Below are 72089 nucleotides of genomic sequence, written 5' to 3'. Positions count from 1 at the left end.
ATAAAGATGTGGTATATAAACACAATGGACTATTCGTCATAAAAAGGAATGAAATCTTTCCATTTGTGACAACGTGGATGGATGCATAGAAGGTTATTATGCTAGGTGGAATAAGTCAGATAGAAAAACAAATGCCTTATGATTTCGCTTACATGTGGAATCTAAAAACCAAAAAAGAAAAGAAACAAACAAAACACCAGAAACAGACTCATAGATACAGAGACAAAAATGATGGTTCCCAGGCAGGGGATGGGGGGAGGGTAGAATGGAAGAAACATGTGAAGGAGATTAAGAGGTACAAACTCTCAGCTATAAGATAGATAAATCATGGGGATGTAATGTACACATAGGAAATATAGTCAATGATATTGTAACAACCTGTGTAATGACAGAGGATAACTTGTCTTATTGTAGACCTTGTTTTATAATGTATAAAAATACTGAATCAGTAGGTCAAACACCTGAAACATGAATTTTGGCTTCTTATAACTCGAAAAACTTTAATTTGAAAAAAGCTCATGGAAAGGTACATGGAAAACAAATCCCTTAGTTATACACTACAAACAATCAGAGTTAACCAATAAATAAATAAAAGAGGGTGGAGGAAGAGAAGATGAAATAAGGGAACTCCCAGAAGAAAAAGTTACTGATCTAAAGGAAGAACGTAGACTGATATAGGTCAACTTAGGTTGGCCAAGGATTCTAGTCATGAATTTACAATGGCCTTGAAAACCTGAGCAGTCCAGAAATTTATGGAATCTTTGGGGGAAACTTAGACATATTACAGGCCAAGTTTTGCTAATCTGCAGGACTTGGCCAAGTCCCCACCTAGACATTGTCTAACAATATTATTGATGATAGAGAGTAGGCTTGAGGGATTTCAGCTAAACATAGTGGATTGAATATATTTCCTTCTGATTCTTCCTGAAAATTCACTCTAATGATAATAAAAGGAGAAAAGGGGCACAAATGAAAAAGAATAGGAAAGGAAACAGTATCAACACATTGCTGGAAGATGACATTCAAATGAACAATCAGAAAATCAGAGTTCTAACTCAGTAGCCCAAAGTCAAACTATTCACAACACAGAAGTCCAGGCAGAATCAGAACACACAGGTGATGCTGCTGAAAGCAGGAATGCAGTTAGGGCCAGAAGAGTGAGTACACAGCAGTTCACCCTGCAGAATGCAGATTAGCGCTCTAGAGAGCAGCGCTTCCCACCCTTGGCTGCACATTGAAACCACCTGGGGAAATGTACTTTTAAAAAATTTTATTATGCTTTTGCACATGAAGGAAATTGTGTAAGTCTTTTTTAGATTTATTTTTTGTTTTAACTTCTTTTGGCTGTGCTGGGTCTTCATTGCTGCTCACGGGCTCTCTCTAGTTGCAACAAGTGGGGGCTATTCTTCAGTGCAGTTGTACAAGCTTCTGATTGTAGTGGCTTCTCTTGTTGCTCAGCACAAGCTCTAGGTCCATGCTTCAGCAGTTGTGGTGCACCGGCTTAGTTGCTCCTCATCGTGTGGTATCTTCCTGGATCAGGGATCGAGACTGTGTCCCCTGCATTGAGAGGTGGATTCTTAACTGCTGGACCATCAAGGAAGTCCTGGGGAGATGTATTAAATCAGAAACTCTGGAGGGTAGCATCTTCAGTGTTTTTAAATGCCTCAGTCTTCAGTATTTTAAAGTTCCACAGGTAATTTCAATATGCAGCCCCATGAGAACCACTGAACAGAAAGGCTTGGGATTTGAGGACATCAGGCATAGCTGTAGTAGGGATGCTTCAAAAAGAACAGAAAGATCGACTTAAAGTCTGTATACAGAGTGAAGTCTATCTGGCTTCCAAAAAAGTTTCTGGTAGCCAGCTTTGTAATTATATTGCACCTCCTCTATCCCATTGTGAAGAGTGGAAAATCCCTCTTTGGGAAACTAGACCAAGAAAAGTGCCTGGGAGATACTAGCAGCTGGGTCTCCCCTAATGAAATGATGTAACAAGAACAATAGAACCCACTAGACAAACCTCACACACAGTTTTTCATGCAAGGGGCAAGAACGAAAAGAAAAATAAAACAAAGCCTATCATCTCTCCACCAGTCCTATTATATCCATGAATAAAGAACAGAATGTTATTAAAAGGGAACAATAAAACAAAAAAAGAATTATGAGAAATTGTAAATATACTAGCAAAAATTAAAACTGGGAAATGTTGAAGTCTTTACCGCAAAAAACATAGATGGAAAATAGGAGGAAAGTGGTAAGAAAATTGGACAATCACCCAAGGAAATCTTAACTTCTAAATATAAGTCCGAGGAGAAAAATGAAATGGGAGGATATTGTTCCACAAGCAATAAAATAATGTCTTCTAGAACTGAAAGATAGGAGTTTCTAGATTGAAAGGGCTCATAGAACACTCAGTGAAATAAATTTTAAGACTCACATCAGTGTATATTACTGGGCTTTTTAATGCACCCAGGATGAAAAAGTTCCCAAAAGTTTCCTGGGAGAGGAAAAAAAAATCATATATAAATGGATTAGAAATCAGAATTGATTTGAACTCCTTATCAGTAGAGCCAAGCTGCATCATGAGAAAGGCCTCCAAGTATAAGTGAAAACAATTTCCAACCTAGAATTCTGTTCCTTGTCAAGCCATAAATCAAGGGTAAGGGTGAAGTAAGAACACTTGTAATATTACAGGGGTTCCAAAAGTTTACCTCTCATGCATCCTTTCTCAGGAATTTACTAGAGCATGTGCCCTCTACCCCAAATGAGGAAACAAACCTAAAAGAGAGACACAGGATGGAAAGCATAAAGATCCAGTGCAGCTGAGAAGGTGAGGAAAATTTCCAGGATAATAAAATGAACTCCTGGGGTCGTAGCTGTGCAACAGGCCAAAAAGGAATAAATATGAAGAAGGTTCTAGGAGAATTATCACACACAAAAAAGATAAAACCGAAGGAATAAGATTTATTTAAATATTCCAAGAGGTTGTTTACATTTCTAATAATCTACAGGAAACAGAACACTTCTAAATTAGTTTAAAAATTTTATTCTTGTCTGTGCTGGGTTTTCATTGTGGTGCGAAAGCTCTCTCTAGTTGCAACAAGCAGAGGTTACTTCCTTCATTGTAGTGAGTGCTCAGGATTTTCATTGCGCTGGCTTCTCTTGTTTCAGAGCAGGGGCTTTATGGTTCATGGGCGTCAACAGTTGCAGCACGTGGGCTCAGTAGTCATGGCTTTCGGGCTTAGTTGCTCTGCGGCATGTGGGATCCTTCCTGACCAGGGATCGAACCTACACTGGCCGGTGGATTTCTAACCACTGGACCACCAGGGAAGTCCTAAACATTTTTTAAAAATGAACCAGTTGTTAATTCCAGGAAAAATAAAATTTTACAAGAAAGAAATCCTTACATACCAGATGACTTGATTCTGAATAACATATCATAATGTACACACAATTTGATTTAGCCTAAATAATAAAACTTTTATTTGGAGGATGGGAGAGGATGCCTATGTGGTGGGGTGGGGGCAGGTGGAGGCAAGGAAGAACTAAAGTAATTGTTAAAACTTGAAACTGGAAAATCAGGAAATAAGAGGAGCATGCTCTATTTTTATTATAAAAAGGTTTGGGGTTTTATTTTTTTAGGTTTTTGGGTTTTGCTTTTGGGTAGTTTTTTGTTTTTGGCCACACCACTCAGCATGTGGGATCTGAATTCCCTAACCAGGGATTGAATTCGTGTCCCTTGCACTGGAAAGCAGAGTCTTAATCACTGGATCACTGAAGAAGTCCCTACTTTCGTATGTTAAAGAAACAATTAGCAGAGTTGAAATTGCCTCTGGAGAATTGGAGTTGGGGTGCATCAGCTTATGGCAAGAGACTGAAATGTGTTGAAGAAATTTGTGACTTTTAAAACTATGTACAACTTTGTTAAGAAAATTTAAAACTTGCAAATTGAGAATGCATATGATGATCTGGGTGAACGTCATAAAAAAACACTAATCATCAGAGAACGGGGGATGGAGAATCAAGTAGACTTTGGACTTGTGGATAATTCTAAACAACTGAGGGCAACGGAACTCTATTTTATTGGCGTTCTTTTTACCAGGGATATCTTTTTCAAATGGTAACTGGCCATCGTATACTGAGTAATAGTTGAGTCTGTAATTTTTAAAAGTTGTAGAGGGGACTTCCCTGGTGGTCCAGTGGCTAAGACTTTATGTTCCCAATGCAGGGGGCCTGGGTTCAATCCCTGGTCAGGGAACTAGATCCCACATGCTGCAACTAAAAAATACAGTATGTTGCAACCAAGACCGCAGGAAAGAAAATAAAAAGTTGTAGAGGGGGAAAAAAAAAACCCAGAGTTGCTATTTTTAAAGAACTAACTGCAGCGTCTTCTGCCCTCTAATGGTATAATTCATCACAGGGGAATTGTTTCTTGGTTCAGAAAAATACCTTAATGACTGATTTCAGTTTAAAAGATGAAAATCCTATGGTATAAGACAAAAAAGAAGGGTGCTGCTGTATACAGGAAAATGAGGATGTGATTTGCTCTGGGAGAAATGTCAGAAAACCTATGAAGACTGAGATTCTCCAGCACAAGGAATAGACATCAGGAATTCAAAAAAGGGGAAACCAAGGTAAACCAGCTCTCACAACTCCGATCAGAAATACTGAGGAAGAACCTGGGGTTTCCAATAGACGGGTTGATTTGGAAAATAAAGACCAAACTATTTAAGAAAAGATGATTCTAGAAGGCTGGAGTAAAATTGATCAACACTTGGGTTATACAATAAAATAAAACCCTGGATAAAAATTTAACCTATCTAGAATTTTAAGGTGTGAAAAATGGCTACTACTACTTTAAATGGCTGTCCAGTTCTCTCAAAGTATTTACTGAAAATTCTATTCTTTTCACATCTATTTATGCTGAAACTGTTACTACTTTTATATTTGGATCAATTTCTGGAATGGTATTCAATTCCACTTAATTGTCTGCCCTTGCTAGTACCAATACCATAATGATTTGAAAATTATGTATGTTTAGGTGTTTTTTCCCCTTTCCTGTAATAGCCAGGCAAACGAGGCCTGTGTGGCCTCACCTGCTTCCTGGCAATGAGACCAGGTATAGCCATTTATTTTTGGATAGAATCTTCACCTTTATGAATCAACATTGTAGTCTAAGATTGAAGTCAAGGAAACCTGAAGTGCAACTTCATTTCAAAAGTGAACTCAAAGGGAATAGTCCTCGTGCGCGCCACAGCCTCACCCTGTCTCTACAACTTTGGTCAGTTGCTCAGTCGTGACGAACTCTTTGTGACCCCATGGACTGTCGTCCACCAAGTGCCTCTCTCCGTGGAATTTTCCAGGCAAGAATACTGGAGTGGGTTGCCATTTTCTATTCCAGGGGATTTTCCTGACCCAGGGATTGAACCTGCATCTCTTGCGTCTCCTGCACTAGCAGGCGGATTCTTTACCACTGGGCCACCTGGGAAGCCCCACCTCCAACTTAGTGATGATCTATTTGTACTTCCCAAAAGGCCATCTGCTTTCTCAAGAAGGAGAATTACAGGCATTTCTTATTCTTTTTTTTTATAGCCAACAATATTTATTATGAACTTCAAAGTTACTAACAGACTATCTCCTTTGTTCTCACCACAAAAACAAGTGATAACTATGTGACATGATAGAGAGGTTAGCTAACACAGTTGGCAATCATACTGCAATATATGTCTATCAAATCAACAGATTATACAACTTAAACTAATACAAAGTTATGTCAGTTATATATAAAGTATTAATGAATTGTGCTAATGAGTTTTGATATAGGAAACATTTAAAATTATTTCAATGTGACTTTGTAAATTGATATTATATTTTATTTCCCAAGCTAATTAATATTTAAGAATATATTATTAAACTATTAAACTAAGAAACAAAGACACATTAAATGTAGAAAAATAATATTTCCCAGAGTAACTATAAGAGGTAAAAATTGATTGCATGACTCGAAGGCTGTTCTTTAGCCTGAGATTCTGACTTGAAATTCTGAGTAAAGTCAAGAATCTTTGGATTCTTGGATTGGGTTATTTTTGAATCCAAATTAACTTGATAAAGTCAAGTTGAAATCCCTCCTAAATAACAGTTCTATTCAAGGGATTCAAAATTTCAGGAATTAACTGTCAGTTTCAACCTTTTCTTAACAGAAAAATTGCTACTAATTGATGAACTGCTATTTTGTTTTTATTCTTAGTATGTTTCCAACAGTAATAATCACCAGGATGGCCACCCACCACTGAGTGACAAAAGCAAACAAAACCATATACACACACACACTCTCACAAAAACAAAAATAGAAAAAACCCAAACTTAAAAAATGTGGTATTGTGGTAGAAATCACACATTTGTGACTATGTCTGCCCCTTTTATATTTTACCTGGTTCCTAACACTGGTATAGGTTGCCCTATATTCATTTTTCATTAAATTTGTTAATTTTTAGGAGATGAAAAAGAGTCAGTCTACCAGCTTTAATCAAATATCATTAAGCCTAGGTAAAAACATATTTATAAGCAATTATCAAAATTTTGAGGTGTGTCTCCACAAAAGAATATATATTTTTTACTCATAAATGGCTTTTTTTATTTGGCTTTCTGACTCTGTGCTTGTGTTTTCAATACTTTCATAATGGTCTTCTGCTCTTCAATGAGGAAAGCGTGCTTGATCCTGTGGCGGACACATTTAGCATACTTGGAACCACCATGTGCTCGGCTCTTTGTCTTAGACAACCTCATGAGAACTTTTGGTCTCACAGCATGAACGCCTCTAAGTCGGCCTGGGCACACACCACATGCAGATTTTGGTGCTTTCCCAACCTTCTTGGTATAAAGGTAAACAATTCTATTACCAGGGGTTCGGGACAGCCTGGTTTTGTTAGAGGCTGTATTGTAGGACAGCCTACGACGGTACGTCAGACGCTGCACCATCCTGAATGGCTCTAGATGCCGTCCCCGGAAGAGCAAAAGAATATTTTAAATCTTAAATGTATGTCCACTCTTGTATTAGTATCTTAATTTTTTTTTACTGTGCTGGGTCTTTGTTGCTGCATGCGGGCGTTCTCTAGTTGTGAACGGGGACTACTCTCGAGTTGCAATGCGAGGGCTTCTCACCGAGGTTACTTCTCTTACTGCAGAGGACTGACTCTAGGGTGCTTGGGCTTCATTAGCTGCAGCTTCTGGGCTCTAAAGTGTGGGTTCAGCAGTTGTGGCGCAGAGGCTTAGTTGCTCTGTATGTGGAATCTCCCTAGACCAGTGATCAAACCTGTGTCCTCGCATTGGCGGACAGATTCGTCACCACTGGACCAACAGGGAAGTCCTTGTATCAGTATCTTTTACCACTAAAAGACTTTTTCTCTCACCTTGCAACTGAATTGTCTTTTAAACTTTTTATTCTGTATTGGGGTATAGCTAATTAACAATGTTGTGATAGTTTCAGGTGAAGAGTGAAGGGACTCATCCATACATACCCATGTATCCATTCTCCCCCAAACTCCCCTCCCATCCAGGCTGCCACATAATATTGAGCAGAGTTCCATGCGCTATAAGTAGGTCCTTGTTGGCTATCCATTTTAAATATAGCAGTGTGTACATGTCCATCCCAAACTCCCTAACTATCTGTTCCCTACATCCTTCCCCTCCCCACACCCCAAGGCAAACATAAGTTCATTCTGTGAGTCTGTTTCTGTTGATTTGTATCATTTAAGATTCCACATATAAGGGATGTCATACCATATATCTCCTTCTCTGACTTACTTCACTCAGTATGATACTCTTAGGTCCATCAATGTTGCTGCTGCTGCTGCTGCTGCTGCTAAGTTGCTTCAGTTGTGACCAACTTTGTGCGACCCCATAGATGGCAGCCCACCAGGTTCTGCCGTCCCTGGGATTCTCCAGGCAAGAAGAACACTGGAGTGGGTTGCCATTTCCTTCTCCAATGCATGAAAGTCAAAAGTGAAAGTGAAGTCGCTCAGTCGTGTCCGACTCTTCGCGGCCCCATGGACTGCAGCCCACCAGGCTCCTCTGTCCATGGGATTTTCCAGGCAAGAGTACTGGAGTGGGGTGCCATTGCTTTCTCCAATGTTGCTGCAGATGGCATCATTTCATTATTTTTAATGGCTGAGTAATATTCCATTGTGTACCACATCTCCTTTATCCATTCCTCTATGGATGGGCATTTAGGTTTCCTCCATGTTTTGGCTATTGGAAACAGTGCTGTAATGAACACTGGGGGTGCATGAATCCTTTCAGATATTTTTCTCCAGATATATGCACAGGATTGCAAGGTCATATGGCAGCTCTATTTTGTTTTTTAAGGAAACTCCATACTGTTCTCCATAGCGGCTGTACCAATTTAATTTCCACCAACAGTGTAGGAGGGTTCCCTTCTCTCCACACCCTCTCTAGCATTTATTATGCATTTTTTGATGATAGCCATTTTGGCTGCTGTACCACTAAAAACTTTAAAAATAGAAAACTAAATTGAGAAAGATTTATACTGGCCAAGCCAACTTCATAGCAAATTACTAAATAGCTACATTGCAGAGTGGAAAAGATTCATGTTGGTGTTGGTTAAAAAAAAAAAAAAAATCACTGCCCAAGTGCATAATGAAATGATCAATAACTATTTTAAAATCCTTTTAACATGACATTAAAAATAATCTCAAAGTCAACAAAGAAAGCCTTGGTAAATAAACTGTTTATACTTGAAGTTACTGAAAAGATTCATGCGGTCATTATTTTGGCTGCACCTGGTCTTTGTTGCTGCACGTGGCAAGCAGGGGCTACTCTTCATTGCCGTGCCTGTGCTTCTCACGGTGGTGGCTTCTCTTGTTGTGGAGCATGGGTTTCAGTAGTTGCAGCATGTGGGCTCACTAGCTGTGGCCAGAGGGCTTAACTCTTTCACAGCATGCAAGATCTTCCTTGACCAGGGATCAAACTCAGGTCCCCTGCATGGACAGGTGGATTCTTAACCAGTGGATGACCAGGGAAGTCCATACATGAAATCTTTGAATATTCCTGTTAACCCCATTTCTTTCATATTGTATACCTGTTATTCACTTATAGGACACAATTGCATCACCAAATATGCTATAGTATTAGTAACCACATTATCACATTATCCTTTATCAAGGATTTATATGGCTTATTCAGTTCTCTTATTTCAAAATCATTCTCAATTCTTAAAAATCAAAAGGATGTGATTCCTCGATGGCTCAGCAGGTAAATAATCCACCTGCAATGCAGGTGACATAGTGAGATGCAGGTTTGAATTCTGGGTCAGGAAGATCCCCTGGAGGAGGAAATGGCAACCCACTCGTGTTCTTGCTTATAAAATCCCAGGGACAGAGCCTGGTGGGTTACAGTCCAGGGGTTGCAGTGTCAGACATGACTGAGCGACTTAGACACATGGTATATAAAATAAAACAAAGCAGGATACATGTGTGTATGTGCTAGTGAGGTTTTCATTGTTGCTAAGAAACCCACTGAAGCTGGCTTAATGGCAGTAGTGTAAAAGGACTTTAATGAAGGTTCCAAATCAGAGGTTCTGTTCTATATAGTTTTGTACAGTAAGAACAGAGCTCATTGAAAGAATTAAAGACAGGAAAATGTGGACAAGACATAGACTGGGACACTTGCATAAATCAGAATAAACAAACCATTAAAACTAGTTGCCTACCTTCTCTGAATCCCTGCTTTAAACATCTTGGAGGGATTAGCTTTCATTTGGCATGCTGAGACTAGCAAAGGAGTTATTTTTCGACCCTTAATTATAAGGCTTTGTTTATCCTTGGCACACTAAAGCACCTAGTCATTGGAAGGACACTACCTCCCAGACCTATAGGAGCTCAAAAGTTATATTCCTATCTTTAAAAAAGCTGACATATTGCTGGCTTCCATGACGCAGTGGAGGACAGACAGTTCATAGTAAGCACTTTGGAGAGTTAATACTATAGCATATTCGGTGATGCAACTGTGCCTGAGGGTGTTATTGTGAGGTAGGCAGGCAACCCTGAGAACTCAAAACAATCAAGCTAACTCAAACAATGGGTAGAAACTTGGGAGAAATTCCAGCCACAGCAGTCAATTAAGACAGAATATGACCTTTTCGGAAACCAGCAAAGGTAGGTGGGTTTCACATGTGCAACTCCAAATGGCAGGGGTTATTTAGGTGGACTACTTAGGCACTAGCTGGAGTACTCCGGGTTGGGCTGAACCTCACAGGTAGTGGAATTCCCTGCTCAAAGCAGCACTAAACATGAGTCATTAGAACTCTGAAGGGTCATTAGAACTCTGAAGGGTCAAGTAAGGCCTGCGCCTAGCACAGTGCCTGGCAGTTATTTCTTCCATTTTCTTTCAAGCCTTTTGTTAAGCAGCAGTTATCAGCACCTGTATCTAGTTTGGGGGACTGAGCTGTTTAGATAAGCAAGATGGTAAGGGTGAGCAGGTTTTGAGAGTGTTAGCATGTGGTTGAAATGATGCGATACAGGCAGCTATGGAAGGAAAGACAGTAAGTGACTAAGGGACGAGTTGAAACCTCAGGTCTAAATAAGGCCAACAGGAAAAAGTAGATGGCAGGTGACACACTGGAGTTGAAACTTTAAGATGAGTATGGTGACAGGCGGTGATTAACTCAAGAGAATTGTCATAGGAGTGGACTGCAATTAAAGTGAAGGCCAGCTGAGCTCAAAGTGATTAACAATGCATCCAGGTGATGAAACCGACCTAACCTATCATAGAACGTATGATAAACAGTGAGTTCTAGATGCCAAAATCCACAGTGAATGTGGAAGATAGTCTAGACGTGGGGCCGAGATTAGTAAGAATTGAGTGTGGTCTTGCTGGAGTATCTGAAAGCTCAAGTGGAACGTGTTGTGAGGTTGGAAAAGGGTGAGGCTAGCAGTGGGTGGAACTCCCCTGCGATGGAGATGTCTGGAAATAAAGAGTGCCTTAAGAATCACAGCAAAAGAGCTCTTTTAAAGTCAAGTTGGTTTCATTTAAAGGCAACATTTCCCCAAACTAAACTCAGTCCTGAATGGCTTTCCTGATGTGAATAGCATTTTCGTTATTACCCTTACATTCTTTAAATCACTTGATGTTTTTCTTTACGTATTAAATGTTGCATCAGAAAACATTCTCACGTATTTTTGTATACCACCTAAAACCGAGTACCAACAATGGCATACAGGACTGTAGGTACACTTTGGAAATAATATCAAGGAAATGAAATGAACTGTTCTTCTCTACCAGTCCAGTGCCCTGGATCAAAGTATTTCAGGATCATTACCTCACACTAGAACTAGTCTCTTTTCTTCCTTAAGCCACTGTCTTCCTAATCTCTATTTACACAGCTGTGTTTCTAAAGTACCAATCTTACCCTAGCTCCCCAACATCCTTTCAGTAACTTTTTATTGCCTACAATAAACTTCCTGAACCAGAGCCATTAAGGAAACCCATTGTAGTCTCTACCTAGAGCTTCTGGACCTATTACTGCTCGCTGCTGGACACAGATTGGGTAGGCCATGTATGGTAAGCACAATTTAGAACTTTAAGACTTATTCAACCAGGAATCAAACTAACCTCGATTCCTTATTTCTGGCCACCTATTATCAGCCCACAAATGAAGTCTACTTTCCATGTTTACTTCAGGATTTTATATATACAGTTCAGTTTATACTCAAGACTCAAAGGATACTTTAAATAGGGAAATGGAAGAGGGAAGTGAAGAGTCCTGACACACTTTCCTCCATGTAAGGCAAACACTCAACATTTGAAAAGTTTACTGAAAACTTTTATTGTAATCAAAAAGTGACATAACAGGGTTGTAATGAATTCAGCAAATCATTCTGCTGATATTTTAGAACTGATATCAGCTTTTGCCAGGCAATTAAAAAAATTCAAATGTGAAAATTTCACAGTACAGTAAACTCCACCCCAACTAATTAATGGTGGTTAAAAATAATAGGCCCTAGCAAAACCTCTCATGTTACATGGTCACAACTCACAATTCTGTACAAAAGTTCGTGTTATAAAGCTCTGATGTAAAAATCAAATAATCAAGCAGCAATATTTTAAGTGCAGCACAGGGTCTTCCGTATCATTATTTACAAGACTTGAATCTCTTTACATTATAACAAAATTTAATACAGATGACTTAGGAATTAAGTCAATTTCTAAAAATCTGCCCTTCTACACAGTGACAGATTTCACTTTTTGGTCATCCTTCTCCTTCTCCTTTTCTTTATCTTTGCTCTTCTTTGACTTCTTTTTCTTATGCTTGTGTTTTTGGCTTTTTTCCAATTCTGCTTCAGTGCCTGCATGCTTCTTATGCTTCTTATGCTTTTTATGTTTCTTGTGCTTTTTCTTCTCCTTCTTTTTCTTCTTCTTCTTGCTGTCCTGACTTTCTGCAGAGCTGGCACTGCTGCTGTGGCTCCGGGTTTGGCTTCCAGAAGGGCTGTGACTTCTGCTTGGACTGACACTCGGGCTGCTCTGACTCTGGCTCCTGGTGACGCCTGCCTGGCTGACTGCTGCCGTGTCCAGGCTCTCCTTTGCCTTCTCGACTACTTTATCTTTCAGTTCCTTAGAAACCTTTCCTGCAGCTTCTTCTTCTTTTATAGACACATTGCTTTCACTGTCACTTTCATTATAGTCTGGTTCAAAAGCAGCTTCATCAGTTTCTCTAGTTAAGTCAGAAGACAGTCGAGAGGAGTGACTTACCTGGGGCTTAGGCTTGATGGTGTTCTTATCAATTTGCCCAGTAACTTGCTCCTTCTCAATCTGTGGGTCAGGTGGGTTAAGTATACTAAGTGATTTATTGCCACTTGGCTCTTTATTGTTCTTTGCCTCTAACACATGTTTCTCACGGTCTTTACAGGGATTTTTATCTAAAGATTTTGTCTCTTCACTTAAGCGTTTAGGATCGTAAGTGGCTTTATGATCATGAGGTTTTTTGTCTCTCGTGGGACTAGAATTACTTTTTTTGGACTCTCCTGTTCCTTTTTTAGGCAAATCTCTCTCCTCCCTTGGCTTAGCTTTTTGTCCAGATGCAGAGTCTTTACTCCGAGGAGGAGAGTCTTTTCTTCTTGTTAATTCATTCCTCTCATCTCTACGTTTGGAACTTGAATGCTCTCTGTTGTCATAATCTGCTTTTTTGTCTCTGTTGGGAGTAAAGTCTTTATTTGAGGACCCTCGAATGGAATCATGCTTATCTTCTTTTCCAGAAGTTCTAGTCTCTTTGGAAGACTGAGACAGACTTTTGAAATTTCCTTGCTCATTCAGACGGTCCAGATTACTATCTTTCTCTGGCTGAGTGCTGTTGTTCTTTCTCTTTTCTGGGTTTTCCTTTTCCAATACTGAGTGATCTCGATCTTTGGTTTTCCCCTTTTCACTAGATGCAGAGTTTTTTGAACTTTTGACCTCATGCTGTGCAATTTCATGGCTCACCTCCTTGGTGAGTTTCTGAATTTTCTCTGATGATTCACTCTCTTTTTCAGTATACTTGATTGCATTTGGTGGTTTAGTGCTAACATTTTTTATAATACTGGCAGGTTTTCCTACACTTGATATAGGCTGTGAGGTGGATTTAACATCTTCTTCTTCAGATTCAAAGTCATCTTTATCCCATTTGGATTGGGGAACCTGGATCATAATGATAACATCTTCAGCAGGAGCTGTGTTGTCATTATTATATTCTTCCATTGTTTTAATGACAGTTCGCTTTGTATCTGTTTTTTCTTCAGATTTCCGCACAGGACTGCCTCCAGTCGAACTGGTACTAAAAAGAATTAAAATATTTTTTATTCAATGAAGAACTCATAACTGTTAAACACTGTTGAGTATAAAAAGACTTATATGATAAATGCCCTTTCAAGTTTCAAAAGCCCACTTATCTGCTCTAAGATAATGTATATACGATTACATAAAAGTAAGTATGGCTCACTCCCAAAATCTACTTAGCATCTATTATCTTTTAACAATTGTTATCCTCAAAGACAAGAGTAACCAGCTAACCCCTAACATCAATACATTCTCAAGGAACATATTCTCCTTTTCTCACCCCCGCCATTATCAGATACCTGGTATAATCCACAATGAAACCCTCCCCCCGCCCCCCCTCCCCAATTATTAGATACCTGGTATAATCCACAAGTGTTGAGCTGGATCCTTCAGTTCCAGTCACTTTTCGCCTGACCTTTCCTTTGATTTTTTCTTGTTTCACTTTGCCGGATGTTGATTCCAACTTTTCAGAGGGTTCTTTTGTGTTACACACATTTTCTGTACTTCCAATTTTTTTACCAGTTTCTCTGTTAAGCTTGATTTTTTTGGCCGGAGCAGCTGATGATGAAATTTTGTCTTTTTCAGGTGTCCTATCCATCTTTTCAATATCAAGCTCCATTTTGCGCTTGGGTGATGGTTTCACTATTTCAGTTACTTCTAATTTAGAGATTTTCATTGAAGATGACTCAAAATCTTTATCTACACTTTTTTCTTCAGTTTTTCTCTTCCTTTTTTCTCCCTTGCTATCAAGTGGCTTACTTTTCTCATTAGGCTTCCTGGCCTTTTCTTCCTTACTAGTTCCCTTCTCTGACTTGACGTCTTTGGAGTAGTCCTTCTTCATTTTTTCCTCTTTGACTGGCTTTGTCTCCTGGTGCTCCTTTACTGGCTTTGAGTGAGCCTTTCTGGGGGTACCAACCGTCTTTTCATCTTTTTGAGAGGAAGATGACGATTTCACATTGTCAGTCTTCGGGGTCTCCTCTTTGGCTTTTTTAAGTGGAGGTTCAGATCGAGGAGATTTTTCACGCTCTCCATCTAGTTTTTCTTGGGGTCCTTTAGCAGGTTTTACAACAGTTTCTTTTTTGGATACAGTAGATCCATCATTTTTCCGTTTGGTCTTGTCACCTTTTGCTTTAGGTTTATCTTTTTCTCTCTTGTCTTTCTCAGACACTGATTTAAAAGTAATGGATTCGGCATCCATTGGTTCGTCTCTAACAGGTGTAGCATCATCTCTACTTGGGAGAACAAACAAGGAGTCTGTTTTACTTTCCTCACCACTTGTAGGCTCTCTTGACTTCCTAGAAGTGTCTAGTAACTCTGGGTTTAGAAAGCCTTCACTTTCTTCCCCCTTTCTTCTTTTTCGATGTTTCTTATGTTTATTTCCTTTACCATCTCCTGGAGCACTTTCACCTTCCTTGTCTTTTGACTTTGTATTATCCTTCTGATTGTGACTGTCTCTTGATGAAAGCTTTTCTGGATAGTTGCCAGCTATGTTTCGACTTCTATGACTCTGTCCACCAGAGTAATCCTCTCTGCGGCCTCTTGTGAAGGGAGAATTCCTAAGGTTAAGCGGTAAGAATCTTTCTGGAGAAAAGTTCTCTCTATTTGCTGATGGTCTAGGCTGTGCTCCAGTAGCATAGCCTTTGTAATATTTTTCATACCACTCTCGATATTTTCTCTCCCATTCTCGATAACGTTCTTTCTCAAATGGGTCTCTAAAGTCAACACTCCTCCCGTAATAAGCTTTCATGTCATAAGGTGGTGGAACTTCTCTGAATCTGTTAAAATATTCACGCTCTGTTTCTCCTTGGGGTACATTACGTTTATTAGGAGACTGTCCCCTAAATGCTTGAGGAGATCTTGATCGTGAATGATACCGTCTATATGGAGGTGACCTTGACCTAGATCGATGATACCCGTGCGATCTAGACCGTGAACGGTAATTTCGACTCTTTCCTCTGCCTCTTCTGGGGTATGGAGGTGATCGTGAATAGGAACGAGAATGTGAGCGGCTAAATGATCGAGAATAAGAACGTGACCGCGTTGAACCAGATCTTGATTTAGAATAAGTATACGAACTTCTTGAATAGGATGAACCACTATAGGGAGACTTGGACCTAAAAAAAACAAAACAATAATTGATAGTTGAGAAATATATACTAAATAAAATACAGGTTTTTGCATTCAAACACGTTCTCCTCATGGTTCCATATTTCTTTATATAAAGTTTCATCTTAGATGATTAAAGAGGCATAGTGACCTCTACTGGAATGGAATAAAGTACACAAAGATCAGAGCAATCACTTGTTGCAAAACAAAAGTGAAGTCTTAATAATTAGTGAAGTGCATTAATGTACCGTGAATTATATGAGCTAATCAACACTAAACAAAATGCCAATTTAAATTTTACTTCCTATCTGATTATTTTAAGTAGCAGTGATTTTTTTTCTTTTTGTCCTTTATTGGCCAACAGTCTAGATTTAAAAGGAACCATATTTCGAGCATAAGCATAAAATAGAAGTGTTCTAAACAAGCTTCTAGGGAATTTTTATAGTTCAGTTTTTCTATCAATAAAGCAATTTGTAGTCTACTGTTATTTCATAATTACACAGGTTAATGTTCCAGCAGAAAGCTGTAGCCTTAAGTAAGAGGGTCCTCAGAAATGTATTCTTTGGCTACTCCCCTATTTCTTTCCTTCTATAAACATTTCCCAATTTTTGCATACTATAAATAACTTCAAGGGACAAGGGTAATTTAATCCCCATAACTGCTAGTTCTACACAATAGAATTTACAGTGAGAAATTATTTCAATAAACAGATACTGGGAAATAAGCTACATTTCCATTTCTATAAACCTAGACCGAATCAGAAAAATTCCATAACTGTGATGTTATTTATATCCATAGCTAATCCCTGGATATTCAAAGTCCCATTTGCAATTCTGTTGTGAAGGCTTGCAAAACACTAACCTGGAAAATGAGCGCCTACGCTCCTTTTGAATCTTTTTGTATTCCATCAATTCCTTAGCAAAATCATTTGTAAACTCATCTAGCTTGGACTTTTTCTTTTCCCTAGTAAAATAAAGTTAAAGAGTGAAAGTTAACAAAAACCATTTAAGAAAACTAACAAGACAAATGTAATTAGATTATGAATGAAATGAATGAAATTGCCATTAGTTTTCCACTTTAAAACTATAAATAACTAGGAATCCCTGAGGAAGTTGCTTGTATGACTTGGTTTAATTTTTAGGTGATTTTTCTTACACTAACTGGAAACACTGGAAAATGCTTCCAAAGATACCTGTTTAATGTTACATCAGAAAATGAAAGTGTAGAGTAATTTCAAGTTAGAACACTTACTCTTCTTTTAGTCGCCGTTGCTCTCTATAGAATTCTTCCCTGGACAAAGGTGGAGCTTGTGTTGTTGGGATGGTATTAGAATGAGCAGTCTGTACTCCAGATGACACCCAAGGTGCTGATAAATTGGCTGGAGCTGGAGGAAATCCTGGAGGGGGAACACTATACCCAGCAGGTGGTGGCTGGCCAGGAGGAAACTGAGGAGAGAACTGCGGAGGAGGAACACCTGGGAGAGGAAGTGTGTGGGGAGGAGGAGGATACAAGGGAGGGGGTGGGACAGGCACAAAAACTGGAGTTGCTGGCAGTGACGGGCCTTGAGTTCTCTGTGATCTTTCGCTGTGATGCCGTCCACGGTTTATACTTCTGGAAAAATAATTCCGAGATATTAAAGCATCTGAGATAAGTAGGCTTATCTTTTCTATCCCAAAACTATTTAAATAAACATCAGGACACTGATATAATTTGAATGTAAAGGTAACATCATTCATATGTTAAAAACAACTTTTCAGGCCAGTTAGGGACCGAGAGGATATACGTTTACAAGGCCTTCTTTATATGGAGACACTGTGTTTAAATGGAGAAAGAAATGGCAACTCACTCCAGTATTCTTGCCTGGAGAATCCCATGGACAGAGGAGCTTGGTAGGCTAGAGTCCACGGGTCGCAAAGAGTCGGACACGACTGAGCGACTTCACTTTCACTGTATTTAAAAGTTCTCTTGTGAAGTTCCAATTATCACTTCACAATGATCTCTTGTTACTTCCTAATCCATCATTTAAAGGAGCTAATAGGTTAAAGCCTCTGTGATCTGGTTCTCCCCAAAATGCCTTCTAAGATCAAGTTTAAATGAAGAAAACCCATTTCCTATAATCTTTTTGAGTAAATATGTAAAGACCCTTCAAACTAGAACAAATATTAGTTTAACATTTGTAATCAGTAACTGAAAATCTTTTATTCTGACAGTTAAAATAAGTGCTAAAATTCTGCCTCATCAAAGAAATAGTGGCTTAAAAAAAAAGTGTGTTTATTTCTGTTAAGCTTTTTAAAAGGATCTTTAAATTACAGGTAACTAGTATACAACAGCAGCAGTAGGGGTTTAGATTTTAAGCCTCTTTTCAGAGTCTGATTTAGTAAATATCCTATTAAATATGTGATTTAGCAGCAAAACAGTAGTTATCTTTCATAAGCTTAGCAATTCTCTTCGGTGCACTAGAAGATATCCTTAAGAATGACCTAGAGAGTAAAACTTATATGGGTTACTTCTTAGATTGACACTGCTTGTGTATCTCCAGAGCAAGGGTCCCTAACAAACTCCTGTCTCTTCTTTTGGAAGAAAAGATGGCAGAAGACTGGGACAACTGAGTCTAGGGGAGAAATATGCGCAATTCTTCACACTTAGGAGTTGAACTGGTTACCATTCACTTTAGATTAATGACAATACCTTAAACATTGTATAGGCTTTACTGACTTCCCTTTACACTCAGAGATAAGCCAATATTCTGCTATGTGCTGACAAGGAGAAAGTAGTCCTTAAGAAGGAGTAGCAAAGATGTAGCCTTAAAAAACTAACATTTAAAATACTAAATGTAACTTATTCTTTTACAGGCCTCTCAAGCGCAACTCAAGATTTAAGTGAGGTATCTGAAAACCAAATGAACTCATTCCCCTTGCCACTGCTATGCTTTAATTTTTGTTATATTTTTCAGTTTGTCATCAGATTACTGTTATTCAAGATTTTTAGCAAGCCTACCTGTAGCAGCTTCTCTCTCCTCTTCTAATTTGCTGTGGTGGAGAAACCAAGTATCCAAGTTTGTTGGAACTGTGTGGAAAGATAAAATAGGCTTGAGTATAATACATGAGTTTTTTGTGCACAGACTTTAAGATAACTATTTTTTAACTATTCTGGAAACTTTTCTTACTCCCTGACCCTGATTCTTGCTTGTTCCAGATAGAGAGAGATGAGCAAGCATTACGTGTACCTAAATATTTTTTTCTGATTAATATTATAAACAATGAAGCCTCAATATAAACTTTATGCAGTATATTTTAATTAGCATTTTACAAGTTACTCTGAACTTTCTGTGTTTTGTTTTTTAAAAGATCCCATGTACTTAAAAAAATTATGCATTTATTTATTGGCTGTGCTGGATTGCTGCTCAGGCTTTTCTCTGCTTGTGGTGAGCAGGGGTTATTCTTTGTTGCAGTGTGCAGGCTTCTCATTGGGGTGGCTTCTCTTGTTGCACAGCATGGACTCTAGGGTGCATGCACTTCAGCAGTTACAAACCCTGGGCTCAACAGTTGCAGTTCCTGGGCTCTAGAGTACAGGCTCAACAGTTGTGTATGGGCGTGGTTGATCTCAGGCATGTGGGATGTCCCCAGACCAGGCATCAAAACCCTGCGTTGGCAGGTGGGTTCTTCACCAATGAGCCACCAGGGAGGCCTTGAACTTAATTGTTACAGAAAAGAGTTGTTTTATCTGCTGGGAACTATATGGAGGTGTCTGACATGTGACATAAGTAGCACCATTCCAATTCTATAGACGAGGCAACGGAAGCTGAGAAGCACAATCACACACTCACTGTCATACAGCTAGTAAATGCAGGAGCTGGGATTCAAACCGAGATCTGTCTTCAAATCCCATATTCTTTCTACTGATATATTCGTATGTGTGTGTGTTAGTCCCTCAATCGTGGCTGACTCTGTAGCCCACCAGGATCTTCTATGTCCAGGCAAGAATACTGGAGTGGGTAGCCATCCCCTTCTCCAGGGGAATCGTCCCAATCAAGGGATTGAACCCGGGTCTCCCACGCTGCAGGCAGATTCTTCACCATCTGAGCCACCAGGGAAGCCTTTCCTACTGATATATTCTTAACATACTTTTTCTATAATGAGTCTGATTTATCTTTCAAACAAAAAGATCAAAGTTTTAGAATATAAGCCAGTTTATATAAATTTATGAGCTATATAAACAATTATATAAAACAATAAATAAATCTGATTTTTAATGCCATAAAAAATTATATCCTGTATAATTTTTTGCTTTTTCTTCTGAGAGGAGGAAGGACTTATTATAGGGACCGTTCACAAAGCATGTCTCTCTTACCTTATAGATTTTATTTTATTTTATTTTTTTTGACTTGAATGAGTACTTTCTATAACTTTAATGAGTGTATAACTTTGTATAACTTTATTTTTTATTAAAAAAATTTTTTTTAATTTTAATTTTTACTTTATTTTACTTTACAATACTGTATTGGTTCTTATAGATTTTAATATGCAATAGAATTTAACTGAACTACTCAAAATGAGAAATTTTGTGATACACTTTAAAAAAAATTTGTATAAGTTTATACTTATTTTAGAAAACAATTCTTCATATAGTCTTGAGTTTGTGACATTTTACATAAGAACTGTAAACTACGGCATATAAAAGTTTATATCAGCAACATACCACTTAGATTGTAATTTCTATTTCTGGTTTGAAAGCAATCATCTGAAGATTATGTGAAACATATACTTACTGTTCCCAACCTGGTCGACCACCACCTGGACGAGCAGCATTTATTCTTACTGGACCTTGGACAAAAAAATAAGGACAACTAAATATAAAATTACATGCTGAATAAAGCTAAAATTATTTTTTAAGGGAAAAAGTTCAAACCAAAATGATTTTATACTCACCAGTTGTGGGGATCAATTGTCCATGCAATAATGACTGTCCAAGCAAAGAGGGGGTTCCAAGTACAGGCACCTGGTAACCCTTTAGGAAAAAACACAAATAGTTAAAAAAAAACAAAACAAAAAACTCTACTGTAATAATATAAAAAGGTCTCCAAATTTAAAAGCCAATGAAACTTACCTTCTCTTCCATAAGAGCAGTGATTGCAATTGAAGAAGCTCCCTTTGAATGCTCTGATGCAAGTGCTGCAGCTGGTAGTATTTTATTATCAGAATCCCTAGAAAATAATTTACAACATTAAAACGTCATTAGAAACGGAGAATTAAAGGTACAAACTTCCAGTTATATAAGATAAGTAAGTACTCAGGATATAATGTACAACATGATGACTGTAGGTAACACAGCTGTATGGTATACTGGAAAGCTGTTAAGAGAGATTAGATCCTAAGAGTTCTCATCACAAGGAGGTGAGAACTCTTTTTTTCCACTACTTATTGTATTTATGTGAGAAGATGGATGTTAGCTCATCCCTATTGCAGTAATTATTTCATAATATGTGTAAGTCAAATCAGCATGCTGTATGCCTTAAAGTTCAATGAGAATATTTTTGAAGAAAAATTCCATTATTACAAACATTGAGTCATATTTAAAGGCCTCAAACACTTGCAGAGAGGAGCAACCTCATGTCCCAGGAGCGGCGGCTGCGCAGGCAAAGGAGAGCCGAGAGGAGCTACTCCACGTTCAAGGTCAGGAGGGTGGGGCAGTCAGGAGATACCCCTCGTCCAAGGTAAGGAGCAGCAGCTGCACCTTGCTGGAGCAGCCATGAAGAGATACCCCACGTCCAAGGTGAGAAACCCAAGTAAGACAGTAGGTATTGCGAGAGGGCATCAGAAGGCAGACACACTGAAACCATAATTACAGAAAACTAGCCAATCTGATCACACAGACCACAGCCTTGTTTAACTCAATGAAACTAAGCCATGCCGTGTGGGGTCACCCAAGATGGGAGGGTCATGGTGGAGAGGTCTGACAGAATGTGGTCCACTGGAGAAGGGAATGGCAAACCGCGTCACTTTCTTGCCTTGAGAACCCCATGAATAGTATGAAAAGGCAAAATGAAAGGATACTGAACGGAGAACTCCCTGGGTAGGTAGGTGCCCAATATGCTACTGAAGATCAGTGGAGAATTAATTCCACAAAGAATGAAGGGATGGAGCTAAAGCAAAAACAATACCCAGTTGTGGATGTGACTGGTGATAGAACAAAGGTCCGATGCTGTAAAGAGCAATACTGCACAAGAACCTGGAATTTCAGGTCCATAAATCAAGGCAAATTGGAAGTGGTCAAACAAGAGACGGCAAGAGTGAACGTCAACATTCTAGGAATGAGTGAACTAAAATGGACTGGAATGAGTGAATTTAACTCAGATGACCATTGTATCTACTACTGTGGGCAGCAATCCCTTAGAAGAAATGGAATAGCCATTATAGTCAATAAGAGAGTCCGAAATGCAGTACTTGGATGCAATCTCAAAAATGACAGAATGATCTCTGTTCGTTTCCAAGGCAAACCATTCAATATCACAGTAATCCAAGCCTATACCCCAATCAGTAACGCTGAAGAAGCTAAAGTTGAATGGTTCTATGAAGACCTACAAGACCTTTTAGAACTAACACCCAAAAAAGATGTTCTTTTCATTATAGGGGACTGGAATGCAAAAGTAGAAGTCAAGAAACACCTGGAGTAACAGGCAAATTTGGCCTTGGAGTACGGAATGAAGCAGGGCAAAGGCTAATAGAGTTTTGCCGAGAACGCACTGGTCATAGCAAACACCCTCTTCCAACAACACAAGAGAAGACTACACACGGACATCACCAGATGGTCAACACCGAAACTGGATTGATTATATTCTTTGCAGCCAAAGATGGAGAAGCTCTATACAGCCAGCAAATACAAGACTGGGAGCTGACTGTGGCTCAGATCATGAACTCCCTCTTGCCAAATTCAGATTTATATTGAAGAAAGTGGGGAAAACCACTAGACCATTCAGGTATGACCAATATCAAATCCCTTATGATTATACAATTCAAGTGAGAAATAGATTTAAGGGACTAGATCTGATAGATAGAGTGCCTGAAAAACTATGGACGGAGGTTTGTGACACTGTACAAGAGACAGGGATCAAGACCATCCCCATGGAAAAGAAATGCAAAAAAGCAAAATGGCTGTCTGAGGAGGCCTTACAAATAGCTGTGAAAAGAAGGGAAGCAAAAAGCAAAGGAGAAAAGGAAAGACAAGCATCTGAATGCAGAGTTCCAAAGAATAACAAGAAGAGATAAGAAAGCCTTCTGCAGCGATCAATGCAAAGAAATAGAAGAAAAGAACAGAATGGGAAAGACTAGAGATCTCTTCAAGAAAATCAGAGACACCAAGGGAACATTTCATGCAAAGATGGGCTCAATAAAGGATAGAAATGGTATGGACCTAACAGAAGCAGAAGATATTAAGAAGAGGTGGCAAGAATACACAGGAGAATTGTACAAAAAAGATCTTCACGACCCGGATAATCATAATGGTGTGATCACTCATCTAGAGCCAGACATCCTGGAATGTGAAGTCAAGTGGGCCTTAGAAAGCATCATTATGAACAAAGCTAGTGGAGGTGATGGAATTCCAGTGGAGCTGTTTCAAATCCTGAAAGATGATGCTGTGAAAGTGTTGCACTCAATATGCCAGCAAATTTGGAAAACTCAGCAGTGGCCACAGGACTGGAAAAGGCCCATTTTCATTCTAATTGCAAAGAAAGGCAATGCCAAAGAATACTCAAACTACCGCACAATTGCACTCATCTCACATGCTAGTAAAGTAATGCTCAAAATTCTCCAAGCCAGGGTTCACCAGTTCGTGAACCGTGAACTTCCAGATATTCAAGCAGGTTTTACAAAAAGCAGAGGAATAGAGATCAAACTGCCAACACCCGCTGGATCATCGAGAAAGCAAGAAAAGCAAGAGTTCCAGAAAAATATCTATTTCTGCTTTATTGACTACGACAAAGCCTTTGACTGTGTGGATCACAATAAACTGTGGAAAATTCTGAAAGAGATGGGAATACCAGACCACCTCACCTGTCTCTTGAGAAACCTGTATGGAGGTCAGGACACAACAGTTAGAACTGGACATGGAACAACAGACTGGTTCCAAATAGGAAAAGGAGTACATCAAGGCCGTATATTGTCATCCTGCTTATTTAACTTATATGCAGAGTACATCATGAGAAACACTGGGCTGGAAGAAGCACAAGCTGGAATCAAGACTGCCCGGAGAAACATCAATAACCTCAGATACGCAGATGACACCACCCTTATGGCAGAAAGTGAAGAAGAACTAAAAAGCCTCTTGATGAAAGTCAAAGAGGAGAGTGCAAAAGTTGCCTTAAAGCTCAACATTCAGAAAACTAAGATCGTGGCTTTTGGTCCCATCACTTCATGGCAGACAGATGGGAAAACAGTGGAAACAGTGTTAGGTTTATTTTTTGGGCTCCGAAATCACTGCAGATGGTGACTGCAGCCATGAAATTAAAAGACGGTTACTCCTTGGAAGGAAAAGTTATTACCAACCTAGAGAACATATTCAAAAGCAGAGATATTACTTTGCCAACAAAGGTCTGTCTAGTCAAGGCTATGGTTTTTCCTGTGGTCATGTATGGATGTGAGAGTTGGGACTGTGCAGAAAGCTGAGCACCGAAGAATTGACACTTTTGAACTGTGGTGTTGAAGAAATCTTGAGAGTCCCGTAGACTGAAAGGAGATCTAACCAGTCCATCCTAAAGGAGATCAGTCCCGGGTGTTCACTGGAGGGACTGATGCTGAAACTGAAACTCCAATACTTTGGCCACCTCATGTGAAGAGCTGACTCACTGGAAAAGACCCTAACACTGGGAGGGATTAGGGGCAGGAGGAGAAGGGGACAACAGAGGATGAGATGGCTGGATGGCATCACCAACTTTAAGGACATGAATTTGGGTGAACTCCAGGAGTTGGTGATAGACAGGGAGGCCTGGTGTGCTGCAATTCATAGGGTCGCAAAGAGACACGACTGAGAGTGAACTGAACTGAACTGAAACACTTGCAGAGTTTGAAAAATAACAGATCGGCAGAAGATGTCTGCAGCACACAAATATTCTTACTTCAGGAATGTATTACCTGTGATGACAGGATTATAAGGTTTCCTTTTGCATATAACTAATAAAAATTATTAAAGGAAAAACATTAAAATTACATCTTGTTGTTCCTAACACTGTTCTCCATCACACTTGCATTAAGATGAGTTTAAATCAAAGATGAAGAAAACTTCTAGGGAAAATGAGCCAGATGGGACTTTTGAAGAGTTCTCATATGTAAGTAAAACGTATGATGAAGGAATCTCCTAAAAAGTACAATCTATGAAATGATAGAAACTGGTGCGTTTTAAGACTACTAAAGCTTAAAAAAAAAAAAAAAAAAAGTTGCAAAACCAAAAAAAGAATAGGATTTAGAGTTAAATTCTACTTCCAGCTCTATTAAATCAAAAAGGTACTCTAAGGTAAGTCAAGGAATAGTAGACCATTCCCACTATTAATCAAATAAAAGGTTGAACTAGATCAGTGGGATTTTATTCTTTTTCATTATGATTTGTCACACGATACTGAATAGTTTCCTGTGCTATACAGCAGGATCTTGTTGTTTATCCATTCTATATATACAGTAGTTTATAGGGATCTCTTTAGTATACTTATAAACGTCCTACTCCTAAAAATTTTGCTCCTGGCAACATACCCCTGGCATCTTAATTTTTCAAAGCTGGTTCATTTTTTAAGACTTGGATTTACAGAGCCTCTGGACTATACAGTCATAGGTCCCTTTCATTTCAGAAGCGGTAGGATTTAAGTGAAGTTTTGCTACTCTCCTACATAATTATGCTCCACAACAATTATTTCTGACCTTTCTACCAGTGTTTCATCCCCTCCGCTCTGTTCTTAGTTCTACTCAGGTCTACTGTTTTTCAATACCGTCATCATGACCATAAGTGAACTCTCCCCTCCTGTGAACTGCAAAGCTGTTATGGGATACTATTCAACATTTAAGAGGGGTTGCTGGCAATCTGTATAGTTTCTGACTTTGGGACATTCAATCATTTACAAATGAATCTCTTTTATCTGTCTATTCCTCCAGTAAGACTAAGTCATTTCTTTTTTTTTTCATTTGGCCATGCTGTGTGACTTACGGGATCTCAGATCCCCAAAAGGAATTGAACCCACGCTCCAGCAATTCAAGAGCCACGTCCTAATCACTGGACTGCCAGGGAATTCCAAAAGACTAAGTCATTTCTTACAAGTCACCCACCTTACTGAGTACAGTAGGATGCTATAGACTGCCAGTCACTGCTGCTAAGTCGCTTCAGTCGTGTCCGACCCTGTGCGACCCCAGAGACGGCAGCCCACCAGGCTCCCCCATCCCTGGGATTCTCCAGGCAAGAACATTGGAGTGGGTTGCCATTTCCTTCTCCAGTGCAGGAAAGTGAAAAGTGAAAGAAGTCACTCAGTCGTGTCCGCCTCTTTGCAACCCCATGGACTGAAGCCTACCAGGCTCCTCCGTCCATGGGATTTTCCAGGCAAGAGTACTGGAGTGGGGTGCCATTGCCTTCTCTGCCAGTCACTAAAACAACAATTTAAGCAATATACAATAAACAAAAACTATGTCTCTGGTCTCAGTTGTTTCCTAACAGTGAGAAATATAGACTTACCGAAAAGGTCCATCTGATTTTTCTGAGTGGACTGATATGGAGACTGTTGCAGTTATATCAGGTACGGGGGCTGGGGCAGAAGATGGATTTCCAGGGACAGGAGGGGCCAAAGACGACTGATTGGAGGTTAATGAAGACATAGATGAAGCCGAGTGAGTTGATGAGGACGTCACTGGAATCATCAGAGGATCTTGCTGTCTTGATATTGGAGATCTCATCAGAGGTTGTAGGTTCCGCTGGATGAGTGGTCTTGGAGGTGGTATTGGGGGAGGGGGTGGGGGTAACTGTTTTCTTAGTCTTTTCGTATAACCAGTTTCATTTTTGAAGTTATTAACAGCCTATAGACACCAAACATAAAAATGCAGAAAAAAATGTAGTATTTACTCAAGTACAGTTAAATAAAAGGTTTTTAAAAAATTTTCATAAAAAGGGATATAAATATAGCTACCTGTCGTAAGAACTTATTGGCAATTAAAGCATCAGGAGAGACATCATTCTGATGACATGTTGGACATGTATGTTCATCTGATTCCAAGAGTGCTGTCCTTATACCTATGTGTAAGATTTTAAATATTAACAAAAGCACAGTTAGGAACCCAGTTTTTGGCAATGAATTGAAAAGATGGTTTATATGTGTTCAGTTACATTACTATTTTCCAAGCACACATTACTAATCACTTCTATCTTAGATTAAGAAATTTAAAGTAAAATTTCTCTCCTGGTATCATTCCTTTGCTCTAACCTCTACCTTAAACACAGAATTAGTGGATATAAGCTAAACAAACATTTAAATTGAGAGAAAGGACACTCTTTGTCAAATATCATTCTCTTTGGTTAGCTCACATCTAGAGTATTATAGGAAAAAAATAGAAATACAGCCTAGAAAAAGACAAAAACATTATGTTGTAAATACAGGGCTTTAAAAAAAGCAATCACATAGGAATACCCCAGTGGTCCAGTGGTTAGGACTCCACACTGTTGAGGGGCAGGTTAAATACCTAGTTAGGGAGTTTAGATCTTATAAGCTATGTGGCATAAACAAAATTTAAAAAGGCATCACTAGGAAAGGGCATTAAATACAGCAGAAGCATTATTCAGGCAAGGAAATCAGAACCATCTATAGCACAGCAGCTAAGAAGGAAAACAAAATTACAGATGCACTGATTATGCTTCAGTGTAGCAAAAAAACCCAGCTATATAAGTGGTTTGTAAAACTTAAGACACACTCTGAAACAAGCCTTAAGTAACCTCTTCTTGACTTTTGTCTTCACTGAAGAGGCTCCATAACAAAGATTTGTATTCCAAAACTCTTGTTTTTCTTTTGGCTGCACCACGTGGCATACAGCATCTTAGTGGATCTTAGTTCCCTGACCAGGGACTGAACACCATCCCCTCTAGCAGAAACACATGGGAGTCTTAACTACTGGACCACAAAGGAAGTCCCCCAAAACAATCTTTAGAAATGAAAAGGACCAAAGCAGGACTGAGCAATCAAATTTTTAGATGACATTATTTTCATCTGGGTAAGAAGGGAAAAACTTAAGGAAAGTGGCAGAAGAGAATCAAGTGCTAATATAATATAAATGACTAGGAAAAAAAAGTCACAAGCAATCCCCTGGCAAGTGTTTGGGTAATATGTTTACAGACCGTAGTTCTCAATCACCCTTTGGAATTTTAAACTATTTTTCACATTCCTAGAAAGGGACTTATTTAAAAAAAATACTTTGGAAATGTCTAAGGCCCCAAAAGCTTTTAAATTTCTCTATACCATTTAAAACACACTTGAAACAAAAATCCTACATTTTATAAAACCTCAGTAAAGACACCTTGATGAAGGTAAAGAAAGTGGTCAATTCTAAAGGACAAACAGACTTTTTTTTTAAAAAGGAACAATAAAAAGTTATTAAATGTTCACTGATGAATGTATCAATAATTCATACTTTATCATTTAAATATATACTGTTGCTAAGAGCCTTTCCAAGGAAATACACACACTCTAAAATACATATCTTCAAAGGTTCAACAGTTCTTACATTCATCACAGTAACTGTTTCCACAGCAGGGAATGACAACAGCATCAGTCATAATATCTTTGCAGATGAGACACAACAACTCATCTGGGATAGGATCATCTTCTTCTGAAGATGATGATGGTTCCTCTGGTAAAAAAGGTGGTTTTTCTTTCTTCCCAATTGCATATGCTTCTCTGTAAAAGAAGGTCTTAGTGTTTTAACACTGTTATAGAAAAGTATTTCCAAGATATTTATATATTCTATTATACAATAGTGGGAACTTATAATCTAGTATGATGCCAAATTAGTTTATACAAGTGTAGTACTTTCCAAAATAAGAGAGCAGTTATGAATATCCTCCCCTAAACAAAAAGATATAAAACAAAATCCTAAGAGAGTATAACAAAACAGAAAGAAAAAAAAGCCACAAAATTGGCTAAAAGGATCTTAGATTCTGTATTTCTAAGAACTGTGAGTCAGAGCGGTACAGTGACACAATCAAGTACCACAAAGTTATATTTAAATGGTAGAGACAGGATTTGAGCTTAAGTGATGACAACACCCTAATCACTATTCTCTAGCCTACCATGTTTCCTGGAAAAAGTTTTTTTCCTCCTGAGTCTAACAGTCTCCAAACCTGTGAAAATACTAGTGTGAATGTCACAATACGGGAAGCTAAAATTGGTACTGACATTACACGATTAAGGTGGGTAATTCAAAGGAAACATGTCCCTAATCACATCAATAATTAATAAACAGAATTAGACTTCAAAACAGTGGTCTTATACTTAATATTATGAGAGATTAATCTATGTATAGACAGTTGAAGTAGGAAATGGCAATCCACTCCAACATTCCTGTCTAGAAAATTCCATGGACAGAGGAGCCTGGTGGGCTACAATCCATGGGGTCACAAAGAGTTGGACATGACTGAGCACAAGAAATATTAATGACTTAATTAGAAAAATGTGTAAAAAACTTAAAAGTAACACCTCATTAGATACTTGGGGGTCCATTTTTTTGTGGAAATTTTGTGGCAATGTTGGATATTAAATATATTACAAACAAACAAAAAAAAGAATAAGCCATTCTCAGACTTATCACCACTGCTTCCAATACCCCCATCTTCTCTGTAATCAGGCACATTTGTAAAACATAGGAATTCCTAGAGAAATCTCTTCCCTTTCATTCAGGAACAGAGTGTGTTCAACTCAATGCTAAAAATGAAAGAATCTCATCTGGACAGAGCAGGGTACCTTAGGTGTGTTATTTGTGTTGCAGTTGCTCCATAGACATCACCACGATTCCAGAAATAAGTATCAATTTGCTTATGCCCCATTGTTCCCAATTTGTGAAAGAGGAGTCTCCCACTGCCCAAAAGAGAGAAAAGAAAAAAAAAAAAAAAAAAAAAAGAGGAGAACAGAGGATAGAAAAAGAAACAGAAGAAGAGTCTGAGTTGCTTATCAGTGGTGTTAGTGGAGAGGGTGAAAGTTTCATTTAAAATATTTGGGTTCCCATTTTCCCCAGTATTTGCTGTGTGTTTGGCACAAATGCACTTCTGTATTCCAGTATTCAAATAGCAATGAAGTTAATTATTAGTTATGAGTTTATAGGTGATGTTAATTTTTCCAACACAAATTTCTACTTAAATACTTTTACATTTACATCTTATTGTATTAAGATGAAGCGGTCTGCTCTTAATCTTTGTAAAAAGCCACCAATTTCAACCTAAAACTGTTTGGATGCATGTATGAAATGTCTGAATTAGAAACAGCATACAACAAACTGCTCTAAGATGAACCACAAAAACACACAATGGTAGACTGATAAAAAATAGATGGGAGTGAGGTTGAGAAAGTGAGCAGGGCTGGGAGTTTAGAAAAACATTAATTCTTATCTGTTAACTAAAACAATGTATTTACCTACTCAAAAACAATCTTTTTTCAGCCTCATTCTGTAAGCATAGCATTTTCGTTGTCCTTATCTGCTCATCACATTTTGATAATACAGCACAAAGCTGACAAAAACTGTTCCTAATAAACATTCCGTCACTGGGAACATGGATATCTATTCTTTAAACTGATGTTTCTCAAAGCATGCCCTGAGCATCCTCGAACCTCATATTCTGGAGGGCTCGTTAAAGATGCAGACTGAGAATATAATCCCTCAGGGGTGGGGGAGAGGAGCAGGACAGGGCACCTAGGCTGGTTTAACACACTTCTGCAAGAGATTCTTACGTACAATAAAGTTACAGAGTCACAGTCCTAAGGAACACTTAATACTGTGTTTTATATTGTGTGAGTTTGCAACTGTTGAGGGCAATCAAAAGGTAATTAAATGTATTAATAAAAGCAGATAAAATGGGAAGTTACCTAGCTGAACTATGCCACTGGGTTTACTGTCTATTCATTTCATTAAAAATTGGCTCCTAAAATAAAACCTGAAAACATGTGAAAAATAAGTGTTAAGGTATGGCTTACAGAGCTACTAACAGTTTATAACAGATAAACAGTTTTGAACTGTTATACAACAGATCTGAACTAACAGTTTATAAAATAAACCATACTTTAGAATCTTAAGATTCACACAGTATATCCAAACTAGTCAAGATACTTGAGTATTTCCTTTAATCTTCACATTTAAATCTGCCTTGATATCTTGCAGAACTTTTATTCTTAAGCCTCTTGTTTCTTAAAAAGTCTGACACTTATCTTGTTCATTTAAAAGATGCAAACAGCATACAAGATTATGTAGGAGTATGTATGTGAATGAGGAATAAAGCAGGGAATGACAGAAAAAAGAAAAATTAGAAGACCACAAGGAAAGTGGCATTCACTGGCAACAAAAACCCCAAATACATTTTTAATTTGCTTTAAACGGAGCAGACTGCAGCCTCTCATTCTTAACACAGAAATGCAACATACAGACTAAGACTTGGTACACAATGTTTATAAGGAATCCAAGTAGCCAAATTACAAGCCCAAGAGTAAATAAAACACTATCGCCTGGATTGACTGTAACTGCCACAGATCATACCTAATTTGAATACTTACGCATCTATAGTTGGTATTGCATATTTTCCAGTGTTGGTAAGCATTGCACCTTTCATGTTAGGATCTTTCACTTCCATCATAAAACTTCTGGGAATTCCAGTGCTCTTTTTAATCCTAGGACCAGATTCAAAGTTCTTATCCTACAGGTAGGGGAAAGGAGAGAGGAGGAAGAGAAAAAGTAGTTACCATTATTTAATAATATTAGCCAACACACAGTATTTACTATCTGCTTGTATTATTTGTAGAGCTTTACATGTATCTCCTTTAATCCTCACAACAGCCATGTGAGTTAAGGACTATCACTATCTTCATTTTACAGAGAAGAAACAACAGGCTTGGAGAAATTCATGTAACTTGCTCACTCGGTGGCAGTGTTAAGATTTGATACCGGCAGTTTGGCTCCAAAAGCTGTGCTCATTTGCCACTATAACATAGACGCCAATATTTACCAAGAGAAATAATAAGGCTAAGGAAAAATTTTAGTTTGCACTTACCCCATTTGTTGGGCAATTCTTAATATAATGGCCAGGTTTACCACAACGGAAACAAGTATAAGATGGAGGTGGTGGACCTAAAGGTTTCTTCATGTAACTGAAAGGAAAAAAAAAAATTACATGTACACAAAGACTTAAAAAAAGAAAAAAAAGCTTTGGACATGGGGGGCTGTTAAGTACCACCCCAAAGTACATATTAGAATAAAGTACTTATAAACTTACTTGATTGGGTCGTATTCATGGCCAGATTGCGACATCATTGCTTTAATTTTATCTTCTTCAGAAGCATTGGCTTCAGCCAGATTGGCAGTCTGTTTAACAGGTAATTATTTGACACACACATTAGAAACACATTTAAGACCACACAGCCAAAGACAACACCACTCATCCTGTAAAGAGCAATATCTAATCTTGCATAAAAACAGTTATTTACAAGTATAACCTAGAAGAGGCATGGGGAGTGCCTTAGGTCATTACATGATGTTTGGGTGTCTACGGGGTTGAAGAAAGTCCTTCTGTGGGCACTCAAACCTTAGACCCTGTTTGTACCTTACATTAAGATTTACATACTACTCTTCTAAGTTAAAAACTGAGATTATGTTAGAGAAACACTTGACATTTTCAAATATTAAAAATAATTCAAGTGTCATAGCATTAAGCATCAAGTGTCAAGCACAGGACTTAGAGGTAGGGTTGGGGATAGGACACTGAACATATGCAGCAGATACTAGGTATCAGAAGGCTCTTTAAGTAGTGGTGCCAAATTTAAAATTAAGTGCAAAGCACATGCACTGAGCATTCAAATTATAAATCCAACTCTCCAAAGATTATGAACTTCATCTCTGAGGTATTACATACAGTAGTCTAGATAATAAGCAGGGTCTAAGGGAGTGAGTCCTAATAACTTGAATCTTCAAGCATCTAGCACTCATTATCAGCCATTCATCAGGTTTTAGCTTTACATTCATCCACAAAACAAGCAACCAGTTTTAACACTTTATTGTAATTTTATATACAAAGAATGCTTAACATTAACAGAGCTTAGAACAACAGCAACATTTACAAAAAAACTGGATTACAGATGTTGAACAACTAATTTGTTTGAACCCAAACATTAACTTACAAATAGTTAAAAAAAAAAAAAGTCCCCCAAACCTCCAAAACTCCCCAACTGCTTCCCACAAAGAAACAATGGAGGAATAGATCAGAACTCAAATATGGTCCTTACAGTACAGAAGACTTTAAACAGTGAACTATAAGTTGCTGAAGATGTTAACTCTATGCTAAACCACTTTGCATTAAAAAATTATTGAGGTTGCTTTTAGAATTATCAACTTTAATGTATACTTTTCCCACAACAGGAGTTTAAAAAGGTGTATTTGTTACTAGGACATTTTGGGGATACATTCTAGGGGATAAGGACAAAACCTACAACAAAGCCAAGGACAAGAGAGGGACAGCACTAATGGAAAACTTGTCTATCATTCACTTTGGTTGCTAAATTTAATTTTATATTTCTGATAGCAGGGGAAAAAAGGATTTTTGGAAAACTTCCTTCTTGGCCCTCAAAACACTACCTGTTCTCTATTATTTGCCTTTTTTCCCCTAAAGGCATAATTTGCAAACTAAGTCTCTTGTTTTAAAAATTAATCCATCACTAGTGCTTTCCCAAACAAAAGGTACACACTGTTGAGCAGAAAACTGCAAGCAATCTTATCGCAAAACATGGCATATACAATGACTTCAGGAGGTAACAATTTGCCCCTCTGCCAAACATACACAGTGGTATATTCCTGCAAACAACTTTATACATTTACACAATTCATGTAGTCTGTGTTCAAACAAATTAGGTTGTTTAAAACTTTTTCTAATGCAGACAGACTACAAGTCTATAGCATAGAGAAACAACTGTATCACATTTAAAACGTTAACTTTCAAGGGATCAATTCAAATATTCAAGAAATAACCACGCAATTGTCCATGTAAAGGAAAGCTTCTATTTTGGCTGCGTAAAGTCCACATAATTTACAGCCAAAATCAGGGAATTCCTCCAGAAATCTGTTAGTTTCCAATGTATAATTAAACAAAATGTATGAGAAAAAAAGCAAGCAAGTGTAGCTTCATTTGTTTCTTCTGTCTTGAAGATGAATACTCCAACATTATGGTGAAGCAAAATACTCCCCCTATCTTCTCAAAACGGCAGCTACTCTTTACAGGATAGTAATAATATGTACAAATGTTTCTGCAAAGTATTTCCTCCCCCAACCCCTCTTAAAACAATCGCTCCACATTAAAAAAAATTACGATGTTAGAAAAAGATTTATATTTTCAAGAATATATATATACCTTTGTAAGCTGGGCCAGAGAAATAGACGCAGAAGAGTCATCAATCTGTTCATAAAAAATTAAACACACATTCAAGTTCCACACTGAAAACATCTGAAAGTGATCATTTATTCCCTACTGCCACTTAATGTTCAAATATTGGGTATTTTTATTAGAAGTTTTCGAAAGAATGTTATCTTGTTTTAAGCTGAAATGTAGCTCATCCCACTTATCCTTCTCCACACATCTCACATACAGTAAATAAAGGCTAATGGTTGAAGGGAATTCTATTACAATGAGAAAACAGTAAAGAAAAGGATAGGAAAGCTGCTCAGTGTGGTGATTAAATACTAAGTAAGAGTCCCAGGTCTATCAGTGGTCTCTAAAACTAATGATGCTCAAGGCAATGTACACTAGAAGAGAGAATAAGAAATCTTTCTAACTTTCCTATAATGCCAGTATACAACCCTGTAAAAACAAGTAGCTCTTTAAAGGCTCAGATAATTGCTTTATTAAAACAGCTCCCAAATAACTTCTACTTTCCCGAGTATGTACTGCTCGGTCTGAATGAGTTTATTCTCCCATGCAAAGCACCAATAGCTAATCTTGCCAAAGAAACCACAGCTTTAACAGGGCAAAAATTTTAAGCCATATAAAGGGAAACAAAAGGCATCCTGGGGCAGGGCAAACAGAGCAGTTATAGTTATTTCCCCTTCAATATGCAGGGGAAATAGTTACTTTAATCAAAGGGAGCAGGTATTAAACATGGATATAAGAGGGCTTTAAACCATGTATGTTCAAATGTATTTAAAAGTGCTTCATTGTTTGTTCCCCTGAACTATATTAATATCAGTTTTTAAAAAGTGTTTATACATCGGTGTGTATATGTATACACACACACACAATCTTTAGCATGTAATTCTAAAGACACGATTTCCCTACAAGTGTACCAAAATGAAAACATTATCAGCTTCCTATGTAGTAAGTGGGTTGCTTATTCAACATGTTACAAATTTCTCATGCATTACTGGCCAGAACTCTTCTTTACAATGGAGAGAATGTAACAAGATGTCTGGATCAAAGAAAAAAAAGTGAGTCTTCATCATGCATTTTTCAAGGATTCCAAAGAACAGAGTATTTGGAAAAAAAAAAAAAAAAAGCAGCATGACTTGGAGCCCCAAATAGAAATGTAACCAGTTTCAACATGTAGTTCTTAGCTTAATGCCACCACAGCAGGAATGCAATAAATAGAAATAAAACTAATGTTGGCTAAATTTAAAATACATCTTATACATGTACATGTCTTAAGAGTTTTAAAAGCTAGTTTGATGGATATTACTGCTGGGATGTTTATCTAAACAAAAGGTTCTCAGCTCCACATTGAAGGACTGGAGAGTCCATAATGCACTAACCCCATATACATTCCTAGCCATATAATCTATCAGTGGGTTGAAGTGTTCTTTCCTTAAAGAATGAATATCTCAGGAGGTAAATTTAGCAAAGAAAAATGGAAAGAACACAGCCTATTTTTATCTAGAAAAATTCTGACCTATTCAATCTATTTTGAAGAGCCTAACATTTTATATCAACCATGAATTATCTCAATTTTAAGAAATAAGGGCTGAACAGACTGCTGTCAACCATCATCTATACTATGTTTCTAATCAAAGAAACAAATTAATAGCCTTTTAAAATAGTCTTTTACTATATAGAATATGCATGCTGATCACTTCCTTAGAAAGAAAGCAGCAGTTATATTACACTTTTTTACTGCTGAAATCAAAAAAATCTAACTTTTTTTGTTGTTCTTCTTCTCCTAAAATACAGCTGTCTTTTTGTTATTATACCAGGCTTTCCTATTCTTCCTTTGGGCCAACTTGTTATTAGGAGCATATATTTATTTAGTTATGAGTGCTTTTAGATATTCAACAGCATCTAAATCACTTTTTTCCCACCAAATAATCTGCGGATTCTTTACCAACTGAGCTATCAGGGAAGCCCCTATATACAGCACTTTAATATCCTATAAAAATACAAGGAGGTATTATTTACCACAAATTTAGAAAGGCATCCAACTGTTTTCTACATATAGCAAGATATTAAGAAATAAGTGAAAATGCTGACAAGAAATGACTTTAAAATGAGTAGGAATTTATATGTATTAAACATCAATTAAAAAAACCCAACTTAAAAAAAGTAGTCTCTAGAAACTGATTAATATGCACACCGTGGACATGATTAAAATTAACCTACCTCTCTCACATCTAGTTTGTGGTCTTGCTTCTGGGAGCAAGAATCTGAAATCTTTCATGTCAACTATACTTGCCTGAAATTAAAGGATCTTACAAAATGTAATTCTGAAGTTAGCAGGAAGGACCCACAGCTTTGGAATAGCAACACAGAAGGATAACTACAAACAGCAAAGCTGTGGAATATAGAAACAGCCATCCTTGATTAGAGCTGGCTTAAGTTACCAAAAATGTACATACCTTTACTTTTACTAATCAGAATTAAAAAATCTGGCTTTAGTGATTTTGGCTTAATTGTGAATGTGCATAGGACACCTAAGTCTCCTAAGATGGGCACTAATTATGCTTTATGAATATATTTTCTCATATTTTAAATGTCAGCAAATGTACCCCCAAGCAAATAATGGGGATATTATGTTATCTAATTTCTCCACTTCAAATAATTCTACCTAAAAATTAAAGCCACTTTTAGTTATTTTTTTTAAAAAAGAAGAAAGAAAAGAGAAACCTAAATAAGCATAAAATAAACTGCTTCTTATAAGTGTAATACAGACATGCCAGGGAACACACAAGGCTAAAAGAATGTTAACTTTATTTATGAACATGTGATCTGTGTTTATACACATGCTAATAAACAAAAAGGAAATAATTGTTTTCAAGAAATAAAACTTCATCTGAATTAGTTTAAATACTGTATAAAATGTACTTTATACAAAATGTGTTACATTAACTACTACAGTCACCAGTATAGTCAATCTAATTTGTGCTAGCATTTGGATACATAAAAATCAGTTTTAAACCAATCACCAGCAAAACAGAAACTTGTGGACAGTTTTTACAGCATTATGCTTAAAAAAAAAAAACCCCAAACCCCAAAAAACCATATACCCCAAAGAGGGAAAAAAACTCCCAAAACACTAAGTTTTGATTTTTGAATCACTATATTTAGTTCCATGAGAACTAAAGGTCATATACTTTAGAAAACAAGTCCAAAGTTCAGATATTCTATGTTATCGTGTTTAAGATTCAATGATCCAAGGTTAGTGAAAATACCTGATACACAATTAAAAGATCACTAGTATTTTAAAAGGATAAAGTTGAAAGAGCAAGCAATACCCTTAAATTCTAAGTGAGGATTTCAGACATCTCATATTGTGTACAAATCAAGCCTGAGCACTCAAATGTTTAGAGAACCATCAAGTTTTACAGAACTCAATTACTACAGATCTCTGTTCTGAACCGGGTGTTTCACCCTACAACTTGGGAGTGCTGCTACCTTTTACTTAAAAGCTCAAAGTCAAAATGGTGTCATACTTAAGGTTATTAAGATGTTAACCTGGTTAAGGGGAGTTACCTTTGATAAGCTACAGCTTTCAGTTAGCTTACAATTAATGCAGCATTTTAATATCTTATGAGGAAGAGGGAAATATTTTAATTCGGACAACTGAGCAGACTAGAAGTAAAAGATCTCTATTAAAACTTGAGTACTCAACTGTATAAAATCATCAAAATCATCGACGAGACATTGTATACTCGTAGGGGGCCCAATTCCAGGTTTCACTTTACAGTACAGATGTAAACAAAGAATAGGAGCTCAAAACTGCCAAATAAAGCAAAACTAAATAATAAAAGCTGCGTCAATGGTCTCTGGAAAGCTCTATGATGTGTCTGAACTTGGAGAAAGCATCAAACTTTAAATATAAGCTTTGGATGTTGCTAATGCATTTTTCAAAGCCATCAATCAGGCAGAAAAAAAGAAAAAAAAAACCCAAAAACCAAAAAAAACTAAGTGATACAACGTGAAAATGGCAAAATATACATTCCAAACATTTTTTTTTATTGCAGGAAACAAAAAGCACACAACAGCCTGTACATACATACAAAATACTAACTATAGACAGACAGATGCAGAACATGGCACCATGTTCATTAGTGTAAAACCTACATGATCTGAAAAGGATCATACATTAACTGTACAACACAGTGTCATACAGGGAGAATGCTATCATATTTAATATGAAACAGTGCTTTTTGGGCACAAATTACCCATTTCTACAAAATAAAGTGTGCAAATTATGCCACATATATCCATATTCAACTGAGCTGTCATCAAAATACATTTTATTTACAATATGTACTATGATCAATTGAATATTACGTTCTAAAAATGATTTACTTCACTGCTACATTATAAAGGAAAAAGCAACGTGTAGAAAAAGTGTGAGATTGTGTTTTTACATACTGCTTTTGAAGTTCCCATCACTGGTTCAGTTCGACTTCTAAAAAGACAAAAAGAAAAACAACATTAACTCTCCGAGTAGCTATTAATGAATTTTTGTGCTAAAAACATCTCTCCAATCATACATGTTTTAGGAACACAACTTTTCCTTGGCACAAAGATTTAAAAACAACCAATTTCAGAAGTAATAAATATACTACCTTATTTAATTTTTACTACCTTTGAACAGTTTAAGATGCATTTTTGGTTTAGAAAAAATCCGTACTTGGTAATTATAGAATAGATGTGTATCTTTCTACCTAAAATAAATGTTTTCTGAAAGGTAGTATGAGGATTTTGTTATTCAAGAAACTTTGTGGCTATTTCTTAATAGACTGAACAATTATATTAATCCTCACTTTTTTAATAGGTACAGATGAGAATTTCCATACCCTGAATTACCTTACAGCAAGACTACTACTGTAAATATTTTACAATTTGGAGCCCTGAAAAACTGCTGTGCTCCAAAAAATAAATTTCAAATCCAGAAAGACAGGTTGGCAGTTTTATCTTTTTAATTTTTAAAAGTCTCAACACAGTGACCAAGATAAAACAGAAACTCTATCTTCCAGAAAAATCAACAGTTTGACAGCATATCTTCATTGAAAGAATAATAAGTTGGTTATGGAGAATTGAACTGATTTTTTAAAATATATTCACAAGTAAGCTCAAGAAGAAATTCCTTTAAAAGTCCACACAGGAAAGAGTATGAGGGTCAAGTTGCTAAAATACAGCCTTCAAAGGCTTGGTTTCAGTTTTAAGTTTATGTTATCCTGACAGAAAAATGTTAGATAGCATATGAAAGGAATTTCTGGTTTGTACATGACTGGGATGTCCTAAGATAAAAATGAGACTTTCATTTACTAGTATTTGCTCAACAAATTCAAAAACACTTCATGAAGCAAGTATAATATAAAAGAAATCAAATACACAGTGAATTACACATGCAATTCTGTAAGAGGCAACTATTTTCCCATGTACTTTAAACAATTCTCTCCCTAAAGTTTCTGAATATCAAAACAATCTCCTGAAACTCAATGTTTGCTATTTTTACAAAGCACTTAGTAAATTAAGGTATAACTTCACACTAAATTCTAGGAATTAATTCTTCCCTTATAATGTCTCAAAATTATATAAAGTTAAAGGTACATAGCTCACCTGGTATTTACAGAAGGAAAAAAAGTCTTCAGCTTTTAAAGTTACTATACAGAAGATTTAAGAATCTCCAAATGTTAAAATATGGAATAGAACTTTACACTAAACTAAATGAGAACAGTCTTAGAAAGAGAACTTGCCCACATGAAGCAAAGCTTCAAGAAATGACTTTATTTTACCCCAATTCCAAGAATACTTTCCATTTCCTAGGACTGGCAAATTTCAGAATGTTTCATTGACCAAAAGCAGAATTTGCCAGAATTTCATTGAACAAAAGCAGAATTTACCAGAATTTCAAGTAAGCGTATCTTACCTCTGAGTATTTTTTAAATAGCCCAAGTTGCTATCCTTTTCACAGATTATACTGAGTTGGCCAAAAAGTTCGTTTTGGTTTTTCCATTCCATTGTGTGAAAAAACTTGAAGAAACTTTTTGGCCAACCCAATAACTGTTATCAGCATTAAAATTGCAAGAAAGCAAAGAAAGTCAGATAAAAAGTTATAATGCTGCCCTTTTAGTGAACTCCTTAAGCTCTCAGTTCAGCTCAGTTGCTCAGTCATGTCAGACTCTGCGACCCCAAGAACTGCAGCACGCCAGGCCTCCCTGTCCATCACCAAGTCCCGGAGTTCACTCAGACTCACGTCCATCGAGTCAGTGATGCCATCAAGCCATCTCATCCTCTGTCGTCCCCTTCTCCTCCTGCCCCCAATCCCTCCCAGCATCAGAGTTTTTTCCAATGAGTCAACTCTTCGCATGAGGTAGCCAAAGTACTAGAGTTTCAGCTTTAGCATCATTCCTTCCAAAGAACACCCAGGACTGATCTCTTTGCAGTCCAAGGGACTCTCAAGAGTCTTCTCCAACACCACAATGCAAAAGCATCAATTCTTCAGCGCTCAGCCTTCTTCACAGTCCAACTCTCACATCCATACATGACCACTGGAAAAACCACAGCCTTGACTAGATGGACCTTTGTTGGCAAAGTAATGTCTCTGCTTTTGAATATATTATCTAGGTTGGTCGTAACTTTTCTTCCAAGGAGTAAGCGTCTTTTAATTTCATGGCTGCAATCACCATCTGCAATGATTTTGGAGCCCCCCAAAATAAAGTCTGACATTGTTTCCACTGTTTCCTCATCTATTTCCCATGAAGTGATGGGACCAGATGCCATGATCTTCGTTTTCTGAATGTTGAGCTTTAAGCCAACTTTTGCACTCTCCTTTCACTTTCATCAAGAGGCTTTTTAGTTCCTCTTCACTTTCTGCCATAAGGGTGGTGTCATCCGCATATCTGAGGCTACTGACATTTCTCCCGGCAATCTTGACGCCAGCTTGTGCTTCTTCCGGCCCAGTGTTTCTCATGATGTACTTTGCATGTAAGTTAAATAAGCAGGAAGACAATATACAGCCTTGACATACTTCTTTTTCTATTTGGAACCAGTCTGTTGTTCATGTCCAGTTCTAACTGTTGCTTCCTGACCTGCATACAGATTTCTCAAGAGGCAGGTCAAGCGGTCTGCTATTACCATTTCTTTCAGAATTTTCCACAGTTTATTGTGATCCACACAGTCAAAGGCTTTGTCATAGTCAATAAAGCAGAAATAGATGTTTTTCTGGAACTCTCTTGCTTTTTCCATGATCCAGAGGATGTTGGCAATTTGATCTCTGGTTCCTCTGCCTTTTCTAAAACCAGCTTGAACATCAGGAAGTATTGCTGAAGCCTGGCTTGGAGAATTTTGAGCATTACTTTACCAGTGTGTGAGATGAGTGCAATTGTGCACTAGTTTGAGCATTCTTTGGCATTGCCTTTCTTTGGGATTGGAATGAAAACGGACCTTTTCCAGTCCTGTGGCCACTGCTGAGTTTTCCAAATTTGCTGGCATATTGAGTGCAGCACTTTCACAGCATCATCTTTCAGGATTTGAAAGAGCTCCAGTGGATTCCACCACCTCCACTAGCTTTGTTGTAGTGATGCTTTCTAAGGCCCACTTGACTTCCCATTCCAGGATGTCTGGCTCTAGATGAGTGATCACACCATCGTGATTATCTGGGTCGTGAAGATCTTTTTTGTACACCACTTCTATGTATTTTTGCCACCTCACCTTAAGCTCTAATCCATTCCTAAGTATTACCACTATAATTCTTACTCCAATAAAGGGCACTTGCCATGTGCCAGGCACTACTGAATTCCTCCAATTCCTTGTAGTTACGTACATTTTATTTTGAGGAATCTGAGGTAGAGACTTTAGGTAATTTACCCAAATACAACTTCACACAACTGGTGTGAAGCAATAAATGGGAGTCAAATCTAAGCCTGATTCCAGTGTCTGTGCTCATGAATCCTATAAACATTATCACTTCCCAACAAAGTCCCTTATTAATGAGAAGCAAATAGTAGCATTACTGAATACTCCTGATGCTGACAAAATATTTAGGACAGATTTCAAGACACTTACATTCTTGTAGTGAAAAAATGGTAGGGGGGAAAGTGCCCAGGTAATAAAAACCAACAAAGGGGAAAGATTTACTTATTTGAAGATCATTTGCTTTTTGTTAATATTACCTACATAGATCAAAAGTCTACTAACTCTTACTTCTGACTACAGTTTAACTGGGGAAAGAAATCAGGAAAACAAACATTCTCATAATTTTAAGGATTAAGAAGACATACTCACTAGCACCAAGTAATGAGTTCAGTTCTAAAGTATATCTTTTCCTCTCACAAAGTAAAAAGTATTTTGAGAACTTGCAAATGTGGGATTTAATAAATACTTACATAACATATGTCTTGCTTGTAGATTTAACACCTCCAATAGGAATTCTTCTAACAATTACAGATGAATTTTTAGGAATTAGAGCATTATCATCAGTATATTCTGTAAATAAAAGGATAAAGAGTTGAATTTCTATTTAGAGATTTGGGTAAGTCATAGTCCTCAAGAATTAGAAAACTTCAACCAGACATAAATTTTATGGGAAATCATCTTAAATATAAAAGAACATTAATAACCACATGTTCCTTGCATCGAGATTACTGATACTGTCAGAACAAATGTCCAAAGCCATAAGGAGTTAATACCAAATATGTCAACAGGTTCTTGGCTCTGGCACCTCTACCAGAGATGGAGGTTGAACCCCAAGTCTCAGGAAGACTAAGTCGTTCTCTATTTAGCCAGTAATGCTGAACATCTCAAGTATATGAGGAAAAAGTTGTCATTTAGAATGAAAATATTTTCTCTCTCCTGGTGGCTCAGACTATAAAGCGTCTGCCTATAATGTGGGAGACCTGGGTTCAATCCCTGCGTTGGGAAGATGATCTGGAGAAGGAAATGGCAACCCACTTCAGTGTTCTTGCCTGGAAAATTCCATAGATAGAGGAGTCTGGTAGGCTACAGTCCATGGGGTCACAAAGAGTTGGACATGACTGAGCGACTTCCCTTCACTTTTCCTGGGCTGTACACCAGTATTACTGGGGAAGACAGACTAAAAAGTATGACACATTTTGAATACTTTGTAAGCAAAGAAAAAGGGCTTTGTAATAAAGAATTCAAAGTGGGGTGCAACTTTGGACAGAAAGTTGATTCAAGGAAAGCCCCTCGGAGAAGCGACATCTGAGACTTAGAGAAGACCGAGAAGACAAGATGTGCAAAACCACCGACAAAGAATGTTTCAGACAGAAACGTGGAAAAAAATGACACCGCAAGGCCACAAGAGCTGAGGAGAAGGACAGAATGACTACAAACACAGGCACAGGTTACATATATTTAAATTGTTTCTAAGTACAACAGGAAGTCATTGAAGGTTTTAAATAAAAATGATGACAATTTGATTCATATTAAAAACAAAAACTCTGGTATCTAAGTGAAGAATGAATCTGTATAGGAACAAGAACAGAAACAGGGTGATTAAGGAGGAGATTGCTGCGTAGGTTCAGGTAAGAGAGAATAATGATCTGCTCCGGAAGTGACAGAGAAATCAAGAGAATGTTTTAAGGCTTTCCAACAGAAATCAGGCATGAATTCCTGGGTTCCTGGCTTAAGCAACTGGACGAACACAGATGCTACTTTCTGAGCAGACAGACAGGAAGAATTATCCTATTCTTGGGAATATTACTTGCAATAGTTCTCTAAGAACGAAATGCAAACAAAAAATCAGTCAATGAATTCAATGATGGTTTTAAAATAAATTTGCTATGAAAGGAATTTGCAAAATAACCCAAAATAATCCACTACAGGGGGATATATGTAAAAATATAACCATCTCTCTTAATCACACAATCAAGTATTAGGGTTCACTCTTTTTAAATTACTGAGTTTACCTGACTCACTTAAGTTACTTAGCACCAAGTGCTCTAATTATTAAGCTTATCAACCTCTGTTCTAATTTTAAGTTTATCAAATATGTAGTAAGCATTTTAAGCTTTTATAGATGTACTGGCTGTATCCTTTCTAATCACATTATCATAAATTGGGTTTCCCAGGTGGCACAGTGGTAAGAGATGAGTAAGAGATGCAAGTTCAATACCTGGATTGGGGAGATCCCCTCGAAGACGAAATGGCAACCTAACCGGTATTCTTGCCTAGAAAATTGCACAGACAGAGGGGTGGAGGGCTACAGTCTACAGGGTCATAAAGAGCTGGACATGATTGAGTGCACATACACATGAACTGTTCAGGAAAGGGTTCTTTTTGATATATGTATTTCAAGTAGTAAGCTTTATCTTCATAAGTATCCAATTAGAGTGAGGCAATTTTCTAGTGTAAGACTACCATCATTATCTTTTGCATAGTTCAGGATAGTTCCAAGTTCCAAGCAAGCTCTAAGAAAGAAAAACCCAGAAGCATGGGAGATGAGGAATCTTTAGGAAAAAAAAAACCTCTAAAACTTTATGTCAAATACCAGAATATTAAGTTGCTGACTATGTAACAACTGTCAAAAGAGTTCACTGTAGGAACAAACAGCAACTGTGTTCAGGAGCTTTCCAAGACAAGTTTATTCACCTCATCAACACAGTGCTGTCAAGCTTAAAGTCTGGCTCTGATGCCACATGCTCTCTAATTGACCTTTTAAAGTATCTGAATTACACTGATGATTCCCTGCCTTTAAGATACCTCAATAAGTAACCTGTTAGCTTCAAAAGATCCTCTCTATTTGACACTTCCAATTTTGATCCAAAAACATGAAGAATACGGATGAAATGAAAAACAAGACGAATTTAAGAAATGGAGAAATAGTCTTTTGAAAATCCTTTTTCCTCAGCTTCCAAATCTTTTTTACCCTAAGTTCAGAATAAAGGCTGTTTTGCTGTGTGTGTGTGCTTTCTTTTGGGGGGTGGGGGGGGGCGGATAATTGCAAATAAGCAGAAAACTTAGAAAAACAAGTTTATATAGGAAAAACACAAAAACATAATTTGAGATTCATTTTGAAATGTAGTCTAGAAACAAAGAAGCAGAATTCTTAAATCTGAAACATGAAATTCTGATTCAAGCATTTCAGTCTAAGATTTAAGAGTCCTAAACATGGACAGACTTCCAAAACTGTCTGGAATCTTTTATAGAAACATGATAGAAACATTAATTCAAACAAACTAAAGCGATCCAGTTTGCCATTCTTTCCTAGGCAATCTCCTAACTATGAAGCTATAAATATTTATTCTGTCCTCTTTAATTCACTGGATGGTGCTAAAAGCAAGTGGCATTCTTACTCAGCTGCCTTGTGACACTTATACTACTTGCCATAAAATTCATTAAGTGCCTAAATATCTTTTTCTCTCCTAATTTGAGGACAGCATAAGATGCATACTTTCTCTTCTCTTAACCAATCCAATAGCAAAGCTTACTACAGCAAAGCTTTCTCCAATAATGACAGTTCACAAATAAACAGAAAAAAACAGAAAACACAGGGCTGGGCAAAGCACTTTCCTGCTTTCAGCATTTGTAAAAATAAGGTATTAAATAATTTCCTAGCTTAGAAAAAAATAACACATCACAAACTCTTAAATTCATGGACAAAAATTCAATCAACAATAATTTATTCCAGTCTAACAACGATGTAATCAGTTATTAGATGGAAAAGATTGACGGAGTCTAGTCTTAAACGAATAAATTGTGTTATACTCAAGCAAAATATGAAATCTGTATATGATTAAAACTGCCATAATATTCTCTAATTTCACTTAATAGTTTATTTTCTCTCGTTCATTAAGTATCATTAACATATCCAGATGTCCTAAAATTATCAATCCATCTGTTAAGTGTGACTAATGCTTAAGGAAGGCTTTTGTGGCCTTAAAAAATATTTCCCTTAAGGTATTTTCTTGAATAATATTTTTAAAAGCTGTTTCTCATGATCACCAGCAATTTTTCCTCACAATCACAATTACCAAAGCCTCACATGAAGCCTCTCTTAGATCTGATAACTGAAAAACCGGAAAGGGGGGAAGCGGAGAATATTCCTGCACATGTTATCAAGTTAGTAAACAAGTTCTTTCTGGTTTTGAGTGCTGTTCCTTAATGCAATTATATTTATGTCTGGATGTAAATGTAAAAAACAGCTCTTGTACTTGACAAGTGGGGGAACCTCCCCCAATTTCAACTAAAAGAATCCATGTCCCACTAAGCCAAATTTAGTGATCAATAAACTACCCTAACTAGAACTTCACTTTACTTCTCATCTTATCAAAAACAAAACCTCAAAAGACACAAAACGACACATCAGCGTTGCAGTCCTGAGAAAAGAAACCGAAGTTAAGTTCAAAGCCAGAGTCTGAAAATAGAAACTCTAAGAGGCCACTCTGTCTCATTCGCATATCTATGTTAAATTCTCAGTATCATATAAAAAGCTTCAATAAGAGAAAAATTTAAAGATTCCAATTAGTGGCTTATGTATATTTATATGGTAGCGCAGCAGACTATTTTTCAGTATCCTAGTATCAATATAATCATATAAAATCAAGCAACCACTATTTAAAACAATATGTACTTTTGATCTTTATGAAACTGCTAAAATTTGAGGGTAATGTGAAGAACGTTGAGTTCAACTACTTAATTCTGGAACTTAACACACCAGAAGTGCCTCGCAGCACTTCCTCACCACCCCGGGCCCCAGCCAGCGGCCGGGGGGCTTCGGCGGTATGTCACACCAGAACATATCAAGTTCCAAAAGCAATTCCAACTTTAAAAACCGGCTGGATTAAAAACATCAAAGGGAGGATCTTTCTCCAAACACAGGCAACTCCAAAATTAAAACTAACTAAATAAATCGGGGAAGGGAGAAGAGGAGGACATAAAATTTGCCATCAAATCCCCTATGGTGATTAAGTCAGAAAGTTAGAGAAGGTTCTCCAGCGCTGCTTTACAAAAAAGCCTTCCTTACGCTCTCCTTCAGATGGAAAACAGATTAGAAAATGCCCCAGGGTAAGCACTCAGGCAACCTGGATGACATCCCCACCCCTTACCACCAAAACCTTCATTTAAAAAAATCATCTGGGAGGAATCAACAGACAGTTGGGGATCGGCCGGTTGCAGATGATCCAAGTATACAGAAAACAAATCAAAGTCAGTTAAACTCGGGGGCTGACTGCTGCAACCCCTGGCTATCAATGAAAGTCGTCCCCAAAGTGTTAGAACGAACAGTCCCACAAGACATAATGGCGGTTAGTCTCCTGCCAGGCACCTCGCCACCAGCCAGGATCCGAAGCCCGGGCGGCTCTTACCTTCTTTCGTCTGTGCGTTGGTGATCTGCAGGTCGCAGTCGGCAGCTTTCAGCTTCTCTCTCCCCATAATCTGCTTCTTTAAGTCGCAGAGGGAGATGTGGAGCCCATCAAAGGTGACGGTATCATAGTTGAGTTTAGAAGAAAATTTATAATGCACACAGGACATGGTGCCAAAGGATTCCTAAGGTTCAGCGAGGAGACGTGGACACGCTCAATATATGTATATTTATAAACTTAAGAGCAAAATATGTACACACACAAAACACTCAGAGACACCGAAGGACCCTAAAAGGCCTCAGATTAAATACTCCCCCAACCACAAGCAGGGGTTCGTAAAAACAATAATTCAGAACCCGCCCCTCCCCCCGGATATTCAGAATCGCTTCATGTGGGAGGAGGCGGACGAGGACGGGGCAAGGGGGCAAGCGAGAATCCGCCAACCGGCACAATGTCACCCGGCTGGGTCCCCCTCGCTCATGCTAAGGGCCGGCAGGAGACGGGGGCAGCGGTGCAGTCAGTAGCGGTCAGTCCACACGTTAAGAGTCCGAGTGACCCCGTGGGGTCAGGGGTCCATAGCGCGGCCGCACCTCCCGGATGGTCTCTTTCTCCGTGGATGGGGGTGACCCAGGCCCCGGGAGAAGGCAGAGGGGAGAGGGCCTAGGCCCGAAGTCCACGAGCGGCCTCTCGCCTCCTCCTGGCTTCCGGACGACCGGCGTCGGCTGCCCCAGGCCCAGGCCCCCGCCACGCAACAGACCCCTTTCGCCTGCTCCCCGCAGGGCCACGGGCGGCCCCGCGGCCTAGGCCGAAACGCGCGGTCGGCGGAGGAGAGGCCTTCCCGCAGGCCGCCCCCGGCTCCGCCTCCCCCCCGCCGCCGCCGCCGCCGCCAACGCCAACGCCGCTCAGACACAAAGCCGGTACTAGGCCTCGGCTAGGCCTCGCAGCACTTCCTCACCACCCCGGGCCCCAGCCAGCGGCCGGGGGGCTTCGGCGGACCCTCGCGACGCCGCCGAAGGCTCCCTGACGCTTCCTCTCGCCGAGTGCGCCGAGCTTCTCCGCCTTTCGCTTCCGTCGCCTCTCGGCCCAGTACCGCGAGATTAAGCCCGGAAACCGTCGGGCAACGGCGAGGGCTCCGCCGGCTCCCTGTTTTGTTTCGCCCCTCTGCCGCTCTCGGGCCCTCACCAGGCGCCGGCGACACCTCTGAGCCAGGCACTATGGCGGACGCGGCCTGGCTTCGGGCGAGCGCCCCACTCCGGGGTCTCTTAAGCAGGGATTGCACGGGCGGCGCGCGCGGGGCGGGGCTGGCGTGCGCCGATAGGCGGGCCGAGGGGCGAGGCCTGGGCGTCACAAAGCGCACCGGCCCGCCCACGTGACCCCGCGCTTTGTGACTCCCGAGCGCGGAACCTGAACCAGCCGGGTGAACGGAAGAAACCATCTGCCTCAAAGGGCGGGGTGACAGGCCGCAAAGAGGACCGGCTCACAGCGCGGTTCCGGAGGGGAGCTCAGGTTTCCGCTGGTGCGTGGCTAGTTCCCACTGAAAAGTGGCGTGTGGGAGGGGCACCTAGCTGACTCCTCCTTCCACACAACCCCCGTCGATTCTCCCGAGCGCCCCAATTTAAGTAAACATTATGGTTGCTATGCAGTTAACTATGGTTGCCATGCAAGCACCCCCTAGCTTCCCCTTACAACAGACTGGTTATCTAAAGCTCTTCCTAAGGAGAAATTCTGGAGGAGCCCCGGGCTAGAACAGATAACAGCCACTACTGTGAAGATTTACTGAGATCTTACTACATGCTAAGCATGGGGCTAAGCGCTTTACAACACTTCCAGATTCTGAGCAGTTGCCTGCTTTGAAACCCTAACTGTGGGACCCTAGATTTTACTCCTCTGTGCCTCCCGTTTCCTAGGTTATAAAATGCTCTTTAAAAAATAAAAATCGTACTTGGCTTACAGGATTGTCATGGAGTAAATGAATACGTTTTCATTGTTGGGGACCGTGCCTAGCACATGGTTCGATGTGGCTCAATAAATGTCAGTTTAACAACGTCAACGAAAAACCCCGAGGTGGTCAGCACTACCACTCTTTCCAATTTATAGATGAGAAAACTGAAGCTAGGGATCGTGCACTTTCTGAATTTGCAGAATCAGAGGAACGTCTTTTCGGTGGCGGGGTCCGAAATTCCTTTGCTAATTGCCAGTAATTGTACTAAGCACCACCCAGTCCAGTGTTCTTGCGCGGAGAATCCCAGGGACAGGGGAGCCTGGTGGGCTGCCGTCTATGGGGTCGCACAGAGTCGGACACGACTGAAACGACTTAGCAGCAGCAGCGGCAGAACTAAGAACCCCCTCAATAGATTGGCATCTTTTCTCCTTGGTGCTTGGGGAAGTTATCATTACATCCATACAACTCATAATGTCATCTTATTGGAAAAGTCTCTGGAGGCCACCTTATTTAAATAGGACCGTCATCACTCTCCATTCCTATACGCTTAAATTTTCTTCCAAGCATTCATCATTACTCACAGAGTTTATGTCTACTTTTAAATCGTCTATACTGAGAAAGGGGACTTTTGTCTTTTTTGCTTATGCTATATCTCCACCTCAAAACACTGCCTGGACGCTAGTAGGCACTTAATGTGTTGAATAACACATTTTTTATGTGATCTATAGTAATAGCATGGTTTTAAGATTTTGGCAAATTAAGGACAGTCTGAGAGATACAAATACAATTTAATTCAGCATCATCATCAATGCTTTTCACATGTAACACATTTCTCTTACTTTTATCTTCTTCAGTAACCCACTAAAATTTTCTTGCTCTTGGGTCCACTTAAGAAGGGCTGTTCTTCTTGAAAAAAAAAAAATTTCTGTGTGAATGAATGAGGGGAAAATTACATCTAATGAAAGAAAATGACAAATCATTCACCAAAGTGGTGAATCTGTATCCTTTCACTAGTCTTTAGCTAATCCTACCAACCCTAATTTAATCAGTCAACTTGATGAGATTTAAAGGATGCCACACCCTTAGGGTAGAGTAAAGCTGAATCCTGTCAGAAGAGCAGTAAGAGTTCTTTGAAAGAATACACAATCAGTGGTGTGACTGGGTCCAACAACCGAGAGCCCTTTATAAAACTCTGTTTACTCTGGGCACTTATTTTTGGAGACCTCACTCCAGATCACACCAAACAGGTCAAATGCATCCACATTAAATACACTTTTGATGAGATTTAATTAAGTAGCTTGATTAATGACAAAATGTCATTAAATTCCTTTATTAATATCAATTTTGTAAGTTTGTTTTGGTTGCACAGAATTACATTCCCACTGCTGTACCCATCTCCCCAGTTTTTTCAAATAGTTTATTTATTTGGCTCCGTTGGGTCTTCGCTGCTGGAGGACTTTCTCTAGTGTCAGCAGTTGTGGCTCCTGGGCTCTGGAGTACAAGCTCAACAGTTGTGGTGAGCGGGCTTAGTTACTCCACAGCATGTGGGATCTTCCCAGATCAGGGATGGAACCTGTGTCGCCTATATGCAGGTGGATTCTTTACCACTGAGCCACCAGGGAAGCCCTCTCCAACATTTTTGTAAGCCCTTGAGAAGCCTTTTGTGCTATACCTATGGCTCAGTTGTGTCCAACTCTTTGTGACCCTGTGGACTGTAGCCTGCCAGGCTCCTCTGTCCACGGGATTCTCCAGGCCAGAATACTGGAGTGGGTAGCCATTTCCTTTTCCAGGGGCTTTTCCCCACCCTGTGATCAAACCGCGGTCTCCTGCACTGCAGGCAGATTCCTTACCATCTGAACCACCAGGGAAGCCCTTCCAAGTGCCCCCTCTGTAGCAATTTTGGGACTCTCATAGCTAGGATTTTATAACTTTGTCCTTCTCAAGCCCACTGTACCTCCTCCCTCCACCAAGCACGTGCATTTAGTAGATTCCTTACCTTAGTTCCTTTGGCTAAAATTTGTCACTTGGGAGACCCACAAAGCTCTGCCTGTCCCCTGCAGGGAACATGGACTGCTACCCAGGCTCCAGAAGTTAGGGTGAAGTTAGACTGCCCTCACGGAGACTGCAGTTTATTTACAGTTATAATCTAATCTCCCAAATGCCCCAGATCATCGGATTCTTAGTCTGGTCTGCATGCTCTCAGACCAAATTCATCAAAGGTAGATATGTATGCCCCCACACCGTCGATCTACCAATATATCTTCCCCAGATGGTTGATTGCCCTTATATTACTTTTGTATTTATTTATTTAGCATTAAGGCTACACAAATTTTTGCACTTTTAATAAAATACATCAATCTTCTCCCCTTCATGTGTTTTGTGTTTGTGTGTGGTGTGCGTGTGTTGTCGTTGTTGTTTTTGGCTGCGTCACACAGTTTGTAGGATCTCAGTTCCCCAGTGGACTAGGGACTAAACTCGGGCCCTTGACAATGAAAGTGTCAAGTCCTAACCCCTGGATTGCCAGGGAATTCCCTCTTTCAAGGTGTTTACTTCTGTACAGTTCCTGGCCATTCAGCACCCACCTTAGATATTTATTTGCCATGTTTCCTTCTGGTTTATGTGTGAACTTCCTGTGTTTAAATTCTGTAATCTGTTTGAAGGGTTCTACACAGAGCAAAGATCATTTTATCCCTTTCAAAACAGTGCAAGGGACTTTCTGTCTTGTTTTTTAACTGTTTTTTTTAAAAAAATCTTATGTCTATAATACATAGATGATTTTAGTTTTTAGAAGATTTTTGCTACATTATTTTTGACTCCCTTCTATTTTGTCTTCTTAACAGCATTTTAAGGCACATTTAATTTGTTGAAAGCTAAAGGTCATTGATTATTTAAGTCCTCATATGAACTGAGTTTTTGAAAACTGATATGAGCAACCTATTTCCTCCCCACTATTAATTCATGTATTCATCAACATTTATTCAAATAGGAATTCCCTGGCGGTCCAGAAGTTAGGACTCAGCACTTTCATTGCAGGTTCAATCCCTGGTCAGGCAACTAAGATCACCACAAGCCATGCGGTGTGATCCAAAAAAGAAAAAAAAATATGACAATACCATGCATAGGAGACACGTGTAGGGAACAGTGAGATTCCTTGTGATCATTGTGGGGTATATGCTGGAACAGTCATTTGGAGAAAAAGTTTGGAATTCTCTTGCAAAACTAAGCATTCCTTTACCCCATGAATCAGTAATTTCCTCCTTAATTTGTGAAACAGTTAAAATAGTACTTTCCTAGAAACAGAGTAAGGGGTTATAGGAGAAGAAATGAGAAGATGTTCAATGAGTATAGAGTTAGTATATAGATACATATATATGTCACTTTTATATATATAGTATCTTTATGTATATAGTATCTATATATAATGTCTTTATATATATGTATATATTATCTTTCTCATATTGGTTATAAACACAAGGCAAAATTTAGTTCATGAATTTGGACAAGAATTTTATGGAATCTCTCTTTTTAATAACAAAAAGCTGAAACAACCCAAATGCCCATGCTGTGAGAATAGATAAATACATTAAAATTTACCCAGACACTGGAATGTTGTTCAGCAGTAAAAATAAATAAAATATAGCAATGTGCAATAATATGGTGATAGGAATCTTTTTAGCTGTTCTTGAATCAAAAAAGCAAGTCTCAGAAGATAGTATATTATGTAATACCCTTTCTTTGAATTTCAAAAACAAGTCAAACTAAACAATGCATAATTTAGTTAGGCATTTGGATATAACACATCTATACAAGACAACTGGAGAGTGATTCCCTCTGAGAAGGAAGGATAAAATACAGAGGAGGAACTCAGAGTTATTGGTAATGATCTTGTTCTTGGATAGGTTCACTCTTTGTGATCACATGGACTCTAGCCCACCAGGATCCTCTGTCCGTGGAATTCTCCAGGCCAGAATACTGGAGTGGGTTGCTGTTCCCTTCGCCAAGGGATCTTCCCAACCCAGGGATCAAACCCAGGTCTCCCACATTACAGGATTCTTTGCCATCTGAGTCACCAGGTAAGCTGATAGGTTCGCAGGTATCCATTATTTTACTAAAAATAAAGAACAATTAAACTAAAAGGGAGTCATGCACAGAACAGTGATAACAAGTGGTCAGGAGATCAGGGTTATGATTAATTCATTGATGTGCCCCTGAGGTTTCAGCCCTCCCTTCTTCCTGCTGCCGGCAAAGAATCTCACAGACAGGAAAATGAAGCCTCTTTCAAAGAAACCAAAGTTAGTTTAGCTCCCTAAATTCCTATAGCACTTAAAGCCATAACTGTAAAAACAAGCAAACAAACCTCATGTTTTGCTTATACTTGTATATTTTGGTTCTAGTTTTCTTGTGTTCAGATCAGAGTCTACTTGACCATCAGACTCGGGTTGACCTGGGGGACCTGGAGCTAAAACATGGCACTGGTGACCTCACATTGTCTTATGTCTTCTAACTTCACTCCACCGCATAAAAGTGGGACTCAAAACCAGGAATGTTTTGAAGAGGTGAGGCCTCATAAAAGCATCAGGAAACGTTATGTATAGACAGACACATGCCACGCTTGCTTCTTCGAGGAATGCAAGGGTTCTGCATAAACACAGAAGAGGAATAGGAATGGAAATATTATTGTGCCAGAGCCCAGGCAAAGCTCAGAACCTCCGAGAAGCTTCTTCTGTCTAGGGCGAATCCGACCTATTCATTCATTCCTTCAGATATGAAGTTTGTAATGAGCAGCAGTGTGTTCCAGGCACTGAGCTGGCTGCTGGGCAATCTGCAGTAAACCTATCAAAGCCCCTGCCTATAGGAAATTTACAATAAGGAAGGAAAGTCCTGTAATTTTAGAGGCTCCCAAACTTGCTGTGTGACCTTAGGAAAGTACCTTAACTTCTCTGGCCCTTGGTTTCTTCCAGGGATGTTTTATGGGCTCGCGTGACTGCACTCAGAAGGATCCTGTGCTTGGTTTAATGCTCCGCTGTTGCTCTCTAGACATTCCTCACAAGTTTCGTTTCCATTTTGTCCTGAGTCCCACAAAGTGTGTAGCTGGTCTTGGTTTCCTCTCTTTTTGGGCGGGCGTTGGGGGGTAGGGGGTGGGGCTGGGTGCTGTACCCTGCAGCACGCCGGATCCTAGTTCTCCAACCAGAGACAGACCAGAGCCTCTTGCATCGGAAGCAGGAACTCTTACCCACCAGACCATCAGAGAAGTCGTTGGTCTTACTTTCTTGATTTGTAAGACAGAGTTAAAATTGTGCTTTCCTAGAAACAGAAAGTGGGCTTCCCTGGTGGCTCAGCAATAAAATAATCTGCCTGTCGATGCCTGCCAATGCGGGAAACATGAGCTTGATCCCGGGGTCAGGGAGATCCCCTGGAGTAAGAAATGGCAACCTACTCCAGTATCCTTGCCTGGAAAATCCATGGAGAGAGGAGCCTGGCCGGCTACAGTTCCTGGGGTCAAAAAGAGTCGGAGACTACTGGGCGACTATACGCACACAGAAACAGAAAGTAGGCATTGGCAGAGGGGGAAATGGGAAGAGTTTCAGTTTCGTTAGATGAAAAAGCTCTAGAGATCTGTTGCACAACAAAGTAAATATACTTAACACTACTAAGCAGTACATTTCAAAATGATTTTTACATTTTATGTTATGTGTAAAAAAAGACAAAAACTAGTATCTTCCTCATAAGGTTGTTAATATAATTCCCTGACCATGTTTGGCATAGAAGCACCACATAAATACATGTGGCAAATGCTAGAGATATTTCTTTGAAGTGCTTCCAATTCAGGTAAATATAACAACAACACAACAGCTCTGGCTGGCGTTTGCCACCCATTTCCTATTCACCATGCCCTGTGCCAAGTATTTTGAATGCAACCCTCCTTAAATTTTCCCAATAACCCTGCGAATAAGTCCTCATATTATTCCCATGTTATAAACGAGGCAATGAGGTTCAGAGAGGTTAAGTTGTATACTTGATGTCACATTGGATCCATCATTTAAAACAGGGCGTGCCTGGCTGGGCAGGGCAGTCTTCTAACCATGACTCTATGTGACAGCAGGGGTGTCCTACGGAGGGGCCCACGAGGAGAGGTTCCCCCTCCTTGGGTACCAGGAGCAAAGCTGATCCACTGCCAAGAGACTGTCTCCCACCTTCTTTGTCTCACACTTCTTTTCTGTTATCTTCAGCCATGTGTTTTATCTTATCTCTGCTCCTGGATTAAGTTTTCAGAGGGCACAGACTGCATCTGCTTCAGCTGTGTCTCCCGGCAGGCACCTGGAATGTGCTGGATAATTATTGGTGGAGTCCCAAAATGACTCTTGGGAGATGGTGAAGGACAGGGAAGCCTGGCATGCTGCAGTTCATGGAGTCGCAAAGAGCTGGACATTACTGAGCAACTGAACAACAACAAAATGACTCCTGATAAGTGGTTCTGTCTGGCTTCTCTAGCAATAACAAGCTTGGTAGATTAAAGTGGGGCTGTGGCCTTGAATCTACCCTTTAAGGAAGTACAAATGGGGTGCCTTTAGGTACACAGGCCATCTCTCAGGCTTTGTGTGTGCCCCTCCCCCCAACTCTGCACCCAGGATTGCTGATCTGATGTGTCGGGTTCTGTGTTGCCTGCTGAAGGCACAGTATCTCACCTTTACCATGACCCTGTGAGGTAGGTCTGATTATTTTTTTTATTTCATGCAGGAGGAAAACCGAGGCCCAGAGAAGGAAGCCCGAGGTCGCATCCCTCAGAGGTGAGGCCAAGGTCACAGTTAGGAGTGATAGAGCCAGGTTTAAACCCAGTGGGTGCACTGAGTCTTTCTGTTGGGGGTTCCTCACTGTGTCTATCCCCTGTGCCTGTCTTGGTGTCTACCCAGCTTTCAATTTGCTGCTGCTGACAAAGGCATCATTCATCTCATGGATGCTTATTGAGTGACAGCTTGTTCCTAGCATTGTTCTAGGCCTGTGGGAAAAGGCTGTGAACATGACGGGCAAGGCTTTTGCTATCCTAGAGTTTCTGTTCTGGTCGAGGAATGTCACAATAAGCAACGAGACAAGTAGAGAGAAGATAACTGTAGAACGTGAAAAGTGCTATGAAGAAAATTAAAGCAAGTTAGGGAGATGGAGAGTGATGGGAGCGGTGGCTGAGGGTGATTTAACACTGGATGGTCAGGAGAGGTCTCTGTGAGAAGGTGACATTTGAGTGTGAGGTTCTAAGAAGATTCCAGGTGGGATGAATGCCTTGTGCAAGCGTCCTAAGGTGTAATCAAGGGACAGTCAAAAGGCTGGGATGGCTGAGGCACGGATAATGATGGGCAGTGTCTGAGCTTAGGCCACAAGCATTGCAGGGGCCCAATCACAAAGGGCCGCAAAAGCCACTTAAACAAATTTTGATCTAGAGAGGAATGTTCTAGAGGAGTATGAGAACTCAGGCGGGACCCTCTCGTGTTAACATTCAGAGCAATTTGAGTGTGACTGATACCACAGCTGAACTATAATTATCCTCAGAAGCCTCTGGGAGGTTCCAGGAACTTGAAGGGGCCCGGGATAGCATGGAGCTGTCAGGTGTGGCTGTTTAAGGCAGAGTTTGGGTGGCACATACACCATGGCTCATTGCATCATTCCCAGTGGTCACGCGACCAGGGTTACAGGGCAGATAGGTGGGGAAGGATGATCCAAAGGAGAGCCGTTTCTTCCGGTAGCTCCTGGAGCCTGTTCCACCTGTTGTGCAAGCTGGTGACACAGATCCGGCAGGAATGAGTCAAAGGTAACCCTAATTATCTAGGTCTGTGATTTGGTAGAGGAAGGGGCTGGTGGGAGAGATCCTCCCCAGTGAGGCTGGGAGAGGGAGACTGGGAAGAGAAAGGGATGCCCATGTTTGAGCTCTGACTCTGACTAGGCACAGAGCTGGCTTCCAAAACAGAGCCTGAAGGGTCTGATTCAGCAGGACTTGCCAGGATGTGCAGGTGTTTCTGATGAACAGCTAGGATGAAGAGCCTCCACATTCCTGGTTGCACGTGGTTAAGTGCACAGATGCAGGCAGCACATAGTCTTGGTGGAAATCCCAGCTCTGCCACATACTATGTGAGGGGCACTGGACAAGCCAGGTAAACTCCCTGTGCCCTGGTTTTCATCACTGTCCAATGCAGCTGATAATAATAGTACCTCACTCACAGGTTATTGGAAAAACTAAAGCACCGGAGAGCAATACCTGCATAGACTAAGTGCCATGTAAACATTGTTGCATTATTGCATTGACCATCAGGTTCACCCTGTAAGGAAAACATCATCATTATTCAGATTTATAAATGAGAACTGAAGTTAAGTGACCTTTCCAAGGTCACACTGAAAGTATTTCATTTGCCAAAATAAAAAGATCCCTCTCAAAAAATCCTCCAAATCAAAAATACAACACCCGCACTCATAATCGCTATCAAATTACCTACGACATCTTTCACAGAACTAGAACATTTTTATTTTTTATTAAAAAATTTTTTATTGGAGTATAATAGCTTTATAATGTGTTAATTTCTATTGCACAGCAGAGTGAATTAGCTTTACATATACTATATCCCCTCTTTTTAAAATTTTCTTCCCATTTACGTCACCACAAAGCATGGAATAGAGTTCCCTATGTTATACAGTAGGGTCTCACTGGTTATCTATTTTATGCATAGTGTCCAAATTGTCCTGGAGAAGGAAACGGCAACCTACTGCAGCATTCTTGTTTGTATAATCCCATGAACAGAGGAGTCTGATGGGCTATAGTCCACGGAGTTGCAAAGAGTCAGCCTGACTGAGTGACCAAGCACACACACACACACAACACACACACACACACACGCATGCACGTGCACACACACACACACACACACACACACACACCCATAGTGTATACATGTCAATCCCAATCTCCCAATGCATCCCACTCCTCTCTTTTCCGCTTGGTGTCCTATGTTTGTTCTCGACATCTGTGCATCTATGTCTTATTATATAGTATGTGTCTTTCTCTGCCTGACTTATCTCACTTAATGTCCTCAAGGTCCATCCAAGTTGTCACATGTGGCAGGGTTTCCTTTATTCTAGTAGATGAATAGTGTTCTAGTGTGTGTGTGTGTGTGTGTGTGTGCGCACCACATCTTTAATCATGGACATTTAGGTTGTCTCCATATCTTGGCTGTTGTGGATAATGCTGCAGTAGCCACGGTAGTGCATATATCTCTGCAATAATCTGAAACAACACACTTAAAAAATTGTATAGAAACACAAAAGACCCCAAAGCAATAGCCAAAGCAATCTTGAGAAAGGAGAATGGAGTGGGAGGAATTGACTTCAGACTATACTACAAAGCTATAGTATTCAAAACAGTATGGTACAGGCACAAAATCAGACACATAGATCAATGGAACAGGACAGAAAGCTCAGAAATAAACCCATGCACTTATGACCAATTAATCTGTGATAAAGGAGTCAAGACAATACAATGGAGAAAAGACAGTCTCTTCAGTAAGTGTGGTTGGGAAAACTGGACAGCTGCATGTAAAAGAATCAGTTTAGAACACTCTCTAACACCATATACAAAAATCAACCCAAAATGGGTTGAAGACCTAAATGTTATACCAGATACAATAAAACTTCTAGAGGAAAACATAGGCAGAACACTGTTTGACATAAATAACAGCAATATCCTTTTTAAGCCACCTCTTTGAGTAATAGAAATAAAAACAGAAGTACATAAATGGGACCTAATTAAACTTGAAAGCTTTTGTGCAGCAAAGGAAACCACAAGGAAAATGAAAAGACAAACTACAACTGGGAGAAAATATTTGCAAATGATGCTCATACAAAGGGATTAATTTCTAAATTATGCAAACATCTCATATAGCTTAATAACATCAACGACAAAAAAACCCCCAACAATCCAATCAAAAAATGGGGGGTGGGGTGGGAAAGAGGTCCAAGAGGGAGGGAATATATGTTTACATATAGCCAACTCACTTAACTGTACAGCGGAAATTAATGCAACATTGTAAAGCAATTATACGCCAATAATTTTTTTAAAAGGCAAGAAAAAAAATGGGCAGAACGTCTAAATAGACATTTCTCCAAAGAAGACATACAGATGGCCAACAGGCACATGAAAAATGCTCAACGTCACTAATTATTCAGTTCAGTTCAGTCGTTCAGTCGTGTCGGACTCTTTGCGACCTCATGAATCGCACGCCAGACCTCCCTGTCCATCACCAACTCCCAGAGTTCACTCAGACTCACATCATCGAGTCAGTGATGCCATCCAGCCATCTCATCCTCTGTCGTCCCCTTCTCCTCCTGCCTTCAATCCCTCCCAGCATCAGAGTCTTTTCCAATAAATCAACTCTTTTAGAGAAATGCAAATCAAAATTACAATGAGATATTACCTTGCAACAGTCAGAATGGTCATCATCAAGAAGTCTGTAAACACAAGTTTCCCTAGTGGCTCAGTTTTAAACAATCTGCCTGTCAATGCAGGAGACACAGATTCGATCCCTGGTCTGGAAAGATCCCACAGTCCTTGGAGCAACTAAGCCTGCATGCCACAACTATTGAGCCTGAACTCTAGACCCTGGGAGTCACAACTGCTGAGCCCACATGCCGCAACTACTGAAGACCGTGTGCCCTAGAGCCTGGGATCTGCAACAAGAGAAGCCACTGCAATGAGAAGCCCGCACACTGTAACTAGAGCGTAACCCCCACGAATTGCAACTGGAGATAAAAGCCCTCGCAGCGACAAAGACCCAGTACGGCCAGAAATACACAAACAAATACAATCAGACAGAAAAGTCTGCTGCTGCTGCTGCTAAGTTGCTTCCGTCGTGTCCGACTCTGTGCAACCCCTTAGACGGCAGCCCACCAGGCTCCCCAATCCCTGGGATTCTCTAGGCAAGAATACTGGAGTGGGTTGCCATTTCCTTCTCCAATGGATGAAAGTGAAAAGTGAAAGTGAAGTCACTCAGTAGTGTCCGACTCGTCGAGACCCGGTGGACTATAGCCTACCAGGCTCCTCTATCCATGGGATTTTCCAGGCAAGAGTACTGGAGTGGGGTGCCATTGCCTTCTCTACAAATACTAAATGCTGGAGAAGGTGTGGAGAAACAGGAACCCTCCCGTACTGTTGGTGAGAATGTAAATTGGTGCAGTCACTGTGGAGAACTGCACAGAGTTTCCTTGAAAAATTCAGAATTACCATATGATCCAACAATCCAACTCCTGGGCATGTATGTGGAAAACACACACACACACAAACACACACAAACACCTCTAATTTGAAAGGATACATGTGCCCTGGTGTTCACAGCAGCACTATTTACAGTAGCCAAGAAACAACCTAAATGCCCATCAACAGATAAATGAGTAAAGAAGATGTACAACCTATAGACAATGGAATGTTACTCAGTCATAAAAGAATGAAATAATGCCACTTCCAGCACATGGATGAACCTAGAGATTAACATACTGAGTGAAGTAAGTCAGAGAAAGACAAATGTCATATGATATCACTTATATTTGGATCTAAAATATGATATAAATGAACTTATGTACAAGACAGAAATAGACTCACAGACATAGAAATGATCTATGGAAACAGGGCAAGTGATAAATTGGAACTTGGTGTTAACAGACACACACTACTATCTATGGGCTTCTCAGGTGGTGCTCGTGGTACGGAACCTACCTGCCAATTCAGGAGACGTAAGACACGTGGGTTAGATCCCTGGATCAGGAAGGAGGAAGATCCCCTTAGGTAGACAATAAGGACCTATAGCACAGGGAACTACATTCAATATCTTGCTATAACATATGATGGAAAAGAATCTGGAAAAGAATATAATATGTATGTATGTACATACATATATTATATATACATATAATATATGACTGAATCACATTGCTGTACACGTCAAACTAAAATATCGTAAATTAAAGTGAAAGTGAAATCACTCAGTCGTGTCCGACTCTTTGCAACCCTCCCTACACTTCAATTTTTTTTAATGGCTAAAAAATAAATCAAAATCTTTTGGGGGAAAAAGTCACACTCAGTCTCAAAATGCTCCAATGCTCTGGGGTCCAATGGGCCCATATGACACTTTGCTCTGCAGACAGGAGGCAAGAATATTACCCTTCTTGCAGAGTGGTCCTGAAGGTGAAACGTGGCAGTTCTAAAGAGTGAGGCCAAGTCCCTCTTCCAGTCAAGGACTTATAACGCCCCAGATCAGTCACATGCAGTTAACAGTGATAAATGCTGGGCAAAATATTTTAAAAAATAAATAAAGTAATTAATGACCGAAGGCTTCCCAGGTGACGCTAGTGGTAAAGAACCCACCTGGCAATGCAGGAAACTTAAGAGACGCAGGTTTGATCCCTGGGTTGGCAAGATCCCCTGGAGGAGGGCATGGCAACCCACTTCAGTATACTTGCCTGGAGATTCCCATGGACAGAGGAGCCTGGTGGGCTACAGTCCAGAGGGTCGGAAAGAGTTGGACATAACTGAAGTGACTTACCATGCATGAGGGCACGGCAGAATGACTAGAGACAGGCGGGTGTAGGTGGTGGCCATTAGGTAGAAGAAAAGGACAGGACTGGGTGAATGTCCTGTTTTCAAAGGCAGCATACATCTGTGCTAAGTGGAGGTGCTGGAGGCAGGGTGGCTACAACTCTGCCAGAATTCCTGGGTTTACTGCCCTGAAGAGTCAGAGGGCCGAATGTTCATGAACACGTGCTAAGTTGCTTCATTCGTATCTGGCTCTTTGCAACCCTATGGGCTGCAGCCCGCCAGGCTCCTCTAGTGATGGGATTTTGCAGGCAAGAATACTGGAGTGTGTTGCTGTTTCCCCCTCCCGGGGATCTTTGGGGCCCAGGATCAAACTTGGGTCTCCTTCATTGCCAGCAGATTCTTTCCCGATTGAGCCGTAGGCTTCCCTTTCATGAACACCGCGTCTGGAAATTGAGGGGGAAATCCTGGAAAGGGAGATCCAGAGAAGAGGAACCTCACATTCTATACATGACCCCTGCTGAAATCTCTAGCAGACTACTTGTAAACAGGGCAACTCCAGCTGTGGTGGTTAAACAAAGTGAATTGCTACACTTCAGCAGCTGCTTACCTTCCAACGGAGGTGGTCTGCAGCTTGAGTTCAGCCACCGGTATCTGCCTGCTTCAAAAAAAGAAAAAAGGAATGCGACAACCTGCTATGTATTGATATGGGAGGATGTTCAAGATATATAAAGTGCAAAGCACAGTAAAACTCAGTGTATAATAGGCTTCTAAAATTATATGTATACATATATGGGACATGTATGGGACTTCCCTGGTGGCTCAGATGGTAAAGTGTCTGCCTACAATGCAGGAGACCGGGTTCAATCCCTGGGTGGGGAAGATCTCCTGGAGAAGGAAATGGCAACCCACTCCAGTATTCTTGCCTGGAAAATCCCATGGACGGAAGAGCCTGGTAGGCTACAGTCTATGAGGTCACAAAGAGTCGGACACGACTGAGCGACTTCACTTCACTTCACTTCATATTGTGTATGCATACATGCATATGTACCCATGCACTTGTATATATCTAGACTATTTCTGAGAAGCTGAAAGGATACACAGGCTGGTAACAGTGATTGCCTTCTGGGAAGGAAAGATGGAGTTAGATGGTTGGTCCAGCCGTATGAGCAGAAAGATTACTTTCTTTCTTCCTTTGCTTTTGTATTTTTTCTTTTGAAGTCAGATTCACTGAAGTATAATTTTCACACAGAACAATTCATTCATCTTAGCTTACAGGTTTCTGATTTTTGGCAGAATGCAGTCACATCGCCAAGCACCATCGCCTCCAAAATTCCCATGTGCTCCTCTGTGAAGTCAGCTCCTCGCTCTACTGCCACTCCCAGACAACCATTGACCTGTCTTCTCTTCCTGCTATTTTACCATTCATCCTATAAATGGCTTCATACTGTATTTTGCCTGTTTTTTTTTTTTGGCTCCACTGTACCAGCATGTGAGTTCCTAGTTCCCTGATCAGGGGTGGAAATCATGCCTCCTGCTTTGGAGGGACAGAGTCCTAGCCACTGGACTGCCAGGGGATGTCCCCATACTGTATGTATGTTGCCTTTTGAGGCTGGCTTTTTTCACTTGACCTATTTAATTTGACATTCATCCACGTTGTTGAAGCCATACTTCCTTCCTCTCTGTCACGGACGCGTCTTCCATTGTATGGGTCCATTGTGGTTGGTTACTCATCAGCTGAAATATTTGGGTTGCTTTCATTTTGGCCGCACGCAGCTTATTATATACTGTTGAACATGTGAGCATGTTTAGTCACATCAGACTCTGCAACCCCAGGGACTGTACCTGCCAAGCTCCCTAGTTTGTGGGATTGTGCTTGCAAGAATACTGGAGTGGGTTGCCATTTCCTCCTCCAGGAGATCTTCCTGACCCAGGGATCGGCTTATGGGATCTTAATTCTCGTACCAGGGATTGAACCCATGCTCTCTGCAATGGAATCTCGGCGTCTTACCTGCTGGACTGCAGAGAAGTCCTTAAGTTGTTTCTTGTTTGGGCGATTATGCATGACACTGCTATAAAATTCAGGTTTAGGTTTTTGTATGAACATGTGTTCATCTATCTTTGGTAAATACCCAAGAATAAGTTATTGAGCCATTGTACATGTAACTTTACAAAAAAACCCTGCCAAACTGTTTTCCAAAGTCGCTCCATCTTGCATTCCCACCAGCAATGTATGAGACTCCCCACGGAGCCACGACCTTGTCAGTTCTTGATATTTTCAGTCTTTTTCGTTTTTTAAAAAGTCATTCCAACAGATATGTGGGAGTATCTCATGTATATGTCCCAATAGTTAATAATGAGAAGCATCTTTTCAAGTGCTTACTTGTCACCATATGGGGTTGCAAAATGTAGGGCATGACTTAGCTACTGAGCAACAACAATCTTTATAACAGAATTCTTGAGATATAATTCACATACCATAAAATTTACCTTTTAAACATATACAGTTCAGTGGCTTTAGGTATATTCACAGAGTCATGCAGCCATCATCACTAATTTTAGAACATTTTAATCACCCCACAAGAAACCCTGTACCCATTAGCAGACATTCCCCACTCATGCCTGCTAACACCACCTTGCCTCCTTCAGTCCTGCCCTGAACCATAATCTGTCTTCATGGATTTGCTTAATTTGGACACTTCATACAGATGAAATGATGCACTATGTAGTCTTTGCTGTCTGGTATCTTACACCTAACATCACGTTTTGAAGATTCATCCGTATTTTCAAGGTTTATCATGTTGTAGCATGTATTGGTACTTTTTGCTGACTAATTGTCCACCTTTTATATAGCTGAAAGATGTACTGTTGTATAGTTTTGTTTATCCATTCCTTTACTGGTGAATGTACGGGCTTTTCTCTAGCTGTGGTGAACGGGGACTAGCCTCAAGTTGCAGTGTGCAGGCTTCTCACTGCGGTGGCTTCTCCCGTCTGGAGCACTGGCTCCGGGGTGCCCAGGCTTCAGTAGCTGTGCCTTCTGTGCTCTGGAGCGCAGACTCGATAGTTATGGTGTATGGGCTTAGTTGCTCCACTACACGTGGGATCTTTCCGGGTCAGGGATGGAACCCATGTCTCCTGCACTGGCAGGCAGATTCCTTACCACTGAGCCAGCAGGGAAGCCCCTATGTTTAACTTTCATGGGGAACCAACAAACTATTTTCTATAGCAGCTATTCTATTTTGCTGTGTGAACTCAGAGATCTCAGGTCATTCCCAGGTAGGCCTTCCCCAGCCCAGACCTGAAGCTGATTAACCCCTTAGTCACACTGCCCCAAACCCTACCCAGCAAATTAGAGTTGGTTTATTAAGTGCCTCCTCTCCCTAAAGAGACATTGTTCATGCACCTCCCTCCTACCCACCCGCTTAAAAAAGGAAAAGAAGATGGGGTCTGCCAGGACCCCATCTGTTTGGTTGCAAAGTTGTGTCTGACTCTTTTGCGACCTCATGGACTGTAGCCCACCAGTCTTCTCTGTCTGTAGGATTTCCCAGGCAAGAGTACTGGAGTGGATTGCTATTTCCTCCTCCAGGGAATCTTCCTGACCCAGGCATCAAACCTGCATTTCTTGCATTGGCAGGCAGATTCTTTACCACTGAGCCATTTATGGCCTCAAAGCAGCATCTGTCTGTTTTTAGGTCCCTTGAGAGTCACATTCAGATGAACTTCCTGGAAACACACAAAAACAATCTAAGCTTCTGGGGTGACATATAAAGGCTTACTTGCTCCTTTACTTAAAATAAACCCCCTTTTGGCCCCGACACTTGCAGGGACCTTATTTCTCCCACCAGGGATCACACCTGGTCCCCTGGCAGTGGAAGCATGGAGTCCTAACCACTGGGCCTCAGAAAAGTCCCAAAATACCCGCTTCAGATCATGTATATTGTCCTAGTGAAGGTACATAGACTACATCTAGAAACACTTGTCAGCCTGCCAGAGACATCTTCAAAGGTTCTCCTAAAAGAAAAGCCTGGGGAAGTCTCACAGGGCATGAGTCCACTCCTATGGGACAAGATTCTTTCAAGACAGGGGTAGCTTCCTTTTTAAAATTTTAGTTATTTTTAAAATTGAAGTACAGCTGATGCATAATGGTAGCTTCTTTTTGAGAAAGTTGAATAACTAATTGTTGGGTTGTGCTGGGTTTTCGTTGCCCCGCAGGCTTTTCCCGAGTGGCGAGCGGGGTCCACTCTCTAGTGCAGTGCGCTGGGCTTCTCAGCGTGGTGGCTTCTTCTGTTGCAGAGCATAGGCTCTAGGTGTGCAGGCTTCAGTAGCTGAGAACATGCGCTCAGTAGTTTTGGCTCCCAGGCTCTAAAGCACAGGCTCAGTAGTTGTGGGGCACGGGCTTAATTGCTCCGTGGCATGCGGGATCTTCCCAGATCAGGGATCAAACTCAAGTCTCCTGCATCGGCAGGCTGACTCTTTACCACTGAGCCACCCGGGAAGCCCCACAGATAGCTTCTTATATGACGAAATAGTCTAGGGAACATTGGCAACTGTTGGAAATGTGCTGGGGCCAATGGAATTCTAAGAATCTCAAAGAGTTGTCCCTCTTACTTGAAAATGCCTAGTGTCCTCAGAGAGTCTCCCTTGCCTCCTCCCAGGGCCAAAAAAGTAATTCAGGAGAAACAATCTATCGCCCCGCCCCCCACCTCTGCATCAGTTTAGTTTGCTGAAAGGATAAAATATAAATTTGAATTTGCATGTACTGATGGCCACTGGGGAACCCCTGCCTGGAATTGAGTTCCTCCAGAAGCACATCCTGAGACAGGATGTAAATGCGCATAGTTTATTTGGCAGTTGATCCCAAGAAGCGTCAGTAGGGAATTAGAGTCATGAGACAGGGAAAGGAAGGAAGCCAATTAAAAGTGTTTCATGGAACAGGTTACTGCTGTGGGTAACTGGAGTACAAACCCCACTGGGGAAGTTAAAAAAAAAATTCGACTGCACTGCACAGCTTTCGGGATCATAGTTCCCCAACCGTGGATTGAACCCAGGCCCTTGGCTGTGAAAGGGGAGGGTGGTCCTAACTACAAGGTCACCAAGGAATTCCTCTTAAGTTTGTTTTCTATGTCTGTGAGTCTCTCTGCTTTGCAAATAAGTTCATTTGTGTCATATTTTAGATTACACATATAAGCGATAACATATTTGACTTACTTCACTTACTATGATAATCTCAAGGTCCACCCATGTTGCTGCAAATGGCATTATTTCATTCTTTTTTTTTATGTCTCATGATATATATGCGTGTATACACATATACCATATATATATAATCATATCTTCTTTATTCATTCATCTATTGATGGACATTTAGCTTTCTTTTTGTGTCTTGGCTATTGTACATAGTGCTGAACATTGGGGTACATGTATCTTTCCAAATTAGAATTTTCATTTTTTCTGGATATATGTCCAGGAGTCAGATTGCTGGATTATATGACAACTCTATTTTTAGTTTTTTCTTTTTTTCCAATGTTTTTTAATACTTAAATTTATTTTTAACTGAAGGATAATTGCCTTACAATATTGTGGTGGTTTCTGCCATGCATCAACATGAATAAACCGTAGGTATACCTATATCCCCTAACTTTGGAACCTCCCTCCCACGTTCCTCCCTATCCCACCCTTCTAGGTTGCTACAGAGTCCCAGTTTGAGTTCCCTGATTCATACGGCAAATTTTCATTGGCTATCTTTTTCATATATGGTAATTCCATGCGACTCTTTTTAATTTTTTAAGGAAACTCCACGCTGGCCTCCACAGAGCACAGTATTTTCAACGTTTGTCCACGCTGTATTATGTATCATACTTCACTCCTATGACTGAATAATATTCTACTGTATGAATATGCTGTTTTGTTCATCCATTCAGTGGACATTTGGGTTGCTTCTGCTTATTAACTGTGATGAACAGTGCTGCTGTGAACATCTGTGTACAAGTATTTGTGTGGACATATGCTTTTATTTCTCTTGGGTAGATACCTCAGCATGGAATTTCTTGGTCATATGGTAACTCAAAGCTTAACATTTTGAGAAATCACCACACTGTTTCCAAAGCAACTGTACTATTTTACATCCCCAATTTTTTCACATTCTCGCTTGTTCTTCTTTTTGAGTGTGGACATCCCAGTGGGTGGGAAGTGATATTTCATTGTGGTTTATATTTGCATTTCCCTAATGACTGATAATGCTGAGCATCTTTTCCTGGGCTTATTTTGGCCACCAATTTTGCTTGTGTGGTGGTTTCGCCTAGATCTTCATCCTAGGGTCTGGGTCCTAGGTTTCCATGCTGGAAGGAGGCTGGGGTTGTTCTAATTGCCTCTTCTCAGTTGAAATTGGCCATGGGAGCCCCCAGGGGGCACCCCAGGAAATACTCTGAGTTTCAGAATCCTCTTCTCTGATATATACGATATATGATAGAAGCATTATATATTGCTCATTATATATGATAGCAGCAATTCTATGTCCTTGTAATAATGAGTCAGTTAGCTCTGCTAATATAGTAACTGGTCTTCCCAGGTAGCACAGTGGTAAAAAATCCACCTATCAATGCAGGAGATGCAGGTGACTGGGGTTTGATCTCTGGGTTGGGAAGATCCCCGGAATAGCAAATGGCAACCCACTGCAGTATTCTTGCCTGGAAAATCCCATGGACCAAGGAGCCTGGTGGGCTACAGTCCGTGGGGTCTGTATTGTCGGACATCCAAAGCATCGGACACAATTGAGAGACTGAACACACAATACGATATAGTAATTGCTTTTTTTTTTTTTTTTTTGCTTGTATAAGGAGTTTAAAGTGACCAGGTAGCAAATTAGCTTTAGGTTAGTGGAATGATCCCTAAACCTTCCCTTAGGAACAGAGACTTCAGTTCAGCAGAGCTTCAAGTTGCAGGGAGAGGCAGTATAGTTTCCTTAAGTGTGTTGCTGGGAGAGATGGTGGAGAGGAATATGGTTCTCATATGCACGCATTACAACTTTTAGGGACACACCATCATATAATGGCCACTGGTTCAAAGTATATATTGTATCTTGAGAGACAGCATCCTAACCCTCCAAGGTGTCATCCTTGAGCTGGTGTCTTAGCCGTGCTTTTAAGAGGCCATTGGTGCGTTCTATCAGACAGGCAGCTTCTGAGTGATCTGGCATATTACACCCAAGTCCTTCACCATAAAGGGAGTCCCGTGACTTAGGGAGTCCCCCTAAGACTTTGTCACCCAGGCTCCCATGATGGAAAATCAGACACTTTGTGAGTCTTGAGATAGTGGTGCTGGCCAAAGTACCGTGGACAGGAAAGGTAAAAAAACCCATACTTGAAATCCAGATGAATCCCAGTAGGGATAAACCACTGCCTCATCCAGGGGAGAACTGGTCCAGTGCAATCTCCTTGCCACCAGTGGACTGGTTGGGTTCTTCCAGGGATGGGATCATACACAGGATTCAGTGTCAATGGATGATGCTGACAGGCTAAGTGTCCAGCAGCAGCAGTGGCTGGACCAGCCTTGGTAGGAGGGAGTCCGCATTGCTGGATCCTTGCTGAGTCTCCAACTCTGCCAGGTGGTTATTCCATTTAAGGGCTCACAGCTATGGCACGGTTGCAGCGGATTGAAGAGGCTGGCCAATCTCCACTGGACAAGTCACCCTCTGCACTCAGCTTTCAGTTGCTCTCTTTTGCCCTCTAATGGTTATTAACAAAAGGCACGAGGACCCACACACTTCATGCTTCTCCCATAGATCTGCCCACGTACTTCTGCTCTAAGATCTCTGATCCTCTAATCTTGCTTCTTCAAGGCTCCCGACTAATCACTGAAGCCGCTCACCACTGCCGAGAAGCTAGCATATATCCTTAACTCAGGCCAATTCTCTCTTCTCACAAAATTGATGACCAGATATACTGCTCAAAGCTCTGTCCAGTTTTCCAAAGCGGCCGCTGAGTGGAGAAGTCGTGTAGGAGCAGTGCATTTCTTTTATTTATTTATGGATTCATTTTCAGTTGTGCTGAATCTTCATCGCTGTGTGGGCTTTGCTCTTGTTGAGGCAAGTGGGGCTTACTCTGTAGTTGCCGTGCATGGGCTTCTCATTGCAGTGGCTTCTCTCGTTGCGGAGCACAGGCTCTAGGGTGCGTGGGCTTCCGTAGTTCTGGTTCCCGGACTCTAGGGCACAGGTTCAATACTTGTGGTGCATGGGCTTGTGGAATTTTTCTGGATTGGGGATCGAACCATGTCTTCTGCATTGACAGGTGGATTCTTTACCGTTGAGCCACCAGTGAACCCAGGAGCAGTGTATATTTTAAGTATACTGATGAAATCAATATTATTTATTTATTTAAGTATATTAAGTATTTTAATATATTGAGCCAACTCATCTAGGATTTTGGCTTGAATTTTTTCCTTCAGCAGGCCTACAGGAAACTCTTAGGAGCCAAGGATGAAGGTCAGAGCAATAGAGGTAGGTAACAGGGAGATCTGGGCCACATATTTGTATTACTTAATCAAGACCTCTGGACCTGCTCAGGACTGGTCCCAGATGGGCCATTTCCACTGTACTATGGGTTTCGAAGGCATTCGCTCAATCTTATGACTTGGTGGGTCTAACAATAGTCAGCTCATGATGGTTATCCCATGGTTAGGTAGTCAATCTCTACTAAAGCCCAGTAGCATGCCAGGGGCTGGTTTTTCAAACTCTCAAGAGTTCCCTGAAGCAGATGGCATGGCCTTTGTCCAGAACCCAAGGGGTCTGTGTTGCAGTTCTCCTACTGGGGCTTGCAGAGATTCTCCCCAGTATCATTTTCCACCATGGATACCTCTCTGCCATGGAATCTATACAGCTCCAGTTTCAGGACCCTCTGTAAGGTGCAAACCATACTACACAGCCCTGTTTTGCTCTGGGTCTAATTCAAAACCAATAGCTCACTAAGGTAGCAAGAAGCAGCATCCCCAAGTATGTGTAATTTGTCTCTAAAACCCCGAGCGCCCATCTTCTGCTGTATCTTCTTGGTACTATGAAATGAGAGGTGCAGGATCCTTCCCTTTGTTTCACAGGGGATGACTTGCTATGCCCTAGACCACCAGGCTGGAAGGAAAACCTCACCAGTGTGGCAGACTCCGGAGTCTCTGTCGAGTTTGTCTCCTCTCCTGTGGTACACCAGGATGTCCAGACATCTTCCACTTCCTGTTCATCAGCTCTGACGGGCATGGCGTCATCAGTATAGTGGACCAGAGGGATATGTATGGTGGACCAGTGGACATGCAGAAGATCGAGATCCCTTGGGACAATGTTACAACAAAGAGCAGGGGAGTTGGTGTCACTCTGGACAAGACCACAAATGTGAGCAAATGAGTGGAACTCCTCTTGATCCTCCTTTCTTTTTTATTATTTATTTATTTTTGGCTGCACTGGGTCTTTATTGCTGTGCATGGGCGTTTTTTTCTAGTTGCAGCAAGTAGGGGCTACGCTTGCTCTGGCTTTTCATTATGGTGCCTTCTCTTGTGGAGTACTGGCTCTGGGCGCTTGGACTTCAGTTGTTGTGGTGCACGGGCTTAATTGCCCCATGGCATATGGAGTCTTCCCGACCCAGGGATCGAACCCGTGTCCCCTGCATTGATAGGTGGACTCTTATCCACTCTACCACCA

The 72089-nt window shown here is 40.1% G+C and overlaps 1 protein-coding gene and 1 pseudogene across 3 annotated transcripts; both read right to left on the bottom strand.

Moving 5' to 3' along the window:
- On the bottom strand, positions 6631 to 7003 carry LOC102173146 (annotated as a pseudogene).
- Positions 11815 to 49186, bottom strand: RBBP6 (RB binding protein 6, ubiquitin ligase). 3 transcript variants are annotated; one of them, XM_013974828.2, is made up of 18 exons: positions 47910 to 49186; positions 42972 to 43071; positions 39010 to 39046; positions 34540 to 34584; positions 32416 to 32504; positions 32194 to 32290; positions 31700 to 31839; positions 28668 to 28840; positions 27083 to 27186; positions 26635 to 26972; positions 21034 to 21130; positions 20856 to 20934; positions 20696 to 20750; positions 18925 to 18993; positions 17179 to 17538; positions 16789 to 16890; positions 14178 to 15935; positions 11815 to 13819 (listed from the first exon to the last, which is right to left on the bottom strand). In XM_013974828.2, the coding sequence occupies exons 1-18, from the start codon at positions 48073 to 48075 to the stop codon at positions 12235 to 12237; spliced, it is 5394 nt and encodes a 1797-aa protein (XP_013830282.2). In that variant the 5' UTR covers positions 48076 to 49186; the 3' UTR covers positions 11815 to 12234. The 3 variants fall into 3 exon arrangements, with proteins under 3 accessions (XP_013830282.2, XP_013830283.2, XP_017896040.1); XM_013974829.2 differs by lacking the exon at positions 16789 to 16890 and having other exon boundaries at positions 47910 to 49139; XM_018040551.1 differs by lacking the exons at positions 39010 to 39046; positions 42972 to 43071; positions 47910 to 49186 and adding an exon at positions 38261 to 38738.

Source organism: Capra hircus, chromosome 25 (genome assembly GCF_001704415.2).
Source record: "Capra hircus breed San Clemente chromosome 25, ASM170441v1, whole genome shotgun sequence".
Classification (NCBI taxonomy): domain Eukaryota; kingdom Metazoa; phylum Chordata; class Mammalia; order Artiodactyla; family Bovidae; genus Capra; species Capra hircus.
This window is presented reverse-complemented; position numbering and strand designations above follow the sequence as displayed.

Excerpts from the sequence above, each read along its gene's own strand:
- RBBP6 (XM_013974828.2), bottom strand. The coding sequence starts at position 48,075 with ATGTCCTGTGTGCATTATAAATTTTCTTCTAAACTCAACTATGATACC. Across the intron at positions 27,187-28,667 it reads AAACAGTTACTGTGATGAAT|GTATAAGGACAGCACTCTTG; the intron begins GTAAGAACTGTT and ends TCTTACACATAG. Across the intron at positions 15,936-16,788 it reads CGTAGGCGCTCATTTTCCAG|GTCCAAGTCTCCCTATAGTG; the intron begins GTTAGTGTTTTG and ends TGTTTTTTTTAG.